The sequence below is a fragment of the Phyllopteryx taeniolatus genome, chromosome 1, assembly GCF_024500385.1.
Source record: "Phyllopteryx taeniolatus isolate TA_2022b chromosome 1, UOR_Ptae_1.2, whole genome shotgun sequence".
Classification (NCBI taxonomy): domain Eukaryota; kingdom Metazoa; phylum Chordata; class Actinopteri; order Syngnathiformes; family Syngnathidae; genus Phyllopteryx; species Phyllopteryx taeniolatus.
In genome coordinates this window covers 31,750,453-31,822,541 of record NC_084502.1, presented here as the reverse complement: position 1 = coordinate 31,822,541, position 72,089 = coordinate 31,750,453, and the positions used below count along the sequence as shown (strand labels likewise).

At 42.4% G+C, this 72,089-nt stretch overlaps 2 protein-coding genes across 6 annotated transcripts; one reads left to right on the top strand and one right to left on the bottom strand.

Annotated features, from left to right (window-relative positions):
- Positions 1 to 11,648: 11,648 nt before the first annotated feature.
- wu:fa11c10 (protein FAM110A) lies at positions 11,649 to 65,621 on the bottom strand. Of its 3 annotated transcripts, none has more exons than XM_061789187.1 (2): positions 65,411 to 65,621; positions 11,649 to 14,296 (listed from the first exon to the last, which is right to left on the bottom strand). In XM_061789187.1, the coding sequence occupies exons 1-2, from the start codon at positions 65,473 to 65,475 to the stop codon at positions 12,925 to 12,927; spliced, it is 1,437 nt and encodes a 478-aa protein (XP_061645171.1). In that variant the 5' UTR covers positions 65,476 to 65,621; the 3' UTR covers positions 11,649 to 12,924. The 3 variants fall into 3 exon arrangements, with proteins under 3 accessions (XP_061645171.1, XP_061645181.1, XP_061645190.1); XM_061789197.1 differs by lacking the exon at positions 65,411 to 65,621 and adding an exon at positions 15,356 to 15,786; XM_061789206.1 differs by lacking the exon at positions 65,411 to 65,621 and adding an exon at positions 14,646 to 15,319.
- Positions 61,528 to 70,193, top strand: LOC133485499 (cytochrome c oxidase subunit 4 isoform 2, mitochondrial). Of its 3 annotated transcripts, none has more exons than XM_061789278.1 (5): positions 61,528 to 61,690; positions 65,038 to 65,146; positions 68,538 to 68,705; positions 68,790 to 68,921; positions 69,976 to 70,193. In XM_061789278.1, the coding sequence occupies exons 1-5, from the start codon at positions 61,670 to 61,672 to the stop codon at positions 70,107 to 70,109; spliced, it is 564 nt and encodes a 187-aa protein (XP_061645262.1). In that variant the 5' UTR covers positions 61,528 to 61,669; the 3' UTR covers positions 70,110 to 70,193. The 3 variants fall into 3 exon arrangements, with proteins under 3 accessions (XP_061645262.1, XP_061645272.1, XP_061645283.1); XM_061789288.1 differs by lacking the exon at positions 61,528 to 61,690 and adding an exon at positions 62,896 to 62,916; XM_061789299.1 differs by lacking the exons at positions 61,528 to 61,690; positions 65,038 to 65,146 and adding an exon at positions 65,617 to 66,277.
- The last annotated feature ends 1,896 nt before the right edge of the window (positions 70,194 to 72,089 follow it).

Genomic DNA, 72,089 nt, shown 5'->3' with positions numbered 1-72,089 from the left:
AGAAGTTGATTGCAAGAGGGAAGAAGCTGTTGGAATGTCTACTAGTTCTAGTTTGCATTGTTCGGTAGCGCCTACCTGAGGGAAGGAGCTGGAAGAGCTGGTGACCAGGGTGGGGAGGGTCCGAGAGGATTTTGCACGCCCTTGTCTTAGTTCTGGCAGCGTGCAAGTCCTCAAGGGTGGGTAGGGGGGTACCGACAATCCTTTCAGTAGTTTTGATTGTCCGTTGCAGTCGGAGTTTGTCCTTTTTTGTAGCAGCACCAAACCAGACTGTGATGGAAGAACACAGGACTGATTCGATGACCGCTGTGTAGAACTGTCTCAGCAGCTCCGGTGGCAGGCCATGCTTTCTCAGAAGCCGCAGGAAGTACATCCTCTGCTGGGCCCTTTTGAGGACGGAGTTGATGTTGGTCGCCCACTTCAGGTCCTGGGAGATTGTAATTCCCAGGAACTTGAAGGTCTCGACGGTTGACACAAGGCAGCTGGACAGCGTGAGGGGCAGCTGTGGCGAAGGATGCCTCCTGAAGTCCACGATCATCTCTACAGTCTTGAGCGTGTTCAGCTCCAGGTTGTGTCGGCCACACCACAGCTCCAGCCGCTCCGCTTCCTGTCGATATGCAGACTCGTCACCGTCCTTGATGAGGCCGATGACAGTGGTGTCATCTGCAAACTTCAGGAGTTTGACAGTCGGGTTCGCTGAGGTGCAGTCGTTCGTGTAGAGAGAGAAGAGCAGCGGAGAGAGGACACAACCTTGGGGCGCCCCAGTGCTGATGCTGCGTGTGGATGAGGTGGCCTCCCCCAGCCTGACCTGCTGTGTCCTGCCCGTCAGGAAGCTGTAAATCCACTGGCAGATGGCAGGTGAGACGCTGAGCTGGAGAAGCTTGGATGAAAGGAGTTCAGGGATGATGGTGTTGAACGCTGAGCTGAAGTCCACGAACAGGATCCTCGCGTAGGTCCCTGCACTGTCGAGGTGTTCTAGGATGAAGTGCAGTCCCATGTTGACTGCATCATCCGCAGACCTGTTCGCTCGGTAGGCAAACTGCAGGGGGTCCAGCAGGGGACCTGTGACACTCTTGAGGTGGTCCAGCACAAGACGTTCAAAGGACTTCATGACCACAGATGTCAAAGCGACAGGCCTGTAGTCATTCAGACCCGAGATTGCAGGTTTCTTGGGGACTGGGATGATGGTGGAGCGTTTGAAGCAGGATGGAACTTCGCACATTTCCAGTGATCTGTTGAAGATCTGAGTGAAGACTGGCGCGAGCTGGTCCGCGCAGACTTTGAGGCAGGATGGAGACACGTGGTCCGGGCCTGCCGCTTTGTTAATCTTTTGTTGTTTGAAGATGCGTCTCACATCCTGTTCATGGATGGTTAACGCAGAGGTCAGAGGTGTGATTGTGGTCGCGGGTGCGGCCGGGTTGGTGTGTGGTGTGAAACTGTCCTTTTCAAATCTGCAGTAGAAGGTATTCAAGTCGTTGGCTAGTGTGCTATTGTTCTCAGCTTGGGGGGATCGTCGCTTGTAATTAGTCAGCGACTGGAATGCATGCCAGACTGATTTAGACTGCCACTCGCTACTTTCATTTATCAATCATTGCGTGCGCAATCTATTTTTAGACTTAGGTTTTCGACTTCCACGTCGGGCGCTGTTGCTCCAATCCATCGTGATTACCACAGTGACTTAACTCAAGTTCACCAATCAAACGACACAAGAAAGTCACATGTCTGCACACAAGGTTTTCTACTGGGCTTCGCGGGCCAATCAAAGAGAGTCGTGATACCCGCGCGCAACTTGAGTTTACATTACAGACTACGAAAAACAACAGCTTTCACACGCAGCGCACTTTTGTCACTGCCCAAATGTGGATATTTCAGCCCAGTTCTAATTTGAGAAAACACCTCGCGGTAAGTTGCAGATGTTTTTGCTGTTGTTTTGCATATGGCGACAGCATTAGCGCCATTTTATGATCACAAGTAACTGTAAAACATGCATCTTGTTTTCTCTCTCTCTCTCTCTCTCGCTCACACACACTATCAATAGTTCTGGTCAGCAAACTGCTTCTTCATTTAGCCGTTTTCACGGATAAAGCAAATCATGTTTCTGTAAGGCCCTCTGGGGATGTGTTGTTGTTTTTTTCACTTCAAAACTGAAATGGTGGCAGGTGTGTGTGGACTCCCATTGAACATGAATTGTAATGTGATCTGTTACTTTTGAACACAGCCACATGCCAGTTATAAGAGTATGTACATCCTTAGACAACCAAATTTTCCATCCATCCATTTTCTGTCCCACACATCCTCACTAGGGTTGCGGCCGTGCTGGAGCTATCCCAGCTATCTTCAGGCGAGAGGCAGGGTACTCTCTGAACTGGTCGACCAGTCAATCGCAGGGGACATAGAAACAAACAATCATTCACACCTGCGGGCAATTTAGAATCTTCAATTAACCTACCACGCATGTTTTTGGGATGTAGGAGGACAAATTTTGCATTTTCAGGCTCCAAAATTATGTTTGATGTACACAAATGAAACTGTTTTTATCCATTTTTGATACCACTTATCCTAATTCGGGTCGCAGGTGAGCGGAAATTTATCCCAGCTGACTTTGGGGGGGAGGCGTAGTACACCCTGGACTGGTTGCCAGCCAATCACAGGGCACATACGAACAAATAACTAGACACACTCACATTCCCACAGATGGACACTTTAGTATTCAATGAAATCCAACGTGCATGTTTTTAGACACGGGAGAAAACCGGAGCACCCGGAGAAAACCCAGGTCCGAACCGTGACCTCGGAACAGTGAGGCAGGCATGCAAAACACTCATCCACACTACTGTCCCAAGTTTAAAAACAAAAACATGTAAACGTCCCTTTGACTTAACTCAACTAATCTAATGTCAGTCGTTTTAAATGCATGCTACAGTTCAATTCACCGAGGAAAAAAGAAAGCAGATGATCTTTTCCAATTCATAAACTTCTTTCACGTCCTGGATGGTCTCAACCGCAGTGTCGACTTGTCAGAAAAATTTAGCTGAAGGAAAGAATGGGGGGGGGGAATAAATAGTTCCAGCAGAAATACTTTGGTTGGCCTGGAAAAAAGATAAGTGGAGTCTGCAGAGTTGACATTATTCCGTGGACCTCCACTCTAGTGTGATATTGTCAGGCACGGTAATAATCATCGCTACTGAGAGAACATATCAAAAACTGTGTCTTTTGCCATTTAACAGGGCATCCCCCTAATTATGCACACTGACAACCATGTTTAAGAGCAAGATTGAGAGGCCATCATTGCTATGATTGAGATGAACGGATATGAGGACGACAATGGTAAAATGGATGAACAGAGATAAGCGGAGCCCAAAGCAATGCCTTGCAACAACGTGCTAAGCTAACACAGACAACCCACATTCTCTTTCCCACGGGATACGCACACAAACATGTGCACGCACACACATAAACACACACGCACACACACAAATATAGTAAAAAACAAAAAAAACAAACACACACACACAGAGATCCCATCTGGCTTAGTGGCTTAATCAGCTTATCACATGCAGAATGTCAATTTGAAGCTCTGACAAACTGTACATTAATGCTATTCCGGAGATCAGGACATACAGTACCTAAATGAGCCAGCTCTTATTTTTGTTTATTGAAACTGTAAACTTTTAAGATGGATGTAAACGCCCAAGTCCGAATGAAATTGACCCCATTTGAAAGCATTCGGATTATGAGCATTGATTCCTAACAGTGTTCACAGCAATCGAACCAAACTTGAATAAAATGATGTGTTGATGTTCTGTAGATTAGAAGAAGCTGGAAGACCAGGAAGGACCTCTGTCTTCATGCAACTCATTTACCAAAACAGGTAGCGCGCATGTCATTTGTAATAGAAGTGTAGGCCTACAGCATGTACCGAACGAACAGAGCTGGAACAGTCCAAATCACCTTTCGGTTCTCACTGGGAATAGGCCAACAGCAAAAAGCCCAATACAAAGAGATAGAAATGGGTATAGTGTAACCAATATGGAAGCGGAGGTGAACATATATCCTATCATATCCCATATTACGTCATATAAAATTCCACTTTTGAGGCCTGTTTTCAAACGTTTTCAGGTTCCAAAACACTGGGCCAGCTGAAAGCTAATCGCCACAATGACAAAACCATGTTTTTCTCTGCTTTAAGTTCAAAACGATCTTGTGTGGGGGTTGACTAACTTTCGAATCTTTGTTGCGTATCTCTCAAGGACCAGCCATACGACAATCAGATGAATTTCCAACAGTCAATGAAACATTGAAGCTTAGCCTTCTGAACAAGTGTCATCTATCCATCCATTTTCAACACCGCTTGTCCTCATTAGGGTCAGGGGTGAAACGGAGGCGATACCAGCCGACTTTGTGCAAGAGTTGGGGTACACCCTACACTGGTCTTCAATCACAGGACACATATAGACAAACAACTGTTGGAGGTAGAAAAAAAGCGAACAAAGAAAGGTTGCGGCCCGGGTTTAGCCTTTCGACCGTTCAAACCTCTATTAGCCGGTTCTTTTATTCTGGTTGAGGTGATTCTTCAAATGATTAGCCTGGATGCAAAGTTGAACAATTTATTTGAAAATACAGAGTCAAACAATAAGCTTGGTGAAGGTCCAGCACTGGGATCTTACACACATGGCTCGGAATAGCGTCTGTTCGAAAGAGACACCGGAGGTTTTCGTTGTAGTGTTTTATAGTCCAAAGATTGCTTCCTATCATGACATCGTGCAGTCTTGGACCAATCCTAGCTTCGCGTTGGTGTCGGGGTATGTTCGGAAATTCTGTTCGACGCTCTCACTGCGCCTCGAGATTGTGGTACTCAGAGACAGAGGGTGCTCCATTTTCTGACTTGACTAATGAATGTGTTGGCTATTGGCAGGGAAACATCAGTACATCCGCCATATTGAATGTGTCAGTTCTGCTTGTATCGAACGGCCCACTCCAAGAACGCCCCGAGTTTCCGAAGTTTCCGGGGTGCAGAGAGCAGCCCTGGAGTGAATTTCCCAACGTACCCTCTGTTGATATTTTGTGCAGATGTTGTGTCGGTGCAACTAAGTGTAATGGAAGTATGTCTGGGTGTGTACCTGTAATGGCATGTATCAAGCAACACGTGATTGCAGTGTTGTGTAAGCGTGCAGCCAGTCATTTCTATCACAACCAATCACACGCACATCCAAACTTTTTGACAATTGTCTTCAATGAACTTAACATGAAACATTTAAGTTGGTAATTGTTTGAAATGGGACTGGACCTTTTGCACGCCATTGTATTAAGAATTTCCAGCGGGTTCAAATCCCGGCCCCGCCTGTGTTGACTTTGCATGTTCTCCCCGTGCCTGCGTGGGTTTTCTCCGGGTACTCCGGTTTCCTCCCACATCCAAAAACATGCATGGTAGGTTGATTGAGGACTCAAAATTGCCCGTAGGTGTGAATGGGAGTGCAGATGGTTGTTTGTTTGTATGTGCCCTGCGATTGGCTGGCAACCAGTTCAAGGTGTACCCCGCCTCTCACCCGATGATAGCTGGGATAGGCTCTAGCACATCAGTGACCCTCGTGAGGATAAGCGGTACGGAAGATGAATGAAAAAACTATTCAGTTACCTGGCCCTGTGTGAAAAACTAACGCCCCCTAAACCTAATAACTGTTTGGGTCATCCTCAGCAGCAACAACTGAAATCAAGCGTTTTCTATAACTGGTAATGAGTCTTTCACATCTCTGTGGAGATATTTTCGGACACTCCTCCTTGCTTAATTGTTTGAATTCAGCAAAAATTTAGAGTTTTTGAGCATTAACGACCATTTTTAGGTCATACCGCTGCATTTCAATCAGATACAAGTCTGGAGCTTGACTAGGCCACTCCAAAACATTTTGTTTTTGTAACCACTCAGAAGTTGACTTGCTGGTGTGTTTTGGATTGTTATCCTGCTGTAGAAGCCACGTGCGCTTCACCTTTAGGTCACAAACTGATGGGTGAACATTCTTCTTCACGATTTTCTGTTAAAGAGCAGAAATCATGGCTCCATCAATCACAAGTTGTCCAAGTCCCGAAGGAGCATAGCAGCCCAACACCATCACACTACCACCACTGTTTGACTGTTGGTATGATGTTCTTTTTCTGAAATGCTGTGCTACATTCACGCCCGATGTAACAAGATACACACCTTCCAAAAAGCTCAGCTTTCATCTCGTCAGTCCATATAATGTTCTACCAAAATTCAGATGTTTTTTGTTTGTTTTTTTTGCAAAAGAAAAATGAGCCTTTATGTTATTTTTGGTCAGCAGTGGTTTGGGCCTTGGAACTCTGCCATGGATGCCATTTTTGCCCAGTCTCTTCCTTATTATTGTCATGCACACTGACCTTAACTGAGGCAAGGGAGGCCTGCAGTTCTTTAGAAGTTGTCCTGAGTTCCTTTTTGACCTCCTGGATGAGTCATTGCTCTTCTCTTGGTGTAATTTTTGTAGGCCGGCCGCTCCTGGTAGGTTCATCACTGTTCCATGTTTTCTCCATGTGAGGATAATGGCTCTCCCTATGGTTCGCTGCAATTCTAAAGCTTTAGAAATGGCTTTTGCAACCCTTTCCAGACTGAAAGATGTCAATTATTTATTTCTAAACTGTTCTGGAATTTCTTTGGATCGTGTAATTTCGCTGTCGTGTTTTTAGATCTTTTACCCGACTTAATTTTGTCGGGACGGATTTTGTTTAAGTGATTACTTGATTGAACAGGTCTGGAGGTAATCATGCTTTGGTGTGATCAATGAAAATTAACCAAAAATTGTAATTAGCCAGAACTAATTCATGATTTAATAAGGAGGGTAGGTACTTTTTCACACAGGACCAGGTAACTTAAATCACCATTTAAAAACAGCATTTTAAGATAACTTGGATTATAATTGTCTGATATTTACATTTGTTTGATGATCTTAAACCTTAAAGTGGGGAAACTATGGAAAAATATAAGAATTTGAGAAAGGGGGTCAATGCTTTTTCACAGCACTGTATGTTTACAAGCCAACCGAAGCTTTCTAAACTCGTTCATTGCATGTCCAACCTACAATGAGCTATCGAGGAAGCTTGGTGCATTTGTAGCATAAAATAACATAATAGGCCCATAGCAGAGGCTGTTAACAAGAAGGCCTGAGACATGCAACACAGCTCACATAAGCAGTGTGTGTGTGTGTATAAGAGATAGAGAGAGAGCGAGAGAGAGAGAGAAAGAGAGAGAATGTGTGTGTGTTCTGACTGCATGCCAGAACTCAGTTGATCTCTTAGTAAATACGAACATATGGTCAGTCAGCCAGGGAGGAAGCATGAGTGCATGGCACTGACGTTGATGCTTGTTTGCGTGCATTGTCCATGGAAAGCACAGCAGGCGGAGACATCCCGGGACATGCGTTCCGTCTTACCAAAAAGCCGCCGGGTCAGAGGAGTCCGTTCTCGGTTATGTAACTACGATTCTGTCACGGTGTGAAAACATGGGAATTAGCTCATGCTTTACACGGCGTTATGAGCAAGCGGTTCCAACATGGCTCCAACATAAACAATCTGTCGTAATATTTCAGACTGTTCCTGATAGGGAGTGCCAGTGGATAGCACTGTCGCCTCATATAAACAATGTTCTGGTTCAGCATTGACTCAGGCCTTTCGAAACGCATACATTGAATACATTGTTCATTGAAGATAGAACATCTAGGTAATTGCTTTTACTCTCGCGTTTTAATTTGATAATTTGTGTTTTGTAATTTGACTGTTGTTTTGTTTACGTGTCCTGCTTTTATGTTGAGGACAGCTCGGGCCAATCGGTGCAGTGGCATTAGGGAGGCCAAGAGGGAGTACTCCAGGAGGATCGTCCACTGTTTCAGTAACAGCAGTGACACCAGGAGTCTGCAGTGAGGTATTCAGACCATTATGGACTACAAACCCTTACCACAGACCTGTGACAGCTCAGTGCTGTCACTGACCCAGGACAGCGTGAGATGATCAAAGCACGTAAAGCCCCGGGCCCAGATAACATACCTGGTCGTGTTCTTAGGGACTGCGCAGCTGAACACACAGATGTCTTCACGTACAACTTTATCACCTCCTTGAGTCATGCTGTTGTCCCCACGTGCTTCAAAGCCACCACCATCATCCCAGTCCCAAAGAAGTCGTCTCTCTCCTGCCTCAATGACTTCCGTCCGGTAACGCCATCCTGATGAAGTGCTTCGAGCAGCTAGTCATGCACCACATAAAGCCCCCGGCCGCCCTCCTAGGACCTCTTCCAATTTGCATATCGGTCCAACCGGTCAACCGATGATGCCATCTGCACCGCCCTCCAATCTGGCCTCAGACACCAGGACTCGAAGGACACATGTCAGAATGCTGTTCATGGACTTCAGCTCTGTATTTAATCCCATCATCCCTCAACAACTGATTCACAAACTAGACCAGCTGGGGCTCAACACTTCGATGTGCAACTGGGTGCTGAACTTTCAGACAGGGAGTACAGGTCGGCAGCAACACATCCAACACCATCACCCTGAACACAGGGGCTCCTCAAGGATGTGTGTTGAGCCCCCTCCTCTTCACCATGCTGACCTATGACTGCACATGACACAAAGCTCCAACCTCTTCATCAAGTATGCAGACGAACTGTGGTGGGTCTCATCAGAAACGGGGACGAGACAGACTACAGGAGTGAGGTGAGCCGCCTGGCCGGGTGGTGCACGGACAACAATCTCTCCCTGAACATGGAGTAAACCAAGGAGATTGTTGTTGACTTCAGGAGAGTGCACTCCCAGCATCCTCACATCAACAGTCCTGTGGTGGAGAGTGTGCGCAGCACCAAGTTCCTGGGAGTGCACGTCACCGAGAACCTCTGCTGGATCAACATCATCTCATCACTGGCTAAGAAAGCTCACCAGCGTCTCCACTTCGTGCGCAAGTGAGAAGAGCCAGAGGCCCGACCCCCATCATGTGCTCGTTCTACAGAGGGACCATAGAGAGCATCCTGACCAACTGCATCACTGTGTGGTACGTAGCCTGGACTGCAACCTGCCGCAAGACACTCCATCGCATAGTGTGGGCCGCTGAGAAGATCATCGGAACCCCTCTTCCCTCTCTGCAGCTTCTTTATACTGATGTTTATTATTTATACTTTTTTTTTGCACCGTGGGCCCTTGACTACCCTAGTTTCAATCCTCTGTATGTCCTACGCAGATTGTAGAATTGACAATAAAATTACTTTGTACCTTATTCTTGTTTTAATCATATTTTTTGTCTCTGTAAAGCACTATGGATTTGCCTTGTGTCTGAATGGTGCTACACGAATAAACCTGCCTTGCCAGTTGAAAACGAAATTGTCTTTGATGTTTCAGAAAATGTATGCTAAAAATTGTCTTCGATAAAAGTGAAATTGTTTATAGGGGCACGGAAAACTCAAGTTGTCTAATGTTTACAAAAACACATTAGGTTCAATGAAGACTCAAAATTGTCATTTTTTCTCCCCGAAAATCCATGTTGGGTTAATTGAAAACTAAATTGTCTTTGTCGTCTAATTGTCTAAATTTGTAATTTGCCTTTCTTGTCTTTGTTTACAAAAACAAGTTAGGTTCACTGAAGCCTCAATTGTCTTTGTTTACCAAAACACCTTGGGTTCACTAAAGACTCCAAATTGGCTTCGTTGTTTACAAAGAAATGTTCATTGCATTCATTTCAGCGTTAAAATTGGCTTTGATGTTTCTAAAAACAAGTTAGCTAAGTTCACTGAAGTCAATGTTTTTTATGTTTACAAACAAGTGGCTATGTCATGAGGTTCAATGCAGATTTTAAATTGTTTTCAATGTTAATGAAAACATACGGTTCACTGAAGAATGAAAATTCACTAAAGACTCAATTGTCTTTTATGTTTAGAAAAATAAGCATGTTCGGTCTATGAAGATTTGAAATTGTGTTCAATATTTTTGAGAAGTTATATGTAGGCTCACTGAAGACTTATCATTGATGTTTATAAAAATATTTGTTAGGTTCATTGAACTCTAAATTGTCTTTGATGTTTCCAAAAAACAAGTATGTTTCGTTCAATTAAGACTCAAAATTGTTTAAAAATGTTAAATATATAAAAGTATGTTATGTTCACTGAAGAATCAATTGTCTTTGAAAAAACAGGCTTTATGAAGATTACAAATTATCCCCAATATTTACAAAAACACCTTAGATAACGCCGGTGACTAAGTTGTCGTCGGTTTTGACAAAAACATTGTTCAAGACTTTAATTGCGTCCCTCCTGCCACACACGAACAAAAAGATTACCCCCTTGTATGAGGCTATAAGGAAGAAAAAGAAGCTGTCGCAATGCCCAGCGTGAGCCTGCAGATAGCAACGTGGCGCCCCACAGCAGCCGCAGGATCAGACCTAGTATGTTAGAAGGCTGTAGATCCAAACCACACGTTGGGGATCACATATGCCATGATATCATACTTGGAAGGGAGTGTGACTTTTGACAAGCTCTTCATGACTGCTGAAGCTGTATTGAGACGAGTGTGAGATTGTCACATGGGGAAAACTGCACGAACACAGGATCCAATTCAAACACGTACGCGGGCATACACACACACACACACACACACACACACACACACACACACACACAGTCATGGACCTGCATCAAAATGTACAAGTCTCTTCTTAAGCTCACAACCCAACAAATAACAGATTTTGTCACTAATGGTTTTGGTAGTATTTTGTGAACAACAGTGAAAACCTACCGTGTTCTCATTGGTGGAGCTAAAAACAAACAAACAAACAAAAGTAAAAACAAACAGTAGTCAAAACAGTTGGTCATAACAATTCGGAACCGCAGATTTGCTTTTCCCCCCCATTTTTTGGTGACTTATTCCAAAAGTAGGCGCAGCCTCGACCAGGGGTGAAAAGAACACGATATGCACGAGAAGTGTGACTCCAGTGTCGCCATGCGTGTCGTCACTTGTTATCAACGTTTTTTTTTTTTCATTTTATTGTATTGGTTCTACTATTGGCATTAACTCCTTTTAACACTTTGACTCAATTGTGGAAAATGTTCCTTAAAATATTACCGCTACAGCTAATAGGTATTCTGATGGGCACATTTTATTCCTACTTAGAGAGAAGCCACAACAGGGGATGGAACCTAGGCAATTTGCTAGCGGCGCTACAGGGAGCCTCGAAAGATGGCTGACATCGGCCCATATCAATGACACAACTGGAAACCCTGTAAACACTACAATGACATGTTCGGATTCTGGAACCTCCCTATTCCTTCTAGCAGGCCTGTTGGTAGGTACACTGTTTGCTATTCATTTTATATGTCAATTATTTAATTTAAGGTGTCTTTGCTTATCCATCTTCCTGGTTTTTGGACTGGTCGCCAGGCGATCACAGGGCAAAGAGAGACAACCAACCATTCAGACATTCAATTTAGTCTTCAATGAACCTAGATGCATGTTTTTGCAAGGTGGGAGTATGCAGAGAAACCCCACGCAAGCAGGGAGAAAACATGCAAACGTCACACAGGAAGGCCAGAGCTGAGATACAAATCCAGAGATAGAATTAGCTTGCCAAAAAAAAAAATACACAAATAAAATCAACACAGACAATGTGAATGTTCTTGAACTGTGTTTTAATATTAGCTTCAAAGACGCCATTTTAAAGCCTCTCGGACCTCAGGAGTCTTTGGGCATCCGCATTTCTGGGCTACTGTCACACCTGTGTCACATATGACAGGTAAAAAGAGGAATGTGCTGGGGGGGAACTAAAAAGACTTTGTGGTAAGATGTAGACACCCCCTGTATTTCCATGTGTGTGTGTCCATTTCATCCTGCATAATTGTTGTGGTAAATATGAATAGATTGCACTTCAGACTGAATTCTGTACACGTGTTAATTGTACAGCGGCTGTACGAGTGGTGAAAAAATACATTAAATTACATTTTCCAAATAAATATTGGTCCATTTGTGTTAGTATGCCAAATACTTCTTTTCCTGAGACACTTTTGTTCAAATCCACCAGTGAACTCTTTAGTATACATATAACAGGGGTGGGCTCAAGTCCTCCGAGGGATTATTAAAAAACATTATCCTTGTCAATTACAGTTTTATGAACAATTGTGGCTTAAATGATGTAGGTCTTTGTACAACAGTTCCTGTGAGGTTTTATTTGTTTTTAAAATTGCCTAGCAGGCTGCATAAAAAGCTCTCGCAGGCGCTACCTTGCCCACCCCTGATCGAACCCTTTTGTGTGTGGAAAGGATTTTTACTTGTTCTTCATTTTACCAACCTTGTGCTGGGACGTGTGGTCAACATGATTTATCACACAGTCTTATCCCTAAAAGGAGTGCATGCGTGTGTCTGTGTTTCACCAACACACACAAATTTAGACTGCTCGCATATTGATGTTAACTGGCTTGAAAAATGTGTTGGTGCAACGAACGTACGTAGTGCATGCGTGCTTTGTTGACATAAGGTGCCAAATTTACACAAACATTACACTTGCATGCCAGCAGAAACGAGTACAATAACAGTCCTGCAGCCAAAGGTGATTTTGAAAAATACAAAATGTGTTAATGGAAGCTTTTTTTGTGACTTTTCACAGCATCAGCGAGGTTCTCTGTGCTACACCCACACGCACATTCACACTAACACAGTACCACTCTCGTCAGTCTATTATTGCTTACAGATACAACGTAACATTGTACATTGTTGAAGTCAAAGAGGAGGGGAAGTGGACTTGAACAGCATGTTCCAACTTCCTCAAAAGTCTCCAAACGTGAAATGTGAGTCTTCATCGTAGAGACTTGAAAATGTTGGACGTAAGGCCACAAAAGATGAAAAGACTGGCTTCCCTTCTTCATATAAATACAAAAATAAGTGGAGTTTTAGTCTATACGTTCGAAACGGCGCCGTTAGCATCTCTTGCCTGTCGGATGCCGTAGAGCCACTTGATGACTCTGGCGTTCCTCTCGATGACGGAGATGCCGTAGGGGATGCGCTCGTTGCCTCGGGCGGGCCCGTCCTCGTCATCATACTCCTCCCGGCCTCTCTCGGCTTCGTCCCCGCACTCCGAGCTGGGCGTGCTGACGCTGCGGAGCTTGGAGATGGACACGATGTCCGAGTTGGCCCTGGTGAAGCGCTCCACTCCGCCCATGCCCTCCACCTCGTCGGGATCCAGCCCGCAGTAGTTGAAGAAGCGCTCCAGGTCGGCCGTGGCCCGGGAATAGCGGTCGCTCAGGTCTGACTTGGAGCGGTGCAATGACGGGTGCTTACGGGCAGAACCCTTGGAGCTGGCGTTGGACAGACGGGTGAAGGCGGGGGAAGCGGGCGGGATCATCCCTGCACGGACCAGCATGGGACTGGGCGGCAGGTAAGAAGGGGGCGAGGGTGTGGTTCGTGTGGTGGTGTTGGATTGGGGCTGAGGTGGGTTGTGGGGTGCTGGCGGTGGTGGTGGGGGGACCTGGGCGTTCGCTACTTGACCCTGGGCAGTTTGTCGGGGCCTGAGTTGGGGCCTATGGGGCTTCCTAATTTCTGCGTGGGGTCGAACATCCACCCTGCGTACCGTGACGGTATTTGGAGAGACGTAGGCTGACGGGACGCAGATGCGGGGCGCCCGTGCTGGGACAGGGGGGGGACGATGGCTGGGGTTGAGTGGGGAGGACGTGCATGACGAGATGGATGAGGAGGCGGTGGTGCACCGTGGTTTGAGGTTGTTGAGGAGTCTGTTGCTCTTCTCACGCTCTGCTGACAAGCTGCTGCCGATGCTTTTAGCTCCCGAGGAAGGAGATGACGATGACGGCGAGGTGGACGACGACGACTGGGAGGAGGGCAGTGGGCCGTCGCATACATCGTTGATAAGGTTGTTCAAAATATCCAAATTGAGACGGGGTCCTCGTCTCCCTCCCGGTCCGTCCCTCACGCCACCGCTGTCCACGTTAGTGGGGCACCGCAGACTTTTTCGGGCTGGGGGAGCGCCCATGTGGCACTGCAGAATCATGGCCGGGGGCACGAGAGGTTTGCGGATGATTGGCGGCTTGACCGGAGCCTGCCGCGTCAGCGCCACCTGCTGACTCTTGACATACTTGGCCTTGTCCGCCTCCAGACGCTCCACGGCGCTCAGCTTGCGGGTACCCGGCTCAGCCTGACGGCGAAAGTAGTCGGGCCCTTTGGTGAGGATCCTGAAGGGCATGGCGGAGGTGAAGGGAGCCCCGGCCAGGCGACCCTGTGAGGGCCGCAGGGTCTCCACTGGCATATTGGCGGAGCTGAGTGGGAGCAAGAACACTTCGCTTTAGTCACAAGCTTTTTGATTACACATTTCATGCAAAACAAAAAGCAGAACCACAACAGTGGTTATTGTTATCTGGCTCACAGTTCTGAGGTTCAGGTACTCAGGATTACTCATACATCCCAAAAACAAGCTGCTTGCTTGGTTCATTGAAGACTTCAAATTGTCCACTAACGTGAATGTGAGTGTAAATGGTTGTTAGCAACTAGTCTAAAGTGTACCCTGACCCAAGTCAGCTAAGATAGGCCGTAACTCACCAAAGGCCACAGATTGCCCCCCCCACCTCCCTTTTTAGTACTGTACTTATTCAGCTGCACGATACCTACTCTGCTACTCCACAGTCTCAACTTTGCTGCAGCGCTGTTTTGTAGCCCTCGGTCTCGTCCAAAAATATTTCTGCATCCATCAACCATCCATTTCCAATGAGCTACAGCCTTTGATTGATAGAAGCAAAAAATTGGTCGCCAGACAATCGCAGGGCACATTTAGACAAACATGCATTCACATTCACACCTATGGACAATTTCAAGTCTTGGATTTACCCAACATGGAGCAGTAACAGCATGTTTTTGGAATAAGGGGGAAAGCCGGACAGAGTATGGGGAGAAAACCCACGCAAGTAGACAGAGAACATACAACGTCCACACAGGAGACGATTTTCAAACCCCGAACTTCAGAACTGTGAGGCAGATGTGCTAACCGCTCAATGACCGTGCTGCCCCCAACTGTACCATGTATAGTTTTCTGCTTTTGTCCAAAACACAGAATTTAATTCCACCCTAAAACTGCTGAGTTGAAAATTCATGTATGCGTGTGTACGTGTGTCCAATAATAAAAAATAACAGTCAGTTTTGTTGGTTGTAGGTTCTTGTCGCGCCAAAGGGAGGAGGTCAAAAAGCAAAAGTGAGGCTTTAATGGACAATGAAGCTCCCACATGTCCTCTCTCAGCTTGAAAATCACTCACTTTGTACTTTTGTCTTTTCTCGCAACGCTCCCCCTCCCCCTCACTCCCTCCCAACCCCTTTATCGTGCTTACCGCTCTGTATGCTGATGTTCTCACTCCTCTTTCTCCTCTATCCTTCTTCCCCTTTCCCCCCCAGTCCGTTTTTAGTGAATGGCTTCTCCTACGACAGGCTCTGTCAGGATCAAATTCCACATCGGCCTGGCTAGAATGCCGCTGTCGGGCTCGGCGGTGACCCAGATGGGGGGTTAAGTCGTCTATCGGGGTCACTGGTCAGACTCTTCAAGCAGAGATCAGCTGAGGTGGATCAGCCGGCGAACAACAAAATCCCAAAGTCAACGTGTCCAGATGTGATCCGACACCAACTCCATTCCTGAAGAGTGGAAAAATGTCCAAAGCAATTGCCTGTGGAGGTCTATTCCTGTCATTGACAAAGGCATGCACAGACACACTCTCTCTTTCTCTCTCTCACACACTCTGGCAGCCAGTCGGGACTCTCCTCAGTACTGAAGTGGAGCAGACGGGACAGCACTTAATACCACGTCTGGTTCAAACAGCTCTCCAATCACACGCCAGGCCTTGGACCTGGGCGTCGCAAGGGGGTGGAGTTAGAGGCGCAAGTCACACATCCATTGGTTTACCTCGTAAGAGTTCCTGACCAATCGGACCCTTCCCCCTATGTGAGAACAACAGTTCACTGAGGGAGGGATTTCATTCAAACGACAATCCTTGGAAAGGGAGAAAGTGCATGGGGGGGCTTCAACTGGCAAAACAGCTGCAAATACCCTTTTTTTTTTGCAAAATGACATTAAAAACATGTTTACATTAGTTCCTTGGCATGTTTTTGGTTTCACAACTGATGCTTGTGTTATTATTTTTATTAAATTGTAATAGGACCTTTCAGCAGGCTACTATCGACAGCGGCAAGAGTTTCTGCCCGTTTCTGTTTCTTTTGGCCACCAACATTACACTTTTTATTGCACTCCACTCTGGATTACATCACCCTTTTTCCTCACCTCCACAAAATTAATCCGCACATTTTTTAAATTAGTCTTTTTATAGCTGTCTTCCTCAACAACACGTGACCATTTTCTCTCCGACCTTTCTCACTTCAACTCAGAGCCCGATGAGCAGCAGCAGAATGAGCAACAGCAAGCTTGACAGCACACACTCACACACCCACAGAGTGATTTGCGCGAAGCCAAGTAGGATTTGAATAACTTGATCTTGAAACTGAAATAATCTAATCTATTTCTCGAAGGAGCAGAATTCTCAACTGTGTGAGCATTCAGTCAGGCGTCTAATTAATGGGCAAACAGAGGAGGCGATGGCATCACAGCTGGGCCAATGAAAGGGCTTAAGACACACACCTGCCTTCAAATCCACAGTCCATCTGTTCAGGAGGAAACAACCGAGCTTGTTATGTAATATGAGTCAATAAACCTCTGCCTATTTGCGATTCACCATTCACAAACTCACCTACTCTAAGAACTACTTGCCGAAGAACCTCACCTATTTGGCGTTTCTGGAACATCCTAAGACCCTCCTTCTTCCAAGCCGCCATATTAGCTGAGGAGCAGCTAGCATTGGCCACCAGCTGATCACTGGCTGGCTTGACAGCGAAGATTCCAGGAGAGGTCTGACAGGGAGTCGAGGGTCCTTGTGGGGCCAACGCCGGAGAGAGTAGGGTGGCAAACGTCTCAAGATAATGCATACATGTCTATGTATCATTGAGACAAAAATTTAATAAAATGGCTAATAGGAAAGTAGTAATTGCTATTTTTATGGCAACATACACACCAGCGTCCTCACACCTGACCTTTTCTTCCTTTTTCAAAATCAAATAATCTGTTGGCCATTTACTTTTAAGGCTGTAAGATAAGTTTTAAATTCTACTGAATTGTTTTGGATCATAGCTTGGGATAATATACAGTATTTAGGGTGTAAACTATAACAGTATTTCTAAGGCCTCTTTATACTCCTGCGCTCACCCACACTGTCGAAAACCAGGAAGAGAGGTTGAGAAAGAATCAATCGATTTTGCAATATAATTCAACGCATCATCTGGTCATCTACGTCCATTTGTTCGAGGGGGCACTGTTCCATGGTCGCCATTGTTGTTGCTTTGTCAGTGCAGTCGTCGCCGGAGCCAAGGAACATATTTTACAATTGAAAAATCTCAAGGCACACCAATAAACAAAAATGTCTCAAAAAAGTGGCTACATTAATTACTGTATCTACTTCCTCCCATCTAATAGAAGAGCATTTATTTATTCTGTCACTATGCCTAACTGGTATAAATAGATGAACAAAGATACATTATTTCTTGTAAAGAATTTTTCGACCACATATTATAATTACCCACGGCACACCTGAAGAGCGCTCACGTCACAGTAATGTGCCCCGGCACACTGGTTGAGAATCACTGGTGTAGTAAGTCTAGCACCCCAGGAAGGTCAAACATCATATTACACGTTTTGATTTGCTCCTGTGCTCCGAGCCACCGACGGCTGCATGATGACAACCTGGTGGCTGACTTGTGGTGATGAGACACCTGGCCCATATACGCTCAACGACTCCACAACGGCCGTAATGTGCCCCTACCACATTACACCAATTGACGGCCGAACATCAACATATATAATTTATATTATAAATTAATGCACCTGTGAGGGCTTCAAACATGCTGCATGGCAATTTTACCAATAATTGACATAATTTCTTATGGCGTTTTGGTGGATCCCGACACTCAACCAGCGGTGGGCCATTTGTTACAGAGCCACACAGATGGACTGAGGAAAAAAATGTAAAATAATTTATTTTATACACGCACACACACACACACACACACACACACACACACAGTGGGTACGGAAACTTTTCAGACCCCCTTAAATTTGTCACTCTTTGTTATATTACAGGCATTTGTTAAAATAATTTAAGTTCATTTTTCCCCTCATTAATGTACACACAGCACCCCATATTGTCAGAAAAAAATGTAATTGTTGAAATTTTTGCTGATTTATTAAAAAAAAAGAAAAACTGAAATATCAAACAGCCATAAGTATTCAGACCCATTGCTGTGACACTCATATTTAACTCAGGTGCTGTCCATTTCTTCTGATCATCCTTGATATGGATCTACACACGATATGATGTCATGCTTGAAGGTGTCATGGTTGAACTTGATGAACTTTGTTTTCTCAAATTTGCTCTTTTATGATCCCCTTTATGATGCCCTCTCTGTGGAGAACTGTTATGCTGTTTCCAGTTGTCTCTTCTCGTGTATGGACCTGAAACTTTCTTAACATGCATCTTTATATGAGAACTGTTAGAGACGGTAATGTGTCCAACTAAATGAGGCATGTTGTTAGGGGTATTTAAATAAAATTCCTAATTTTACAGCCTTGTATGTCATTTGACTTTGGAGGCTCTGCTGTGTCTAAATCCTCTAGTCTGACAGGTCCAGTATTACCTTTGACACCAGTTAACCTGTCTGTCTTGGGTTGAATTTTAACCTTGGGCATTCATTTCTCAGGGTAAAGTAGGCAGCCATACCTGCACAAATAAGTAAAGAAGAAGAATCACCTTTTTTATTGTCATGAACATGCATGCATGCACACGAAATTTGTTCTCTGCACTTAACCCATCACAGTGACCACATACACATGTTAGTGGAACACACTGGAGCAGGGGGCAGCTGAAGCGCCCGGGGAGCATTTCGGGGTATCAGTGTCTTGCTCAAGGACACCACAGCCGTGAGTCCGGGGGATGTTGGCGGATGGTCCAGTCGGGGTCTTGAACCTAGGTCCCCCACGGTGGCAGGCGATGAGCTTAACTTCACTCGTCCTGAATCTTTAGTCATGTTAAAACTTCAGATGAGAACTGTACATCATTCAAGATGTTTCAGTCCATGGAAATTCACACTGGACAAGGACTTCACCAGACAAACGTGCAGTCATCGAAACTTCAATCACGTAAGGTTTGGTGAGCTACAACCTTGTCATTAACCTTTTAAAAAAGGACCCTTTCAATGCCATATTTTACATCTTTTCATGTCCAAGAAAAGACATTTCTTACGTCACAGGAATGGCGCACATTTGTCTGGCGTTTGTCGCTGGTCAAAAAGATGATGCAAATTCTTTGGCAGAGGTTATAATTCGATATGTTATAAAAAGCCTTTGTTGTGCCTTGTCATTAAAGGTCCTCATCCTTGCTGGTCTACAACAGGCCGCCTTACACTGAATATTGTAAACAAATCAAGTATCCAATAAAAACCTAGCCGCCAGTGAGTAGGAGTGTTTGCCTGTTATACAGTGTCAAAACAATCCCAATTTACATGTACATGTAAAAATGACCGAAAACACTACAATATGCAGGTGAGGTCAGTAGTTATTATGCAAAAAAAAAAACTACGCACCAACGGCATAATGTACTGGCTTGTCTATTGAATAACCTTGTTCAGCATTTCAAGCCTATTTTAAATGGGGTAGAATTTTGATTTGATATGTGTAAGTAATAATGCTTCAATTGAAAGTTCCAGTGGAGCAGTACACAAACCACTTTGCTGGAGAAGTGTTAATTAAATATCAGTAGCAACAAACAGAACTGTGGTCTTTTTGTTTTGCATTTTCAGTCCAAAATACAACTGGGAAGTAAACTCATGCCAAATTCCTGTTTTTATCTTTTTTCAGTTCAAAATGGTCTGCATCTGCAGGGTATAAAAAAATGTAAAACGCAAAACACCAGAGTAATCTCATACAGAGAATCAACGTCCAACCTAGAGGAGCCGTCAACATGCAAATATTTCCACTTAGTGCTGAGGGAAGCAGCTATTGTCATTCAATTCCTCGTCGTTCCAGGTTGGCCAGCTAAATGGAAAATGAGTGTCCAAAAGCAACATTAACCCTGTCAATTATTTGAATAGGGGCAGTCGGCTGGCTATAGGGTGAGGGTCGGGGTGATGAGGTAAACACAAGGGGGCTCCATTAAGAGTGGTCAGGCCAGAAATATTCAAACCACGCTCTTGGTGTGACCATCACAAACGCAGCACGTGCAAGTGGACAGTTCTTGAGGTGAATAAGTCTTTAAAAGTATCATTCTCCAACAGCAATTGAACTTCCTAAAGCACATTTCTCAAAGTTCAAAGGTGTCTGTGTTTGCGTGGGAGCTATATTGAGCTATGAAAAACCAAGAAAACAAAAACAACCCTCTGCTTGTCTGCCATTCCACGTTTGCCCCTGCAGTTACAACAGACGACGCCTCCAAAAAAGACAAACGGGCCACAGGAACCCACCACAGCCTCAGACCGAGGAATGACATTTCATCATGGAAACATGCGCGATTCCACGCTCATGCAATTATGATGAACCGCGACGCCTCTACAAACACTTTTTTTACATTGTTTTTTTAACTTTGGCGCTAATGTGTAATAATATGACATAATAATGATGTATATTGTATGCTCAGACATGTACACTGTGTGTGTGTGTGTGTGTGTGTGTGTGGTGGTGGTTGGGGGAGGGAGTGGGGCTCCAGCTAAGGGGAATCCATGAGGGGCACAGCTGATTTTGGCCAGCCTGCGTAGGAATAATCAAAGGGAAACTTGGGCCTGGAAACAATTTGCCACTTCATATTTTCTCACACTTTAGTTTCTGGGTAGCTGAACAAATAGCTACCCTAGCAACACAGTGGGGAAACAGTGCTCAAGAGGAGAAAAGGGGACACATCATTCATGTCAAATAAATATTGCTGAACATGATGAACAAAGTGCATTCACGTGTGTGTGTGCTCTGTGATGCAGCACGTCTGTCGCAGCACGTCTGTCGTATCATGGCGGCCGTAATCCCAGTGGACATTGCCCACAGATTGTACACACAAACAGCAGCACTCGTGGAAAAGAAGAGTCGTCATTCGACGGAAGTAAATGGTGGGAAGAAATGGAACCCTTTTAAAATGCAAGTTAGAAAAGAAAGCTCCCCTTTCATAGCGGCCGAGACAACAGGTAATGATGTAGTACGCATGCTATGTTGATAGTGACAAGTTATGCTCTGGTAATCCTTGCGGCGCCAAGGGCTGGCAAGGCCTTCTCTGCGGGCCAAAACACAACGAGAAGCACTGACCTACATTTACAACCCAAATTCTAAATATCCTAAATACTTGCACCATGAAATTGTATTCATTTATTCCCAACAGTCTATTCTCTTCATTTAGTAGAATCTCGTAGATTTTTTGGTCCAATCAGATTTCCCCCTTTACGTGCTGCCATGTTAATCTAATCTGATGCTGAGTAAAGCATGCTCAGTCGATTTGTGCTTATTAAGTATGCAGTATTCTTACCACTCAACCATTTCATTTGGGATTGGTATGGCGCACGTCGCTCGTAACCTGGAAATGTATTTTGAGGCCATCATAAACCGAGTACCCCCTGTACTGGATTTAACTGTTTTGTATTCATGATTTGTGGGAAAACAACATTAGTATCCCAACACTACAGGCATTAACATATTATTTGCAATAGGGAAAGCACATAAAAAAAATAATAATAAAAAAAAAAAAAACTCTTCTTGAAGAAAAAAGTAACTTTTCTGCTTTTTGGAGAGATGATGAACTTTTATTGTGATGCATGCAGTTACATTACTTTGGAGTTTCTGACAACACATCAGCTGGTTGACTCACTGTCAGCACTTATGAGAAAACCTGACATTATGTAGATTGGCTTGTGAGCATGCAGCACTGGCTCAGTGCGATAGCCCTGGGACACAGTACAGCTTGTTTTGAAGTCAATAAAGAGCTTGTAGGTAGAGTTCAAAAGGTTATTAGCCACTCCCTCTCGGGGCTGATTTAGGGCTCTGCCAGCAAAGCTAATGAAGACAAAGGGGCAATCTGAAACGCAAGAGACTTAACAGGATTCAACCTTAAAGCGCTGGCTTTGAAAATATCTGCTCCCTCTGTGTGTGTCTGGGTGGAGAACATCATCACCCACATGCATGACTGTGCAGTGTCTGGACTACACAGTTATGCAACTGTTTTGCACAAGGTGCAAGTCAACTGCAAGAGCGAGCAGTGAACCATGAGTAGTCCATTATTACATCTTTATATGCACCACCCAAACCGCCTCATCACCTCCATCCACCACTGCCCTCTTAACCCCCCCGCAAGCCTCCGTCTGTGGCCCCAAAAAATATTACAATGCCACACGCAATTGCACCCAGAGGTTGCAGGTCTGATCCAATTTTTGTTGCATGCATGCTTCTAAGCACACCTATTTTTCAGTGTTCGTCAGGGGGAGGGTTTTGACAAAAGTAGGTTTCAAAAGGGAGCAGGTGGCCAAAGAAAACAGCCAAGGTAACATCAGCCATTAGCATATATCAGTCAGGCATAACATTTTTATTCATAAAAAAAAAAAAAAAAAAAAAAAAAAAAAAAAAAGCGGTGACACAGGTTCTTCCTTCCTGCTGCCTAGAGTCTTTACAACAAGGCTGCTCTCAATAGTTGTAATCTAATAACATTCATTCTCGTAAAGTATCAAAACCCAGACAGCCCATTCGTGTCGGAAAAATTCATGGCCAAAGCCAAGCGGTTTTTGATGCAATGTGTTTGTTATATTGCTCTTTCATCACTGAGCACAAACTTCTCATTCTTCACTCGCTCCAAACCAGGGGCGGCAAACTAATTTTCGTGTTGGGCCACGTCTTTATGAGTTCCCTCAGAGGGCTGCTACGACTGCAAAACCAGATACAGTGGTACCTTGACTTACAAATGTAATTATTTCTGTGAACAAGCTTGTAACTAAATGTACTCATATCAAATCCATTTTGAAATCAGTAAAAATGCCATTGAGGCGGCACGGTGAACGACTGGTAAGCACATCTGCATCACAGTTCAGAGGACCGAGGTTCAAATCCCGGCCCCGCCTGTGTGGAGGTTGCATGTTCTCCCTGTGTATTATACATAGGTATTGGGGAAAATGGAAAAAAAAAAACTTTTACATTTTATAAATGTATGCCGCCATCTAGTACACTTTATTCCAATATTCCATCGTCACCTAGAGGTTATGAAAAAGCTGGAGCCTACACATTCATTCCAATATGGGTCATTCCACGGATGTGGTGAAATGTTACGAGCAATTATTAATGGTAAAATACATTAAAAGGCATCAAATATTAACACAGAACAGTATCGTCAGTAATCAGGTATCAACATGTAGATATAAAATAATGTTGTATCAAGAATTTTCCACCTCCAATTATTTTGCAATAAACCATGTCAATTTTTGTGGTTTTTGACCAGCACCGAACTGTGACATTTTAGCAGTCATCATCAGAAATAGGCACAGTGTGAAAAATATTCGCAAAATCATGCAACCACTTCACCAATATCTGCTAAAAGGGTGCACCTACCACTCAACCTAGGTTAATGACATTCCACGGCGAGATTTCTTAGAGGCACTTATTAGAAATAGGCATCGTGCTCGTAACTTTGTCGGTCAAAACGCCTCACGAGCAAGCGGCCACTCAATTTCAGAACTGTAAACAAACAACGACCATTTTACGACAGCTATTTGGAATTGATGCAATAATCTCCCAAACTGATCATATAAGGATCAATCAATCACTTCAGAAGGAGTAGGAGACAATATTGACTTACATTTTTAAGTGTCGGTCATATTTTCGTTCGAGCGACTTGGACAAAATAACAAAAACGGTTGACTATTTTGCGACATCGATCACCCAGAACCATTTTCGGCTTACATACGACCAGCATACGGCAGCATTTGAGCTTGATGGGAACAAGGAGGGGCCGGTAGAGCCTGGTAAGTGTTTTCAAGAAAATTATGTCAAAATGTTACAAGCTTCGATCTCAAACGGTCAAGTTACTAGCAATGATGAAAAGCAAGTTTGTATAGAATTAGATGGTTTCTTGTTTGATTCGTTGAAAGAGAAATTGGTGAATTTCGATCGTTTTCTATCGCTAGTGCACAGGCTGTTTTCTGTGTCTCCTGATTGCAGTTTTCAGTGACTGCAGGCTAGTTTTCTGTGTCTCCTGACTGCATTCCTGACTCGCTGGTAATTTTGACCAGTCACAGTGGTGTTGAGGATGTGGTCATGATTACGCACATAATTTAATCCTTATTATTAAACTTGGATTCGGTTCCGATTATAAAGGCCTCCTGTCAAACGTTTTTAACTATCTTTGATCGAAACATATGATTCACTTTGTTGATAAAAATGTCAATGTTGTGTGGTGCATTATGGAATGTTACTGGTGCTTGTAACATGACATGGGCACTGGCAAAGACCGCTGGTGTCAAAATTACGCACAGGTTTAAATGGCTGTATTATCGTTTACTAACACTGACTCCTGTAGAGACATTGTTTTCAGAACTATGTCTTAACATTTTTAAATCATAATATTGTTCAGTCAAGGATTGGTATTTGGAATACATGTTGAAACTCTGGAATGCCATGGTGTGTGTAACTGGAAATGTGTTTGTACATTTATGTACATGCTGTTCTTCATAAACAATTTTGCGTGTACTTCCAACTGACAAAGCCAGATGCCTCTGGCTGCCAGTAAGTGTCCATGGTCATGTACTACATTAAAGTAAAAAATGGCAATAGTTAAACCTGAATTAAAATAAAAATATAAACAACCTTAATGTTCCCTATGATCTAAAATATTGACTTTACATTGTTTATCATGTACAAACAATTAGATAAACATAGTTGGTCAAATGATTGAATTTGAAGTTAAAAATGGCAAGTGATGGAACATGTCAAGGTTCAAGCTTCAAGTTGGTCTAACTGTGAAGGGTATCATACCTAGTCCTATTAAGTTCTGATAGTCACTGAATTCATTCACTTATACCTGTTAGTATTCAGGTCCTTCATTTTCCATGTTTTATTTTTAGTCAATGTTACACACATACACACAGTATTTTTTTTACTTGATACTTTGCGGTGCATTAACAAGTTGGACATAAATTGGTTTGTGAACCTACTCTAACCCTAGTATTTGTGTGAAACATTCCCAAGGTTTTCATACAATAATCAGCTTTCAAGAGTCAGTGTTACAAGCGACCACTGGTCAAATAATGGTCATGTTAAGTAAACTATGTTATGTTTTTATCCCAAGAACCCCTAAAGAAATTTTACGAGCATATTTTCAAGAAAATGATTTTTTGCATGTCACAAATTGTGTACCACTTCATTGGAATGACCCATATGACAGGCGTACGTATGACTACATATATGTGCGCGGTGAATTTTAAAATAAGAGCAAGTGAATAAAAAGAAAGTATTACGTGTTCAAATAAAGTGCTTAACTTCGGAATAATTATTTGAAAAAACTAACAAAATACAGATAAGACTTCAGGTTTTGATCATATGGGTAGAAGGAAAATCACGCGTTGTAAAAATGCATTATACATAGGTAGAAGGGTTTTCCAGAATTTTGAGGTCAACTTTGGGGGTGCGTGTTATTCATGGGTGCACACTATACATGAGAAATTACGGTAGCACCGTATCGTATAAAAGCTTAATAAACATAATAAAAGAGAACGTAAATAAATAAACTTGTTTTGTGAAGTTCAATTACTGTACAATGGGACAAGCCGAAAGTAACAACAACTGTGAGCGTGTTACGCAATGTGTGCGGTTGAAGCAGTCTACTCATTTCCAGAATTCCAGATGATTTACCAGTTATTTTTCAAAGTAAAGGAATTCCCAGTTGACTACCGTTAAAGCGTATCAGTCAAGGATTCACACATTCTTGGATTGCTACACTACGGTTTTTACAGAATTATAGCTACTCCCTGTGCTGCTCACCCCTCCAGCCTCTTCAGGCTCACAGCCCAACACCGGCAAAAACAACCATGTAGGGTTGAGTAACACCAAACAAGATGATGTGGGTACATCATCACAATGCTTATATTTTCTTTGTATTTTTTAATTTCTTTCTTTGAATCATTTTGAGTGACAAAATATTGACAGCATTTTTTTTTCAGTTTTGATTTATTTAATATGACGTCTTGGCAGTAAATTGCTAAATATACAATAATGTAGTGATAGTTTTATTTAGAGAAAGGCACATTACAATAAATATCAGGTTGTAAGGTCCTTTATCAAATCTAAATTGATTTAATTAAAAAAATTAAAAAACTAAGTAAAATAAGATCTAAAACTAAGTAAAATAAGATAATGTAATTTTGAGAACATTTTGCAGATCTCAAAAGTCAAAATCAAAATCCAGCACTGTCAGAACACTTGCTATAAAATACTATATGTATTCATGTTCATGGTGGTTGTGATTATATAGGTTTAAAGATGTGTGTGAGCATGTATATGTGTTTAAATGCATACGTACATGTTTACACATGTAAGTGATCATGTAGGTGCTCATTAAGGTGAATAGATGTACTTATGTAAGTCTAATAAAATAAATGTTTCCTCTGTATGCATTAATGTGTTTTGGAGCATCTGTAAAAAAATGGACAGTATGTTGGAATGTACAAATACTAATCAAAAACATTTCTGACAATTAATTGTACTGTCGCAACAATCACTTATTCCGGCGTTTGCTTTGTGCCTACATTTAACGATAGCTTAACGCTAGCTGAGCATGGCTTAGCAGTCTTCGCTTGTTAGTTACTCCTTGTCTTTCTTACGTGATAACAATGCTTTTCAGAACTGTAGCTTATTCGCCGCCATGGAAGCCATGAATGACTTTTAAACACATCATCAATAAACGTTATCGTGATTGGTTGGTAAAGTCCATCTGTTATGTCAGCCAATCCCATACAACAGTACGTACACACCAAGCGCGTGATAGCCACTCGCTCGCTCAAACATTGGCAAACTTCAAGTTAACCGACCGTGCGTGTCGTTGGAACACATGACAACTGCTCGGAACATAATACGGCCAAACCGGAACAGTTGGCATCTCTGCTTGAGTAATCCAACACTCCACGTGCAAGTACTCACGCCGGATTGCTAGCTACCACCAGCACAACCACAAATAGCACCCGCTCACTAAATTCAACCCTGTGGGTTCCCCGCGCATATGTACTAGTGCCGGACTGACTAATAGACACCAACCACCACCACCACAATAGCTAACAGTACTTCGGCACTGAACTGTAGGCTACGACGACTGCAAAACAATGTTTTTTTCTTCGAGCAGCTTGTGATCCAAATTTAGACTCGCAACGCAAAGCAAAAAAAAAAATAAATCCACCTAGTGGCCGCTTGTAACTTGAAAACGTTTTTATAAATAAGTAGCTTGAAATCCGTGGCATGAAGGATGACTGAGTAGCACATCTGCCTCGGAGATCTGTGGACCCGGGTTCAAATCCGACCTCGCCTATGTGGAGTTTGCATGTTGTCCCCATGCCTGCGTGTGTTTTCTCCAGGCACTCTGGTTTCCTCCCACATCCCCGAAACATGCATGGTAGGTTAATTGAAGACTCTAAAATGCCCGTAGGTGTGAATGTGAGTGCGAATGGTTGTTTGTTTATATGTTGCGACCAGTTCAAGATGTACCCTGCCTCTCACCCAGAGTCAGCTGGGATAGGCTCCAGCATGCCTGCGACACTAGTGAGGATCAGCAGTAGGCAAAATGGGAGGATGGATAATTTTGAAATCAGTGAATGAAAAAAGTCCATTGAATTCCTGTTAATTTATTTTAAATAGCGGTTTCTGCTTGAAATATATCAATGTTGACAAGCTGCAATTTTGGTGCAGATTTTAGCAAGAAACATGAAGTAGACACGTGACTTGCATTAGCAGGCCACATAAAATGATATGGTGGGCCAGACCTGACCCCAGGCCTTGTGTTGGACACCTGTGCTTCAAACGTACCAAAATAAAGTTGTTGGAGCCTGAAGAGAAGTCTTCAAAAAGCCAGTTTTTGTTTACATGACTCAAGTGGTGTTTGGAACATCAGATGTGTTTTAAGGGACGGCAGCTCTCCATATAAAGTGTCACAGCTGAAAGGGAATTAAAATAGAGCAGAGATGCTCAATGTTGCAATCATATTTTTAGACTGGCATTCCAGCTGCCTCTCTTCGAACAGGGATGTTTTTGTACTCACGTGCCACCCTTAGCAACCCACACAGTAACTTTGACATGGGCCCTCCTCCTTTAAAGTACACACGCACAACCTATGTCTATATACCGGTCTTTGTCCAAACAGGACACAAGCTAATGTTTACTTCCAGGATGTCAACAGCTCAGCGACAAAGTCCCAAAATCTCTGGATTTTGCAACTTCAGCTTCCCAAAGAGACGCAGCGAGCTGATAAGCAGGACACAGCTTCAAGCAAGCGTGGTTGGTGGCTGTGCAGGTGCTATGTGCGTAAACCTGCTCGTGCTTCTGCTCCTAAAGGATGAGATTCTCTTCTCCTCCCACACAGTCAGGAAGGCCCCACCCACACTGTCGAAACCCAGGAAGAGAGGTTGAGAAAGAGGGCAGGAAGCTTTTGCTCGCTCACATGAGCTTTCCAAAATTTGTCATCGGTCATCCTGTCTGCTCTTTTACACCTAACACGCCGGCATTAACTGGAAATTGGCAATTCGTGATTCATAATCTGTATACTGGTAATTAGAGCAGGAAAAGAATATACAGTGTGCAAATGACACATAGCAGAATTTGGGGTGAGGAGCGGGCGCGAACTTCACCGGAAACGGCAGAAGCAGGAATAAAAGTCACTGGGAGCGGACAGGAGCGAGAACTATGACAACAAATTCACCGGTAGTCCTCAAACATCGACTTGCTTTGACATCTGGGGAACCCGCTTTCTGCAAAAAATCGGGTAAAACCGCTTCGTTGTTCCTCAGTGAAGGCGCTTCTTTTGTTGGCAATATTCCGTTCCACGTCACAATTCATGGCGTCATGACTCAGAAAAAGTCGGCTTTCTCCACACATAACGAGTTTAGGTGCTAAATAATGAATGTGTTCATTATTTAAGATTGTCTGCCCGACCTCTTTTGGACCCTAAAATCGGGACAAATCCATTAACACACCTCAGACCAAAGGATAATCTTATTGGATAATCTAATAAAACATACGATTATCTGCCGTTTGACGTCCTAGGTCGGAAAGGGACAAAATCGGGACAAAAGCAGCCCGATTGTTTTTGTGTGTGTAGTTTTCACGGTGTCTGATGGAACCAACCTGCAAATAAAGTGAAGTACCTGAAAACGTTTCGCCTGTGCACTAAACTGGGGGACAACTACACAGTGAATGCCGGCATATCGCTGGGAATGTATTGCAGACCCAGCTGCAATTGGTGAAGAATTGTTTTTGTTTTACCCCTCCCACACATTTTAAACACATTTAAACTTATTACAACACACTATTTAAACATATTTTAAACATATTTCAACACACACACAGACAAATTCAAACATAAAATGTTTAGAAAATATTGTGCGTAGTGTAGTGTCTGTGCGTTAGATACTGTATGTGGCTTTAAGAGGCGGGGGCCTGGTGGGGTGCCGTGTGGCGTCGACGAGTCTGCATGCGAGTGTCTGGGTGTGAGCTGTGGCCTCAAGCAGCTGAGTGTGCCCATTGTGTTGGTTTTAATGTACTGCCAGGGCTCAATAAACTGCTAAAAAGTGCATCGGTGACTGTGGCTCTCCTATCCCACGTGTGGGCATGACAGCAAATATACTTTTATACTTTATTTCTGCGATAAATAAAGTAGATGTGCACACAAATTTTGTGGTGAGGTGGGGCCACTGTACAATGCAACATTGACAGAAGTACAGGTACTGTACATCTCAATAAATTAGAATAGTCTCAAAGGCTTAATTTAGTTAGGTGGTTCCCATTCAAAATGTGAAAGGACTTTTCTACCATATTGTATTTGTTGAGTGATGACTTGAAAAAAAATGAGTTTTCCAGCTACAACAACTTCGACTGTTCTGCTCCATGATTTTCAAGCCGGTATGTGGGATTTTTTTTGTCCATTCAGAAAGCTGATGTGGTTACTACCTCCCTTCATCCCAAAGGTGTTTGATGGGTTGAGGTCATGGCTCTTCCACACATTATAGCTACTGTGCCAGATCCAATATCAGTGTTTCACACCTGTCATGTAATGGAATAATGTGCCAAGACAGCTCATCAAGTATGAGGGAAATTATACAATTTGACGTCATTTGTACAAAAAGTGTTAATTAATTACAAATATCTTTGTTCCTCTATGTTATAGAGTGGCAGGCAGAACAATTAAAAGCTCTTCCGATAGATGGCAGAAGGTGCAATTAACCTGTGTATCCACATTTTCATTCATACAACAGAATGTCATGAAACAAGGTCATAATTTAGTACTGTATATGTTCTGTGAGAGTTTTGTGAGAGTTTGTAAAATATGTGCCTTGGCTCAATAAAGATTGGGAAACACTGGTGTAAGTGACTCCAATCCTCTCTCCCTTGTGACTCAATTTTGATATGGATCATGACAGAGTAAGCAGGAAGGGGAAAAGTGGATATGCTCAAGTCTCAATTATATGTGGATAAAAATCAGATACGACAACCTGAATGCAATGTAAGCGCTCAGATCGGATATACAGTTTCAGTGCCAGCCGGATGTCATGGAAATGTGCTGATCAATAACGTCTACACAATCGACTCGTGGTAAATCAAAACTACTGCGAAAGCAGATAGATTCCAGAGAGCATTAAAGAGGGGAAACTTAACTTATAAAAGTTACCACGGTGTTACCTGCCTTTTAAATTGTGTGGTTGTTCTGGGCCAATGTTGTTTAGGTCCTGGCTTGTAATTATTTGCCTCCATTCTTGTTCTCTGCACATATGAGTAAAAGAAACAATGCAGGAGACAAAAAAAGAACTCAGGCATGCGCTGTGATACCAAAGAATTATGACAATTATTCACGCGATTATTTCTATGAATGTCTGCACACAATTGGTGTGCCATTCGCATAATTAGGTGCATGTAATGGGTTGAAACGCTCTTACACTCTGTACTTCCAAATCTACCATAAATGAGGTGATACTTTAACAATAATGAAAAGCACATGCCAGTAAAGTGAGAAAGTTAAGGGGAAATGTGATAACATCCACAGTATAAAGTAGGTGCAGTTGAGGATATCCTGTCATTCCATAACATGCTTGGAGAAACACCAGCACCAGAAACAATTCTAAAAAGGTTGTATGATCATGTAAAGCAAAAGAAAAGTATACATAAAGGCACTTGTTTTCATTGCTATACGGAATGTCTTTCTTTCACGTGTTGGCTGTGCTGCTCTCGTGATGCAAACATGAACAGGCGTGCTTATTTGAAAGGACGTGGGTGCACCGGGCCATCCTCAGTGAACACACTAAACACACACTACACGCATGGATGCAAACCTGCACACACACACACACACACACACGGTTTAAAAGGCAAACACACGCCAGGGCATTGGTCTGTCATTCTCCGGAGGCCGCAGCAGGGAGCGGACTTCCACACGGACTCCTCAAACTCAGACTGGCAGCTCCGGGATGAAAAATAAACCAGTGGGCGTGGACGGCCCAATAAATATTTCAGCTGGGTCAACAATTTGTGACACCATCTTGATCTTCATCTCCAAAGGGAATAACTCACACTCTTCCTTCCAACCCTTCCTTGCCTCCAATCTCCTTTCACTTCACGCAGAAAAAGATTGACGCATACTTTTGTTGAGCCAGCAAGCAATCAAAATGAAAGTCCATTGCTCCTTTAAACCTTTACAGGTCAATACTTCATGGCTACAAAGGAATGGGGTAAACGACAAGAGTTTAGCCAAACAGAAACAAAGAGAAAACAATCAATTGCACAACAAACATTTATATATGGGTGAGTTGTGTTAGGAAGGGCATCTAGCGTAAAAGCTGTGCCAAACAAATCACGCGAGTCAGTGTTGTTTTCGTCAACGATGACGATGATTTCGTTGGTGGCCCTTTTTCTCATGACGATGACGTGACAGTGACGAGCTAAACGTGGCTCATTGATGACTAAAACATGACGAGACGTGAGAGTGTTCCTTGATGACACGAGACCGGACCAAAATGTTACTGGCTGCACTGTCAGACATTCAAAATGGATGCTCACAACACCGATGTTGATTCAAAAGTACGTTACAGCAAGTCCTCTGAAAAAATAAGTTGTCCATACTGTATAATCTTGTTTAACAATCGGATTGAACCGCACACTTGGTTTATGCAACTTCTTACAAACCAACTATGCTTCTGTTCCTTATACATCTTCGTATTTTTTGGTTGCGTTTTAAATGGTGCAGAAAATGGATGGAAGGTTGGTTGCACAGTTTTGTCTTTTGATTCTAATTCTCACATCATCCTTGTACCATTTTTCTGGTTATCAAGGGAAAAATGAATTGATAAACTGAGTTCCTCTCCCATTCCTATAGCGTCGACCAGCCTGCAACATCTCAAACCTCACGTCATCTTCTGCTTACAACTGTGTTCCAAGCTGGCCTCCGACTTTTTGTCCCAAAGCTCATTTCAATACTCTTACCTCATCTGCATGCTACGCGATCTCAGTGCCTCGAGGAGAATCCTCTCACCATAAAAACCTTGTGAGAGCTCCCGCCGATCCCTTAGGCAGTGGGAACGCAACCCCATGAGAGCACACACCTTGGCTGGAAGCCATAAAATGAAGCGGCAGGTGGATTAAGAAGGTTACCCAGAGTGTGTGGCGCTCTCTACTTAGGCCAAACACTCCAGGATCCAATTAGATTCTCTGAGCCTTCATCTGGAGATGGCTACTAAACGAGGAGGATGAGGCCACTGCAGCTCGAGGACACTTCTCTCTCGTATGACGTGACACCGCTTGGTACACACACACACACAGAAACCCACACATTCCACAAGTGCAACAACGCTCATGTTACGTCTCACATTTCACTCATGCCTTGACAGGCTCAAACGCTAACAAGCTCAAACGTCTGAGGTGCAATGCTTGAATTTGCCAATTTGACTTGGATGGCTATGTTGATGTTGATGCACCCTGTTTAAAATGAAATCTATTTTCCATTTTCTCTATGAAGACCGTTGTTTCGAATGAGCATGTTGACATTACTTCAATGTGGGGCGAGTGAGCCGAGCAAATATTCTGGGCTTGTTTAAACATTAAGAGTTCTTGAGGGCACCACGTGACTTGTTTCTAAGCCCCAGCCGCTCCTGTGACACATCCAGCAGATAAGTAAACCATTCTGTGAGAAGGCATCATAAAAAAGGCCATGTCCACAGTACATAGTTTTGTATTTTTAATGACTATTTTTACCCACAGGGCTTAAACTGAAAAAAAAGGGGTGGGGGGGAAGAGGTTGTGTTGAAGCCTGAAGACACAAACATTACAAAATGGGTCTCAAGGTTTCTGAAAACAATCTGTAAAAATGACATACATACGCATGTTCATTTTTATTTTGGCCAAGCATAAATGTCACAACCAATTCGCAGCACTGGAGTAGCATGTTTAGAACGCCTCTCCAACAAACTTTAGCCAGCTGATTCACATCACTTACCAACATTCTTTATTCCCATAAATGCTCACAAAGAGTGCGCCAACTACTGGCCTGGCATGCATATAACAGTGTCTGTGTGAATGGAAATCTTTGTGACAAGTTTGTCGGTACAGGAAAATGCAAGTAAAAAAAACAAAAAAACATCCATGTTTAGACCATTGTTGCGTAAACATACAGTATTTTGTGGTGACTTCTCAACATCCAAATGAAACATTTTCAGCCTGACCCATCCCACATAGGCATTAGTCACCAGATGATGTAATCATGCACTGTATTATAGTTTAAAGTATTCAGTAAAAACATTTGGAAAGAAAAATTAAGCGATCTCATTTATCTAACAGTAATTCTATGGTGAGAAGTTATCAAAATTAAAATGGCTGTGGTACTTTATGCCGTGGTACCATCTTCCAGGATAAGTCATTGCTAACGAGGGCTGGGTGATTAATCAAGTTTATTGAAGAATATGAGTTTGTCAGGAATTTTGTTTGTGTGTTTTTTTTTTTTTTTTTGTTTGTTTTTTTTTTTTTTAAATCGATATTGTGGCTTCCGTAGTTCAAAGTGCATCCCCACTGATGTGCACAACTTACACTAACAACATGGCTATGAAATGAGAGGAGCTACTTTATAAAAGTAGAGTCAGTGGTGCCAACTTAGCAATTTGGTCGCTATATTTATCCACTTTTAACTTTTTACCCCCAAAAGAGGGACAGGGGGTTAATTCCCACTAAGAAACAGAACATTTTCTCATATGACAAGAAGCCCAGTAGAAGACATTCATGGAGTCAATAATAGTGCCATAGACATGGTGACCATTTATGTGTTGCAAAAGCATTGTTTCATCGACATGTCAGAAAGTTTTGACCCCGGGGTGTGTGCTTCCCAGCCATAAGTATTTTGCTGAAGTCGCCTTGCCTCACCTGTACAACTCGACATGAGAAGAGGTGGAGAGCTTACGACATTGCTAGGCCAAGCCATGCAGTTTAACGGTTCATTTTATTAAGTTAAATTGTTTTACATTTAAAATGTTCATCTACTGAAGAAACTTTTTTTTTTTCAAGAGGAGGCAGTTATTTTATTTTTATCTGTAAAGAAAAAATATGTATTTCTATTAATACTCTGGCTGTTAATGCAATTTAATGCTTGAAAAAAAAAAACAGTTTCAAAGCTTGTTTTGTATCAGGAGAAATAAAGCAAAATGCAGAAAAAAGCTAAACTCATTTTGAATAATTTCATTTTCATTTGAGTGAAGGAGGGGAAAAAAAGGTTAAAATCAGTAACCGTACTTTAGCGAGGAACATTTTTTTTTTTATTATTTTAGTTTCAAGCCTTATCTAACATAAATAAATTAATGTGTTCAAATGGCACGTGAACACATTGCAACTCAGTTCATACGAGGCAGATCCACAGGACACAACAACATGGATCCAACCATACAGAGGTACCTGTAAATAAAATCGGTTTATTTGAGTTTTCTGGTCAGTGGGTCAGTGGGTCCACTTTAGAGGGGGGTCGGGTCAATAACAGTCAAAGCGGAGGCATGTTGCTAAATAGTGTCCTAAAAACAGCTCCAGGCTCTAACAACAGGCAAAGGCCAGAGTCTATCTCATGCTGGGAAGGGATGGGGGATATAAGGCCTTCTGGGAAATAAAAAGATAGGACTGGACGACGTAATGGAAGTTGGCCCCACAAACATCGTTTGTCACTTACAGGTGGGGCAAGCACTGCCCCTCTAAATGGGTATACATATTTACACCCCTAAACTTGAACACTCGACTGGAACGTGACGAGCATTCACGTTTACACATAAAAATCACAACGCCGTTCAAGCAGATGTAAAATTTCCATGTATAAGGAAGCTTTAGTTAGAAATCTTACACACACAAAAAAAAAAAAAAATTTAATGCTTGCCGTTTAAGCTCTATTATGTACATACTGCCTAAAGTGTCTCATCTCTGGCTGCAGCACACTTAGCAAACCTGGTGGACATTTTACCAAACAACCTTCATTTGGTGCCTTGCTTTTTGATCAAGCTCTTCTAGTGCCCCTCTCACATGAAATCTCTACAAATGGGTGATAAGGGGAATTTTTGGGGTGATTTTCACTCAGAAAATACTGCTTAAATTCCAAATTGTACACCTTTCGGGGCATTCGCCTGCAGATTTTCCTTTGTCTTAGAAATGTCTCTCGTTTCTGGCGGGGATGTGATGGAAGACTCAAATGCGAAACGACAGGGGCTACAACGTAACGACAGGGTCTACAACATGAGAGGGCAAAGAATCTTGCCTGGGATGGTCATATGCAGGCTTGCTAGGAAAATGAGGATCTTGTCTGGCTTACTCTCAAGTAGACAGGATAGGCCAGGAAAAAACATCAAATCATCATTAGCATTGGCCACAGTGGTTGGTTCCTCTAGTCAATATGCCAGCACATCAGAATGAAATAATTTAATGTTCCAATTTCTGTGTTGCACAAACCTAAAGTAACTCTGAGACAGTAATAAAGACAGGCAGCAGACCTCTGGAACTAATATGAATGTGCTCATTCTCTCGACGAGAACACATTGAGCAACCAAAAACAAACATGATTTCTTTTATTATTTCACACAAGGCCAATGGCGGAACACAGTGCTAATGTAGCATTTGTACTTGTAACGCTCCTCAAGCAAAGCGTACATTTACCAGTATGCTAATGTATCCAAAGGTGTCATATTGCTTCCAAAAAAATGAAAAAAAGTACACACGTCCTAGGACAGAAAGTTCATGCTCATAGCGTCTGGCATGCATAATGCAGCATTTTCAGTCATTTTTACAGGTTCACGTGAACATGCTAGATTTGACAACGTTTTCGGCTGTCTACGGTACATTTTGTACCTTGGTTTTTGGGCCACTGTTTGGTACATTTTCAGAATGTGTTTACTGCATAAAGAGAACAATAAACATACCCTGAAAGTCGACTGCAATTTTGTGAACAACTCCATCCTGAATGAACCCGAGTAAACTTCTTTCCAAATGAACCCATGTTCTTCCTTTATTTTTCCTCTTACTCAATGAGGTAAACCAAGTAAGAACAATTTATGCAGTTAAGCTACAAAACAGATGTGAATGACTTGCAGTCATGTAACACGTGCCTGGAAACAAACTGTTATTAAGGTTTGAAATGGCGTGTAGTTTCCATTAAAACTCTGGGAATAGTGTAAGAGCCTGTCCGTGTTGGACTGGTCGTCTTCTTACGCTTCCTGAGAGTGTAAAAGAGTCCACGCTGACATGGAAACTCCTTACTGGCCTGGAAAAGATTGGGAGTGAGTGTAAATTACAAGGTGGCGTGGCCTGAGGTGAGCAGCTTTGCATCCTCGTCGCGCTCTCAAGCATGGCCTTGTTCTCAGACACTAGCTAGATCAAGAGTGTGTTTTCAAAGTGTTAAACTTCAAACGTTGGAGGCAAAGTGCACTTAAGGGATCAGAATAACAACACTTTGCTGATAAATGGCCCTTCTCTGCCAATATGTATGCAAGATTCTACGAGACGAGCATTTAAAGGCAACATGTCGAAAATTAACATTTGCTGTACAAATCATGTGTCTGGAGTGCCTGCCCACCCATCAAGTGTGAAATAGCATAACAAAGGAAATCTTTAGATACCTGCCTGTTTCTGAAAATGTGTCTATTCCCAGTTACTCAACAGTAGGCCTAATTAACATAATAACAACCCCCACACAATATGCCAATTTCTCGGCCAATGACAGCAGCTAGTCTGGCCAAAGAACCACTTTGAAGCAGTGGCCGAAGCTCGGTCATGTCAAAGATGTGTCCAAGCATTACAAAAGTGTTTTATTTTCTTGTTCATTCATTTGTTTTCCACATTCTGGACCCTGCTTCTGCTAGTAGAAGCAAGCGGCCTGCTGCCACACTCGGTGCCAAGCGAGGTGGAGAAGGCAACGGTCAAACGGGCTGTAGGAAGGTGCTGGCGATATCCAGACTGACCCACACTCCAACCCCACAAACATTTCACTCATGTACTACTGTCAGGTACGTTATACTGACAGTTTTAAAATACAAGTATTATTTTTTAATTCTCCTTTAATGCCAAGATCAGACTACAGGGTTTTAGCCCCGATTTTGGCCCGATTAGTTATCGCAGCCGATTTCGCAGATCGGACCAGACATATTTTGTCGAGAACGACAAAACTTCATGAAGTGTGACATTATCCACGACCAACGATTTTGCCCTACGACGGCAAAATGAAAAGTCTAGCATGTTTGATTTTTTGGGATATCTTCCGTGTAGTGACAACAACAACTCTCCGACAGCGCACCTTGACGTCGACCAATAGGATTGCGTATTGTGACCAGCGCATCGCTTGCTGTTGTCAACATACTTGGTTGTCGTTGTCAACATTTATTCATCGGCGCAAACCAATGTTTACCGAAGCTTTAGAGCAATGATTCGACAGAACGCCGGCATGTTTACGTACAACCGTCAGTGCTAGCAAACGCTTGCTAGGCTAAATAACGTTTTGTCGCCTGCTTGCGAGCCGTATATCAAAAGTACGTGAACATACCTCAAGCAATCCTTGAATGAACTTCCTCTCCCGAGCACCAATGACGACCATCACACATTTTTCCTCTTTCCCGCCCCCACCCCGACATAATACATTGCCATGGTAACGAGTGTGTCCGGTCTCGTTGACCGGTGACACGTTTTCTGGTTCCGTCTCTCGGACAGTGTTTGATTTGACAAGATAAAGCGCAGTGATCGTAAAAGATGGGATGTGGTGGTATTGGAATACATGTCAGTGTTGCCAGTGTCTGCTCAAGATACGGCAAAATTTGATGCCAGTTGTCTGACATAGTGCAGTCGGGAAAGACCAAATTTGTCTTGTAGTCTGATCCAGGCATAACTCGAATGAATCCCGACTGTAGTACCACGCTATTGCAAATACATTTTATGCTTGACTTCACGTGAGACCTCCTCATACATCCCAAGAAGTCAGTTCGGTGAGCATCAAGGTATTAGCCTGCACGTTTTGCCTTTTGCTTTGGCTTTATGATGCTTTTTTTTTTTTGCAACAATCATTCAAAGAGATTAATCAACCGCTACAAAAGGGTTTTACAGACATTTTTGGGGGCAATTTTCTTTGCAAAAATACTGGCTGAATTCCAAATGGTACAACTTCTGGAGCATTCACCTTCAGATATTCCTTCCTATTAAAGGTGTCGCTCAGAATAATTTACGATAATAATAATAATGTACAGTTCAACACCATTAATTGGAGACTCTAAATTGCCCGTAGGCATGACTGTGAGTGCGAATGGTTGTTTGTTTCGATGTGCCCTGCGATTGGCTGGCAACCAGTTCAGGGTGTACCCCGCCTCCTGCCCGATGACAGCTGGGATAGGCTCCAGCACGCCCGCGACCCTAGTGAGGAGAAGCGGCTCAGAAAATGGATGGATGGATGGAGTTCAACACCACTCTAAACTATAGCCACAAACTTTTAAACTATTACCGGCACCTTTCTGTCAGTGCTATTCAAAAGCACAATTATCTTTGCAAAGGCAGCATATTTGACACAGCTCCTGTATTGTGTGGAAGTGTACCTTATGTGCGGCACGGTGGCCGACTGGTTAGAGCGTCAGCCTCACAGTTCTGAGGTGCGGGGTTCAATCCCCGTCCCCGCCTGTGTGGAGTTTGCATGTTCTCCCCGTGCCTGCGTGGGTTTTCTCCGGGCACTCCGGTTTCCTCCCACATCCCAAAAACATGCATTAATTGGAGACTCTAAATTGCCCGTAGGCATGACTGTGAGTGCGAATGGTTGTTAGTTTCTATGTGCCCTGCGATTGGCTGGCAACCAGTTCAGGGTGTACCCCGCCTCCTGCCCGATGACAGCTGGGATAGGCTCCAGCACGCCCGCGACCCTAGTGAGGAGAAGCGGCTCAGAAAATGGATGGATGGATGGATGTACCTTATGTTGTGGCCTATGAGTGTCTATCAACAGCGAGTGACTGAAGCAATCGGCTTTTCACCCAGACACCATGTGACGCTGAGGTGGACTTCCTCTATTATGCAACACCGTCAACAATGTTAACACAACTTTTGTTTTAAACAGTCTTTTGGGAAACCAGGGGCCAGCAACTGAACTCTCCAGGATGAGTGGGATGTCTGAGTCACCAACACAGTAGAAGCACATTGAGATACAGTATGTGTGGCAAACACACAACACAGGCCATGAGGGGCCACTATGAATACACTGTATATATAACCTGACAGAGATTTGCCTCCAAAAGAAATCAATTCCATAGTCCATGCGATGCCCGTCAAGTTCGCCCCCCTGAAGATTTGTCTTTGAAATGCATGTGCGCCGATCCATCAATAGCATACCTCTGGTCAACATAAGAAACCATCACTGCTCACAGTTCTGAGGTCTGGGGTTCAAATCTGGCCTTCCTGTGTGGCATTTGCATGTTCTCCCTGTGTTTGTGTGGGTTTTCACAGGGTATTCTGGATTCCCCCCACATTCTGAAACATGCATTTTAGGATAATTGAAGACTCTATATTGTCCATAGAACTGAATGTGTGTGTGAATTGTTGTTTGTTTACATATATGTGCCCTGGGATTGGCTGGCGACCAGTCCAGGATGTCTCCCTCTCGGCCTAAGTCAGCTGAGATAAGCTCCAGCTCATTTGACCTTCATGACAATAAACAGTATAGAAAATGGATAGATGAATTCAGACAGTTTAAAAGACAAAAACAAAACAAAAATCACCTCTTCATTGCAGTTACTCCAAAAAAAATGAAGACATTCTCTGTTTCCCTCAAGTTCGCAGCCTTTGCATGAAGGGGGCCAGTGTTGGGAGCTCGGGCTTAGCTAATGGCACACTAAGCTGGGGAATGATGAGCTAATGTTTTGGCAACAAGCTGTTTTAATTAACTATTTCAGCGTGACCTCAGCTTGTTTCACACGCATGGAGAGGAGGATGCAGCGCTTATTAGCCTCACACTCTTCCCATGAGAGCAAACACATGTGTTTTTGCTCAGCATGCCCTCGTTTACGTGTTAAATCGTGGAGCCTAAACGTCTGGATAGGTGTTGATAAGACCCAGGTGATGCAATAAGTGCGCTTGGCACGTTACAAATAGCCGCCCCGAGCGGTGCGTGGGGTGGATGTTTATGTTCTCACATCATCTTTAGATGGATACTGTCAAAGCTAGCCTGTACCAATCAAGCTGCAAAGACAAAAACATTGAATGAGACAATTTACATCAAATGACATGACTTTGTTTTGCTCATGGTATAAACAGGTCTCGTTGATACTGCACCATTTTGAAAAAAAAGATAGTTTTGGCTCCACAGCATCGGTCAGCAGCGGCAAGGTACGGACAGTATTTTTCAGCGAGTCCATTGACTGTAAAGGGTCCCAAAATAAACCCCACCTCACTTTTGTTGGGGTATCAGTCACCGTAGTAAAGTACAATTGGCTAATTAGTATGGAGCAAGACTTTCTGTTGTTTGCCCAGCAGATAATTGACCTTTCGCTAAACCGCAGTATGCACATACCATTTTTTTAACATCCTAACCATTTTTTAAACATGAGAGATCTCACACGTGATGAGAAAAACATCGCCATGTGTGTTCATACTGCTCTTATAGTGTGTGGTGTACTTAAGATGACCAAGCACCACAGAAATAACGGTATATGCGCCAAAAATCGAGAGTCCCATAGCCCAAACCAGATGTCTGTACCAGGACTGACCTGTGGGAGGCTGCATGGTGCCACAAGGTATGCAGAATATAAAGAAGAAGAAAGAGTAGTTAAAGAAGAAGTAATTGAAAGAACTAACTGCTAGCTTGTCTGGTTACTACATTGCAATTGAACACTCTTCTCCTTGTTATTTTCATCGTGGTGTGAGACACATTATACAAACACTCCACACAACCAATTGCTCTTATATTTGCATCTTGCAACAGTGCCATCTTCAGGTCGCTTTCTATTTGGCTATTGTTATGCAACTTACGTTTCCCGCCACAATTACGAAGTCCGTTGCTTGGCCGAACTTTGCAGTCGGACCTTTGCTAACTTTGATAGGAAGAGAGGGAAATTGCTTAAATTTGACCCGATCATCGCCTTGTGTGTACCAAGCTTAAGCCACACAAGCGCAGACTGACCAGTCACAGCACAGTACAGAACAGGCTCCGCCTCGAGGTCAGACACATTTTCAACACAGGCAGTCCTCGGTTTATGACGATGGAGTTCCTAACGCGGAGATGTAACAGAAATTTGTATGCAAGTCGGAATGCACCTTAGTCTATCACTAACCTATGCTAATGCAGTAGTTAAGTCTTAATCACAATAAATACAGTGGACCCCCGCTATTCGCGGGGGATAGGGTAGGTGTCGGACCGCGAAGAGAAAAAAATCCACAGATAATTGACTTGCGTTATAATTGCGTTGAAAAAAAAACAAAAACCAACATTGAATGCCCGTGACCTTCGATCCCTCAGGCGGCACTGCAAAAACTGACATCAATGTGTAAAGGATATCACCACATTGGCTCAGGAACACTTCAGAAAACCAATGTCAGTACTTACAGTTCGGCGCTACATCCGTAAGTGCAACTTGAAACTCTACTATGCAAAGCAAAAGCCATTTATCAATCACACCCAGAAACGGCTTCTCTGGGCCCGAGCTCATCTAAGATGGACTGATGCAAATTGTTCTGTGGTCCGACGAGTCCACATTTCAAATTGTTTTTGGAAATTGTGGACGTCGTGTCCTCTGGGCCAAAGAGGAAAAGAACCATCCGGACTGTTATGGACGCAAAGTTAAAAAACCAGCATCTGTGATGGTATGGGGCTGTGTTAGTGCCGATGGCATGGGTAACTTACACATCTGTGAAGGCACCATTAATGCTGAAAGGTACATACAAGATTTGGAGAAACATATGCTGCCATCCAAGCAATGTCTTTTTCATGGATGTTGCTGCTTATTTCAGCAAGACAATACCAAACCACATTCTGCACATGTTACAACAGTGTGGCTTCGTAGTAAAAAAAGTGCAGTGCCTGCAGTCCAGACCTATCTCCAATAGAAAATGTGTGGGGGATTATCAAGCGTAAAATACGACAACGGAGACCCCGGACTGTTTAACAGCTGAAGCTGTACATCACGCAAGAATGGGAAAGAATTCCACCTACAACGCTTCAACAATTACTGTCCTCAGTTCCCAAACGTTTACTGAATGTTGTTAAAAGAAAAGGTGATGTAACACAGTGGTAAACATGACCCTCTTGTTTTTTTGGAACGTGTTGCAGCCATAAAATTCTAAGTTAATGATTACTTGCTAAAACAATCAAGTTTATCAGTTTGAACATTAAATATCTTTTCTCTGTAGTGTATTCAATTAAATATAGGTTGAACCTGATTTGCTAATCATTGTATTCTGTTTTTATTTATGTTTAACACAACGTCTCAACTTCATTGGAATTGCGGTTGTAAAACAACAATGGTGGATCGGGATTTTTAGCAAAGTGTACATTTACGACAACGCTACTTGAACCACAATCACTTACTTAAATTGCGTCAAACCACAAATATCTTCGACACCAGTGGTTAATTACAAGGTGACATCGCTAAATACTGGCCTGGCATGCATATTACAGCATTATTTTTTTGTAAACGTCGTGTCAATACGGAATGTTTGGACAGCCTTGTGTCTATAAGTAAAAGTTTATAAAATCACAAAGGAAAACTACTAGTTTGTAGTGAATTGTGAGGCAATGCTTTCTGGTCACATTAAACGCCATTTGCCCCCTTTTTCTGTCCAATAATGTCTGCTCAGTGGACAAATTCAAGGATGAAGTTGTTTTAATGCGTGATTGACTCTTCCTCTTTGTTCAACTGTGATCATGTGGAAGTGCACAGTACAGTGACCTGCCTGCTCCACTCGCCTTCATGAGATTGGCAGACTGGCGTCAAAACAGTACATGACAATATGACAAATTCACAAAAGATTTCCAGCCTGTGATCAGTGGCTGTAGTCCACAGCTCTTTTGCATTTTCCACTCAACCCACCAAGCAGTAACACAGCATGCCACTGTGGTGGGAAAAAAAACACCAAACGAATCCAGAGTAAGGATTCATATGTGAAATAATGTGTACAAATACACTTGTCTGATAATCAATTTAGTTTTGTTTTTTTGCTGCTTTTAGAGTACCTTACTGTATTTCCGCAAATAGTGGCGTTTACTTAGTCAACTATAGAGAGCGAACGCATCTGTTGGGGGCTTTATTTGTAACAATGTATTTTTCCGATAATATCAAACAATATTTGCATGCAATATGTGCTTATGAGTTCATGCTTAAGATTTTCTGATGTCCTCCTTAAATAGCCCAGATCATAAAGATGTGCTGAGTCGGCAGGTCCTCATTACTCTGGTTGCGTAACAGCCATGTCTTCCTGGGTTTGGAAATACTGTATAAAAAGAATATACTCTTGAATTGAATTATTTTGCTTCTGAAACATGTATTATCTATTAATGCTAAGCTCTTTGAACATTATGCAAGGGTTCTAATAAACAGGGATGCTTGCCCTCTTATGTAACTCCACAACTACTTCCCCTTTCTGAGAAATGTTTTTGCACTGCGTAACATTCAATAAAATCCATCAAACAGCAACAGGCTTTTGTTTATGGCTCCACATTGCCTCTCAAGTGCTTCCAGTTGAGGACTCTTTGGGTGGACTTGACTTCTGATGGAAGGAAATCGTTCATGCTGTCCCTGGAGGGCATACAGTATCGTTTTCGTCACTCGCTGTATGAAATAGGGTCAATTGTGGTCGCACAAGATGCAACAAACAGTTAAAATGAAAACTATAGAAAGTAAGCTTTTACAGGATCCCACATGCCCACCCGAAGAAAGGAAATTAAATTGGTCTATTTAAAGATGATGAAATTGGAGTAGAGCAAAAGTATCATTGTTATAAATACATTGGTACCTTCACTTAGGAGTGCCCCAATTTATGGGTTTTTCGAGTTAGGAGCTGTCCCTTGTTATATATTTTGCTTTGTGCTGCAAGAAAAAAATTCAAATTACAAGCAAACTTCAGCTATGCTGCTGCTCAAGTAAAATGGTGGTGGGGGGAGGGGGGGGGGGGGGGATGACCTTTCAGTCGTTTATTGAAAGGGACGAGCAGTCAAATATTCAGATACAAAATGAAAACACTCGCAAGGAGCATGGAAAAGACGCTCCACACCTGCGTGGTAAAACCTGAGCCACGCCCTTTAAAGGCCCACATCAACATAACTACTACAGTATGCGTGTGACTTTCGGTTTAATTACACTTTATAACATCAGTTTATTGCTTTACGTTCACTTGCATTATGTTTTTCTATCTTCATATTTTACAACAGAGTGTTTTCTTTACTAATAAAAAAAAAAAATTGTTTTTCGGGAGGGTTTGAAACCAATTAATGACATTTCAATTGCGAAATGGATTTGATATACGTGTGAATTTAGTTACAAGCTTGGTCATAGAAGAAATTTAAGTTGTGAGTTAATGTACCACTGTAATGATATTGAAGAGCAGCAGGGTGAACTAGTGGTTAGTGCGTCTGCCTCACAGTTTGGAGGTTTGAGATTAGCATCTCGGCTCTGTCCTTCCTGTGTAATGTTTGTTCTCGCAGTGCTTGCGTCGGTTTTCTGCTGGTACTCCGCCTTCCTCCTACATTCCAAAAAACATCCATGCTAGAAACATTGAAGACTATAACTTGTCCATAGGTGTGAGGTGAGTGTTAATGGTTGTCTACATACAGTACAGTAAAGTATGTCCCGTGATTAACTGGTGAACAGTCCTGGGTGTACCTCGCCCAAAGTCAGATCACCCGCAACCCCAAAGAGGACAAGCGCAATACAAAATGAATGGATGGATGATTTTTTTTAGGGGTTAAACATTACACGTGCAATATATGATACATGAACCATGAATTTCATCAATATCTATAAAACAGGGGTTTAACTGATGAGCCTACTAGTCAAACTTACTACCGTGAATTGAAGTTTAAAGCTTGATGTCAAGTCATCATTTACCATGTGTTTTTAGTATTTCGTATTCCAATTAACCAATTTACAGAGGACTTCCGACTCGCCCGTCTGTTGCTGTAAGCAGCCAAATGTCTGACCAAAAAGGCGTTACAGTCTTCAGACTGTATGCGAAGAGCGAGTGGGGATAATTGACCAAAAATGAGACTGGTAGCATGAGCACGGTCACTTGCAAAATATACAAGACTATCCTCAAATTCAATAAATGCACAAGTGAAATAGAAACAGAGAAATGCAGAATTTTTGGGAGCCTGGCTACTGTGTCCCATTTTATAACTCGTTATATAAGATGAGTTTGGCCGGCTCGCTGACGAGAGAATAACGCGCAGGGTCCCCACTAATTACAACAACTACTTTCAGCATAATGGTGACTTTTATTTGAAAGAATTTGTTTATATTTGTGTGTATGCCTGTCATTTGAAATATGTCTTTAAGTGAAACCGGTCAGTGCCGCAAAAATGGTTGGGGACCGGTGACCACGGCACTGTGCCGAAAAACATCAATGACACCATCGATTAATCAACTCAACAATTTGTGTTACTGCGTTGATGTTGTGTTTCAACAAATAGTTGCAATAGGAATTAACTGTGCGTTAACCTCTGTATTTGTTGCTTGTCTGTGGCCATTCATTGACATGTACTGCCTCCTTCCTGTCAGAGCGTACACTGGCGATTGTACTATTCATCAAAATGCGGTCAGATAAACAAAAAGACACACAATGCTTCAGGTTTTTTTTTTTGGTCTTTATAAACTGGTCTAGTTTGAATTCATATCATCAAATAACTCTCCTTGGCAAACATGTACCCCAAGTGGTGCTCAGTACAGGAGACAAAGTCAAAAAAAAAAAACATGGCCAGAAGTGTGGTTATGGCAGTGTAGTGCTTTGGCAGTTCATTTCATAAGTGACTTGCAGACACAGTCAATGGCCCAAGGAGCAGACAAGACTTCCAGCAGAGCCGACCACAGCGTTCTTTGGGGTCTTATAATGGTAGCTTACATCTACAATTCTTCCACTCTGTGGAATGTGAGAAAATTGGAAAAACATGCATGGATTTTTTTTTAAACATGTTGCGAAATGACTACAATCAGCATCTCTGTGATCTCGTCATGTGACAAGCATATACTTACACCACAGAAGGCTGGTGGAAAACAGGATAAGAAAGGGAACTTATTGCAACACTGCAAAGATTCTAGCTGCTCAGATGAGCAATACGATTAATGAAATATAAATTACTTTAAAGTTTAAACAATAAACCATAGTTTTTGCCCAGCTTTAATCCCTGCGATATTTAATGTTCAATGTTGAACATTAAATATCTTGTCTTTGTAGTGTATTCAATTAAATATAGGTTGAACATGATTTGTTAATCATTGTATTCTGTTTTTATTTATGTTTAACACAATGTCCCAACTTCATTGGAATTGTACTTATCCTTCAGTTGTTCAGGATCAACAGTGTCACCCTTCAAAACTTTCAAGTTGTTTCTTTAATTTGTGCGTCACAATGAAAAGCATGCATCTCTTAATATTTTACTTTTCAATAAGTAATTTGTTCCAATTATATTAAGTTCATTATTTGAGGTGTGTGTGTGTGTGTGTGTGTGCGCGCGCGTGCGTGCGGATAACAGGTCGGCACGTGTGGGTGGACAGCTAAAGGTCAAGGTTGACAAGTTCAGGTCAGGTGATCACACATTGGAGACAGATGGTGATTTACAGCCGTTTGGCAGCAGGTTCCCTTGGGGGGGATTCTCCCTTGAGTGCTGGGCCCAGGCCAACTGGCTTATAGAGGTTCATTTGTGATGATTGAAAAGCAATAAGAGCTTATGTTTAAAAAAACAAAAAAAAAGGGGGGGGAGGTGGAGAAAAGAAAGGACGGAAGCTTGGTCATCAAACATCCTCATGGATGTGGCGCTACATTCGTTCAAGATAGTTACACAACTAATGACTCTTATCAACCAACCGCATGATTGTTCACCACCAGTCAAACGTTTAGACACACTTTCTCATGCTATTCTGCTAAATTAGGGCTGGGCGATTAATCGACATTATCAATTAATTTGAATTTATTTGAATACATAGTAACACAAAAGCAGAGTCCGCGTTGTCATCTTAGACAAACATCTGTCAAGCTGTTGCAGACCAAGGATCATCTGCACATAAATCTATTTTTGTCCATCCTTGTTGCTAAACCCTAAAACTATATAATATTTCGTCTTCGACGACAACTCTTTCGACTTCTTATTTTCTCGCAGTCTGGATGCTTTGTGGCAAGATGCCGACACTCAGCGGTTAGACTTGGTACTACAACAGACTGAATATCTGGTCTAGAGGACGTGGCTCACGATTGTCGATGGTGGTATGGTTATGTGTGTGGTGTGCTCTGTTGGTCATCTTGAGTACATCACACATTCAAAGAGTAGTAAAATATGCTGCAAGATTTAAAAAAAAAAATGCATTTTGTATCTGTATCGGTTTTTACCAGACTTGACATAAACCACAAAAACATGCAGACAAAAAATAATCAGAGCCGTAAGAACACTGGATTATTTGTGAACACTGCTTTAGTGAGTCCGCCTGACTGGGCTCCTCAGGGCATGTCAGCGTCAGCCCCTTTGTTTGTTTTTCAACTCACTGGTCTCTGGGGCAGTTATGATTCAGCCCTACGACCTGTGCACCACTGCACGCAAAGTTGGATATTGGTTTGAAATGCCACCTGTGACCAAGCGGCAACTGGCTCAACTCCGGTTTCCTCCCACATCCCAAAAACATTCATGGTAGGTTCATTGGAGAGACTAAATTGTCTATAGATGTGAAAGTGAGTGAGAGTGGTTGTTTGTTTATATGTGCCCTGTGATTGGCTAGCGACCAGTCCAGGGTGAACGCCGCCTCTCGCCCTAAGATAGCTGGGATAGGCTCCAGCATGCCCGCGACCCTCGTGAGGATAAGCGATACAGAAAATGGATGGATAAACAGTCGGATGTTGAGAACTACAGTCATGTACAGCATAATGTGCGTTCCGAAGGGGTTTTGCTATGTAGTTTAGATGTTAGCCCACTGCGACAGCAGCGCTTGTCACGTGGCCTCCGCTTGCTCCTCTCTCGGATGTGGTTAGAGTTAAAGTTAGGCCTAACCGTAGGTCGATGGGTCTCTCCAGTGTAAGTGCACGCCGAGGCTTGTAAACGCTCCCGAATACGCTACGATACCCAAAATCATTGGATGATGGTAATTCCAGCAAGTGCTGGCGGTCATGTTATTTTGCTGTGGATATTGACTGTTTTTGGTGTCGAATAGATGTTGTGATCACGTCGGCTGGATAAAAGTGCTGCGGTGGAATTGGAATGGACTGCTTCTATCCGAGTGATTATAGCAGAAATTTTAGGTGCATTCTGGTTTCATCCAATACTGTTTTTGTGCTGATATTGGGCCGTTATCCGATATCAAATACCGAATCGGGAAACCCCTAATTGCTGTTTTAGGATCCATTTCCATTCCTTTCCTGTCAACTGTCCCTGTCCATTTTACATTCCCCCTGACCCAAGTTGGCAAGTAAACAACATCACATGAACATGATTGGCGTACAGTATGACAATTGTTTTTTTTCTTTTGGCTCACACATGAAGTCTGCCTAGCAACAAGTGACAAAGCAATTATGTAGTGAGACCAGGAAACATGATCAGAGCTCCAGTGCCAACTTTATTTCAGTTGTGAGGTTTAATAATAAAATGAATAGATAAATAAGTGCCTCCCAATACTTTGTCCATAGTTTTTCAGCACAGACACGTGAAGTTAAAATCAGTGCACAGCTGTAATTGCTCATTTGAAATAATGCTGACAATGCAAATGTGTGCCAAAAACACATATATGAAATGAAAAAATTTCCCCTCCCTCCATGCATTTCATTCACGCCCTCCACAAACTCCCCCTCTCGTCACGGCAAGACAAGCAGCCGCCCCTCAGCACCTTCCACTGGGTCGAGCGAGGGTCCCACGAGAGGAAAAGGGGGGGCAGAAATTGCCTTCCATCACCGCCACATTAGCTTACTTATAGCATGACGTCACATGGCTGGTCTCTTGTGGTCTTTATCACAGATGCACATGAACTGTGCAAGTGCCCTTGAGGGGAGGGGGTGCTCGCCCATACATTCATTAACAGGGTTTAAGCACAGATGTGCAATGTACGGTTTTGGGGGTTTCAACAGCACACTTGGGGTCAGAGCCCAAGGGAGATAACAACTTTGACCCTCCTGCTAACCTTCACGCGGTGGGAGGAGATGGGTCATAATAACACCATTTGGCCATCTTTTCTTTCTACCCTTGAAAGAAATAGCCTGCATTTTATTGAGGAGAACACTGAAAATTGATTAATCAAATGTTAGTGTTTTGGGGACTTTGGGTCTCAAATCGGAGGCTTTCTGAGCATGGCAGCTTTGCAGTTTTATCTTACTTGAATGCTTGAAAATCAGAAGTAAACAAATGTTGTATGTTGTATTATCAATACTTCAACAGCAAAGTAGCAAAGTTTCCTACACCACCAAAGTGTCATTTACTGTACGTATCACATATACACCATCAAAGGTTATTCAAAGGATGGTTTGGTTGAGTGTAGCACGGTATTCTTGTGGTTAACACGACTGCCTCACAGCTCTGAGGTTCTGGGTTTGAATCTCGGCTCCGGTGGACCTTTGCATGTTCACCCCGTGCTTGTGTGGGTTTTCTGCGGGCATATCCCATATGTCCCATATCCCAAAAGCATGCATGTTAATTGAAGACTAATTTGTCCATAGGCGTGACTGAATGTTTTTTTGTCATTTTTAGTATCGGTTGGGTGCCATGGTAGCAAGAGGTGGGTCTGATCTATGCCTTGGAAGCTGAGAGGCTTCCTCTGCATGTCAGCAAGGCCTCAGGTTCCATGATGGATCAACTGAGGACACAATGGCAGCGTCCTGACCTATGAGGCCTTCCATTAAGCCACGCCCTAATTAAGTTAATTGTTAAAATGGAGTGGGGGGGGCTTCAGTCACCCACTGCCTCCACCAAACGTGACATGAATCAAACTGCTCAGAGCCATATTATTACCAGAGGTGTGTAGTAACGCACTAAATTTACTCCGTTACATTTACTCAAGTAGCATTTTGGATAAATTGAGAAAATACGGTAGTTTTACTCCGTTACAATAAAAAATGCCGCTCACTACTTTTATTTACCAATTATTGTTTATTTACCAACTATTTCTTGCGCAACATATGTGTTTCGATTTCCAATTAAAGCACTAGGGACGTTTAAGTCTACTTCACCAATCAAACGACACGAGAAAGTCACATGACCTCACACAACGTCTTCTATTGGGCTTCTCGGGCATAGGTATTAACACAAGATAAACCATCCTCGCTAATCAACGTGCTTACGTGATGACCATGTTGGAAAGGTCATCGTTACCATTGAAGACAATGGCCCGCGACTCGTGTTTACATTTAGAGGAAGGAAAACAACAGCTTTCATGTATTGTAGTATTTGTCTGGCACTGTCTGCCCAAACGTGGATATTTTAGCCCACTTCTAACTTGAGAAAACACCTTGTGGCTAATTGCAGATGTTTTGTTGTTGCTTTGGCTGTGCATATTAGCCCACATTAGCCCTATTTTATCACAAATACCTGTAAAACATGCATCTCTTGGGGTATGTGGAAATCTCGCACACACTGTAGACACACACAAGAATTTTATTGAAAAAAAAAAATCATAAGTTACTTACGATTTACTCAGTACTTTTTTCACTGTGTATTTTTTACTCAAGGAATACTTTTTATTTTTAGTTGAGTCACATTATTGTCAAGTAACAGTGCGCTTACTTGAGTACAAAATTTGGCTACTCTACCCACCTCTGATTATTACCTTGAACTTTTTTTACTCTCTGTTACTGATTTGCATATTAAATAGTCACGTCTCATAAATGTATTGTCGGTCATGTCACAGTGGCACCGCAACACAGCCAAATCAACAATTAGATGTGCATTGTAGATAGGATGAGTGACACAATACCAGTTCTCCTAATTTTTGGGGGCTAAAACAATCCGCAGGTATGCACTTTGCATCCAGCATGAGCTGCCCCTCCTCCACTATTTGACAACTGAATGTCTTCATAACATCAGTGGCTATCTGGCGCAATTGCGAGTTACTAAGTTATGACAACCTGGCCCATTTCTACCACTACAGCATGCAGCTAGCTAGCTAGCTATGTTTACAACCCAAAAAAATGCATCTTTCCTGGATGCCACAATTTACAGAACAGCTTGGTGTTACTTAAATTCCCAATTCATTTTGTGTTATTCAGGCTACTGTAATATGTTGAAACTAGGGCTGCATCTAACAATTATTTTAATAATTGATTAATCTGCCAATTATTTTTTTCATTAATCGATGAATCGGATAAAAACCTTTTTCTTTTTTTTTCTTTCCATCGCTTTTTACAAAAAAAAATTGACAGTGCAGAAAATCAATTGACTATGATTCAGTTACTGGTTTGGTCCGTAACATTTTGCAAAATGCAAAAATGTCGATCATTGTTTTCCAAAGTAAAAGCAGATGTTTGCAAATGTCTTGCAGTATTTGTATTCAACACAAAGATAGTCAGTCTGCTTTCATGGAGGATGACAGAAATCTGAGAATTAACATTAATATTTATTTTCTACAGGCTCCAATCAAATAATTTGAACAATCATAAGTTCAAAAATGGTTCTAATTCATTAATCGATAATCAAAATAGTTTCCGAACTAGTACCACAAGTGTTCTGACTCAGGCACCATATAACTGAAGTACCTTGTGTTATAGGCTACATTTAAGTTAAATGAGTGGTAAGACAATTAGAGAAACATGTATTTGGATGTTAAAATGTAATGAATGACAAATTAATGAATTAAATTGTTACTCTAAAAACTGTTATGTTTTAGTGAAACTTGTGCCATAGTCAAGAAAGGTTTTTTTTGTGTTTCTGAATAATATTTGTTTAAAATAATGTTTAAAAACACCACAAATACCAGATGTAATCGCATTATATAGTATCGTACTTGGTATCGGGGGTACTCAAATTTAAGTACTTGTACTCGGTCTGAAAAAAAGATATGGTACATCCCTAGTGAAAAAAAAACAGAGTATATGATCTGGCAATGCTTAGGTTTTAATCTTTGCATCAAATTCTGCTCATTACAGTTTATTCAACTGATGCAATAATTGCACAGCCACTGGAGGAGTGACCTAGCCAATCAGATCCAGGAAGAGCGGGGGGATACATTTCAAAAGCAAAAGCAGACGGTGGCTTTTGGTAGCCTGGAGCTGCTGCCACTCTAAGCCAATTAGAGGTAGGAAAAGTGAAGGATGCACAGCAGGAAAAAGACTACCCCGCCAAGTGGGCTGTATTTTATTGCGGATTATGCATGCGCAGCTAACGCTAGCGCCGCCACTTCCCTGTCCCTTTCATTTTTAGTCATGCAACTGTGTGTGTGAGTGGATGCAAACGAGTGGCCGGGCCAAAGAGCCCACCGACACGAGACAAAAGCAGCAAAGTAGAATGTGGTGGCGGATGAGGAGCGATTAGGAAGAAAAGCGAATGAGGGGGAGGGGCGCGGGGTCCGTCGGTAGGGTGGAAGTGATGGGGGGGGGGGGGGGGGGGGGGGGGGTGACCCAGTTACGCATAAAGCCTCAAGGCGGCAAGACTAACACACAAATACACACATGCAAAAAGGTGCACACTCCGCAGGAAGTACACGCGCACCTCTTGAGGTCGAGACTAGTCACTTCCTGTAACCTACAGTCATTTTTTTGGGTGACAAACCAGAGCTGAGAGATAATGACCTTAAATAATATCTCAGGGTTTTTTCCCCCACAAAAATTGGAATCTGAATATAACTGAATTTTCCCCCTTATGTGATTTGCTTTATTTCTCCTGATACCAACAAGCTTTGAAGTTGGTTTTCCCAGCCTTAATTTTTATCAACTTTCACAGAAATCAATATTTTTATCCTAACAGATGTAAAATAAATTACCATTTTAAATGTTCAACAATTGAACATCATAAATGAACTTTCAAACTGCATGTCTCGGCTGATGCATATATACAGTATGTGTGTCAAGCTAAATCCCCTACAGCTCTCGCACAGTCTTTCCTCATGTAGAGTTGCACAGGTGAGATAAGGCGACCTCCCAAAAATATTCTGCAGCTTGGCAGCACGTACCTCGGGGCAAATGTTTTCAACATGCCCATATATGACTGCTCATGCAACATTAAAATGGGCACCATGTCTCTGGCCATGTTCGGCATGGATAACTCCAAGATTGCCTTCTATGGGGCCTTTCTTGTCATACACAAAACAATGTGAAAACGTTTCCTCACATGTTCTGTTTCTTAGCGGAAATTAAACTCTCTTGTTGCAATAGTCGCTAGAGGGGTTGGAAAAGTCGCTAAATTTGGTGACCAAACTAGTCAGCGCCTCCCTGTTCGCAGCCATGTTGTTAGTTGAAGCAGCGCACGACAGAAAGGATGCGTTTTGAATTACTGGGCAAAAAAAATAAAAAATCATCCTGACAAAATAGCATGTTCCACACTTAAAAGACTCCTCAGAGTTAATGCCGCAGCCATGCCGCTTTCTCGCTCTCTCTGCCAGCGCTCAACGCACAATAGACAATAGAGAGAACCATCATCACATGGTCGCTACGTCAATGCCCCACATTCAGCATGGCCGCCACATAGGCACGTGAGGCATGTCTTTGGAATTGGATCTAGTCATATCGTATAACTGTGACCTGGAAATATGTCAGTCCCATTCTTTGCCTGCATTGCGCCACAGCGCCATTAAACAACAGCGGGCAATTCTGGAACTACCAGACCTTGACAACGGCAGTTTAAGTGGAAACTATTTTTGGACACATGGATCAGTCCCGGTGGGCCGTTTTATCCGATAGTCGTTATATCGGGGTCCGTTTTATCGATGTTCCACTGTATTAAACTGTGAAGTTGCATCCATCCATGTATGTTCTACACCGCTTGTCCTAAGCCCAGAGCAGACTTTGGGCGAGAAGTGGCGCACACTCTGGACTCGTCGGCAGCTAATCACAGAGTGCATTTAGACAAACAACCATTTACACTCACATTCACGCCGATAGACGTCCGAAAGATGCATGTTTTGGCAAAGTGGGAGGAAGCCGGAGCTGAGAGTCGAACCTCGAAACTGTGAGGCAGATGTGCTAACCACTCTTCACCGTGCTGCCGCTGTGAAGTTACAATACCAAGTACAGTACCAGTACAAACCAAATTCAAATTAAATCATTTCAAATGAGGGCAGGTCAGCGGAGTACAGCAGGATAGGTTCTAGCTCAGCTGTGACCCTAAAGAGGTCAAGCACTACAGAAAATAGATTTTCTGGTATGACAATCTCTGCGTCTCCCTTGTCACAAAAAAGACTGATATGAACAAAGGACAGAAGCGAAAGGACGTCTGGCCAACGTTTCCCCAAGAGAGATGGAGCAACATCTCCAATTCTAATAGGATGGAAGGGGGACAAATGAGGGGGTTAATGTCGGCTGAAGAGCTGCAGGCGGTGTCACAGAAAGAGAGTGAGAAGGAGCAAATTTGGGATTATTTGCAGCATCACGCTTCTCAGATAATTTGCATAAATGAGCAACGGACGCGTGTCCGAACAGCTGCCATCTACGCTGCCTGACATGCATCTTCTGTGACAAGTAAAACGCATTCATTAGTGTCAGGCTCAGCCTTTATTTATGGTAAAATATGACATATTCCAGCCATGTTTTTTTGTTTGTTTGTTTAATGATTCCTCCAAAACTGGAGGTGAACTGGTTGAGCAGCATTGGTCCAGTTAAGGAGGTTGACAGACAAGTGCTCTTTAAAAGAGGTCGGACATGCCCCATCTAAGCCATTAAAGCAAGAAAACACCACTTCAACTGCTCCTATCAGAAAACCTGTCATGTACTGTATTTTTTACTTATGGCAGCAGCTGTCTTGTAGATGAATGACATTGATACAACAATCCATTAACATTCCTTTCTTTCCTTCATGGGGGATAGGGACTTGGCCCTGTAACGAATGGTAAGAAAACCTGTGTCATTGAGTTAAATATGCCACAAATAACCCCATAATACAACCCCAATTCCAATGAAGTTGGGACGTTGTGTTAAACATAAATAAAAACAGAATACAGTCACTGATGGTGTAGTGGTACACTCGCCTGACTTTGGTGCGGGCAGCGTGGGTTCAGTTCCCACTCAGTGACGGTGTGAATGTGGGTGCGAATGGTTCTCCGTGTCTATATGTGCCCTGCGACTGACTGGCGACCAGTTCAGGGTGTAGTCCACCTTTCGCCCGAAGTCTGCTGGGATAGGCTCCAGCGCCCCGCGACCCTAACCAGGATAAGTGGTGTTGAAAATGGATGGATGAAAAACAGAATACAATTATTTTTAAATCATGTTGAACCTATATTTAATTGAATACACTACAAAGACATGATATTTAATGTTCAAACTGATAAACTTTATTGTTTTATGCAAATAATCATTAACTTAGAATTTTATGGTTGCAACACATTCCAAAAAAGCTGGGACAGGGTCATGTTTACCACTGTGTTACATCACCTTTTCTTTTAACAACATTCAATAAACGTTTGGGAACTGAGGACACTAATTGTTGAAGCTTTGTAGGTGGAATTCTTTGCCATTCTTGCTTGATGTACAGCTTCAGCTGTTCAACAGTCCGGGGTCTCCGTTGTCATATTTTACGATTCATAATGCGCCACACATTTTCAATGGGAGACAGGTCTGGACAGCAGGCAGGCCAGTCTAGTACCTGCACTCTTTTACTACGAAGCTACACTGTTGAAACACGTGCAGAATGTGGTTTGGCATTGTCTTGCTGAAATAAGCAGGGGCGTCCATGAAAAAGACGTTGCTTGGATGGCAGCATATGTTTCTCCAAAACCTGTATGTACCTTTCAGCATTAATGGTGCCTTCACAGATGTGTAAGTTACCCATGCCATTGGCACTAACACAGCCCCATACCAACAGTCTGGATGGTTCTTTTCCTCTTTTGGCACGACGTCCACAATTTCCAAAAACAATTTGAAATGTGGACTCGTTGGATCACAGAACACTTTTCCACTTTGCATCAGTCCATCTTAGATGAGCTCGGGTCCAGAGAAGCCGGCGGCGTTTCTGGGTGTTGTTGATAAATGGCTTTTGCTTTGCATAGTAGAATTTCAAGTTGCACTTACGGATGTAGCACCAAACTGTATTTACTAGCATTGGGTTTCTGAAGTATTCCTGAGCCCATGTGGTGAAATCCTTTCCACATTGATGTCGGTTTTTGATGCAGTGCCGCCTGAGGGATCGAAGGTCACGGGCATTCAATGTTGGTTTTCGGCCTTGCCGCTTACATGCAGTGATTTCTCCAGATTCTCTGAACCTTTTGATGATATCATGGATGGTAGATGATGTAATCCCTAAATTCCTTGCAATTGTACATTGAGGAACATTGTCCTTAAACTGTTCGACTATTTTCTCATGCAGTTGTTCACAAAGAGGTCAACCTCGCCCCATCTTTGCTTGTGAATGACTGATCAATTCAGGGAAGCTCCTTTTATACCCAATCATGGCACCCACCTGTTCCCAATTAGCCTGTTCACCTGTGGGATGTTCCAAACAGGTGTTTAATGAGCATTCTTCAACTTTCTCAGTGTTTTTTGCCACCTGTCTCAGCTTTTTTGGAACGTGTTGCAGCCATAAAATTCTAAGTTAATGATTATTTGCTAAAAACAATAAAGTTTATCAGTTTGAACATTAAATATTTTGTATTTGTTGTGTATTCAATTCAATATAGGTTGAACAAGATTTGCAAATCATTGTATTCTGTTTTTATTTATGTTTAACACAACGTCCTAACTTCATTGGAATTGGGGTTGTAGTTTGCTACAATTTGAAACCCATCATACAAGGTTGCCCTTAAAAAGATTGACTTTGAAAAAAGCGCACCGGAAGTACACGTGGACATGCAAAGAAGATTCTCTGTAATTTCCACTAACCACCAGGCTTAATTTAGCTCCGCCCTGACACACAAAGCTTGTATGTCATTCGAGATGTATCACGTCAACATACTTCCTTGGCACCAATTCCTCTTTAGACAGGGCTTTGTCGGCATCTCTTGGCATTTGTTTGGGTTTCAGAAAGAGCACCAAAAAAAAAAACAGGTGAGTTTTTCAGCAAACAGCTGGGTTACACAAGAAAAAAAAATACATTCTTTGGCTAAATGTTGGTGATGAACCCATTTTAATTGGATTTAATTCATAAAAGGCTGACAACTCAATCTACTAATAGCACAGTTTATTTCACTTCTTCATCTTATATTGTAGTAGCTAATTTAAATAAATAGCTTAAATGCATACTATTCAAATCTGGATATATTATTATCATTATACAGTGTCTAAGTTACAGTAGATGAAAATTACATCCATCCATCGTTTACACTGCCTTTCTTCAACAGGACCAGGGGTGATCTGTAGCCAATCGCCGCTGATTTTGGGCGAGAGGCGGGGTACACCCTGAACCGGTCACTGGTCAATCCCACATATTGACAAACAACCATTTACACTCACATTCATACTTTTGGGGCAATTTAGAGTTTTCCATTAACCTAACGTGCATGTTTTTGGGAATGTGGGAGGAAGCCAAAATAGTTACATTCCATTTCAAAATTGAATAACATACTAAATTAAAGTAATATTCTGGCCTTTGTTATAATGTTTTTATGCTGCCTTTGTCTTTTTAAAATGTTACAGGAAGATGATTAAGTAAATAATAAATTAGTTAAATGTGGACTAGTATTACGCTTTATGAAGACTGCATAAAGGGATGTTTAGTGAAATATATTAAATTAAAAGAATATTCTAGGCTTTGAGTGGAATTTTCCCAGCCCAAGCTGTTCCCGTTTGTCATCATTAAGGTGGCTTCATCCCCACCGCCACAGGATCTCAAAACTGTGTAATACTGCCAGTTAGTGGATTCACATGGAATGCGAGGGCAGCCTCAGGGTTAAAGAACTATATTGAATGACGTATATTAATAGCATCTACTAAATAAGTACAGTTTCTGCTACTACAATTTCTTACAATTTAAGGGAAAAGGATGGTTGGTTACTTTAATACAGTACACACATCCTATCATTTTGAAAAGAAAAAGACTACATCATTCATCTATCTATCTCAATCAGGATTCACAGTCAATTTAAGGGGAACACCTACATTTTCATTGGCTGAAGGTATTTGGACAATAGACGTAATTGTAAATATAACCTGAATTGTACAAAAGTCACTGAATGCTTGAAGTCTGCAGACGTCCCCAAATTGTTACTTTCTTCCCTGGAGATGTTTTGCCAGTCCTTTACTGACCTGCTGTTTCCTTTATGACTTCAGTAAGTGAAACACGTGCGCTATTGACTTGACGTGAAGCCGCTGACTTGACCATGGAAGAACATTGCATTCAATGGGCTTAAAAAATTATTTAGGATTCGTATAGGATTGTAGATTTAGGTGCTCAAAAACAATTCGGGAGTTGACTCCCAAGAGGTTAACTAACTTGAAGTAACATAAGAATGGACTGCACCACCATCCATCCAACCATTCTTATGTTACTTCAAGACCAATGAACGAGATAAAAGTGTAGAGGTGGTATCCGGTATTGAGCTAGCGATTGGTAGCAACAGTGTTTGACAGAAGCTACTAATATGAAGGCCAAGGAGATCTCAAGTGAATGAAAAGCAATCTAAATCTGCAAGAGACCAAAACAGTTTAGTAGGTTTTAAAGAGAAAGAAACTACCAGTGAGCTCAACAACATCCAAAGGTCTGAAGCCCACAGCACACAAACCCATAATTCGGCCACACTTAAGCATGTTCCCCTATACTGATCTAAGTCAGCAAAGGCCTGATTTTCATATGTAGCTGAAAGATTATCCTGTTTGTGTGGGGTCTGTTCAAATGAGTTACTCCTCCCTGATCTGCCTGGAAAATGGTCGAGTAGATAATCATAAATGTTAGGATCTTAAATTATTATGTGCGCTCAACATCAAGTTGGGCCGGACGACGGACTCTGTGACTGTGTTTTGGAAACGGAATGATAGCCAATTAGGAAGCTACCTGAAGCTGACAATGTTACCGGGTACAAACAGGAGAAACATTTTGTGTTGCTTGTCATTCACCACACAAAAGTGACCACAATGTAGTGAGTTACCAAATGAGCTATGAGTTAGCCTAGCTTCTATTTTTTTTATCTCCTACTACACTTTCTTCTTCTCTGTATTATCTGGCAATCTGGATCCTATCCTGGAGCAGCTTATGATCCAATGCATACCACAACATGTGTCATACGTGGTGAAGGTAGTGGTATGGAAAGGTATGGCTTGGATAACTGATAGTAGAACAGGCTCCCTGGTGTTGATCGATGATGTGGTAAAAGATAAATAGTGACATGTATAAGATTAAACTCTCTGCCCACATTCGGTCTAATGCTACAAAAGTGATAGGACAGATGTATAAAATGATGTTAAATATAAAGTGAAAGCAACAAAGACATGTTGAAGGCGAATTAATGGAATACCGTTCATTGGCCAAGTCAGTGGACTGATCTCAAGTCAGTAAAACTCACCTTTACGCCTTTCTCTTACTAAAAACAAAAGTGAACCCCATGACCGTGGCTAGCAAAAACCTGGCAGCAAAAATAAGAGGGAATACCAACAGGAGAATATTGCAGGAATTTCTTTTCATTTTATTTTTTGGTGCGCTGCCGTAATGTTTAGCTGTGTTGCTCACTCCAGAAATGCCCGATCCTCAACAAACTTTCCAATGGCATGAAATACAATGCCAATTGCTTTTATTAAAAGGGAGAAATAAGTTGACTGAACACTCAACATTTTTGATGGATTTACATTTGAGCCCCAGAAAATGGCGGCATTCGATATTAAGAGGATGCATTTCCTTAAATATTAAACATCATATTTTTGTGAAAGATGAAAGTCTATACTCCAATAACGTTAATGTATTATTTCATTTCTATTATGGTGGTGTATAGTATACTGTAATTATGTCTAAAACTCTGGACCTAGCTGCCTGATTTTCAGCTCACACTATAAATTGTTTTAATATAAAAGCACCCATTCTTGTCTGACCCTTTTCTTTCTCCTCCCCTTTTTGCGCTGGCTGTGCTGCTGTTGGCCAACTCGCCACTCTCCCCCCCACACCCACTCCCTTCAGGCATTTCGTCTCTGGGCTCTAGGCCAGACCTCTGTGAAAATAAAATAAAATAACATCTTGAGCCACTGTGTGACAGTCAACAGTTGTATTTTTTTCCATAAACATTGACTGCACATGTAATATAAATACCATAATAATAGTCATCGTTAAAAAAAAAGCAGGCAGTGAACTCCTCGTGTCCTTATATAACCTCCCTTCTGCACAAAGCGAGCAGTGCAATAAAAAAAAGAGAGAAAAATAAAAGTTGCTGCATTTTTGCAATCTGCTGCATGAACTAAACATCATTCCACATTTTCCACAGGCATAACTCTTATTACAATGAATATATTTATATTTCTTTAACTTCCTTTGTAACTTTGCCCCATCCAAGCTGTGTTTGAGACCTGCCCACCAGTTGCTTCTCTGTCATGTGTCCCTGATAGCCAAGCACACGCGACACAGCAGCAGCAGAAGAAGCGTTTTCCACGCATGATTTGCACCACTACCATGGTGAGTATAACGATTACAATCTCTTCCCAGGTGGAATACTTGGCAACAAAATGGAAGGAAATTAAACACCCTCTTTTCCTCAACTCCACCACACTGGAGCTCTTCAGAGGAGAGTGTGGCGTACGTGCAGTCGCGATGGTAAACAATCCAGGGAATTAATCTGCATCAGTGATCCCATAAGAAAAACAGTCATTACTCACTGCCAATGTCAAACCGGTGTGGAAATTTCAGTAATTTGTACCAATGTGTCTTCCCATTAATGGAACTCAAAGTTGTCCTCCTTTGCAGGCATGCAGTTGTTGTCTTTTAGCACAATAACTTTTAGAAGGTCAGCTTGTACTCCAAATTTGACAAGCTGCCAGTTTCCGCCATTTTCATGTTCAGTGTCCGGTGCCAGCAACAAGTGAAACCAACTACTCTTGTTAAGAATCATTTGCTGCCTTCTTGTTTCCAACACTGAATTGGGACGCAAAAGCAAGCTTAATGCAGGTGGTCAGTTAAAAATAAAACAACATCCAGCAAAAGCAAAGTAAACATGACCTGCTCATTTTTAACAACTTCATGTCCACAGCTGCCATTCACTTGGGAGATGACACATTTAATGTCCTTTTACAAAATAAAATACAAAGCATGGTAGACTAGTACTTAGCAAGTTCTTCCTTTATGGAGTCTGCATGTTGCGGGTAATGCGGCTTCCTCCCACATTCCAAAAACATGCATGTTAGGTCCTTTGAGGACTCCAAATGACCATAGGTGTGACTGCGAGAGTGCGGATGTTTACCTATATGTGCCCTGCAATTGGCTGGCAACCACCCCAGGGTGTAGCCCGCCTCTCAGCCAAAGTCAACTGGGGATAGGGTCCAGCTCACACATGACTCGAATGAGGATAAGCTGTATATAAAAGGAATGGGGGGGGGGGGGGGGTTCAGCAGTCACGAATTCACCTTTTCAGTACATTTTTTTTGGGGGGGGGGAAACCTTTCCTCCGTTATTTGCTAAAAAATAAATAAATAAATAAATTGCTCTTTGCTGTTTTTGTGCTCAGGCTTAAGCCATGTCTATCCATCCATTCATTTTCTGTACCGCTTCTCCTCACTATAGGGTCACGGGTTTGCTGGCACCTATCTCAGCTGACTTCAAACGAGAGGCGGGGTACACTCTGAAGTGGTCGCCAGCCTATCACAGGGCACATATAGACAAACAATCATTCACACTCACATCCACATGTAAGGTCAATTTAGAGTCTTCAATTAACCTACCATGCATGTTTCTGGGATGTGGGAGGAAACCGGAGAACCCGCAGAAAACCAACCAAGGCACGGGGAGAACATGCAAACTCCACACAGGCGGGGCCGGATTAGAACCCCGGTCGTCAGATGTGTGGGGCAGACATGCTAACCAGCTTCCACCGTGCCGCCACACTGTATATTTAAAAATATATAAATTTCTCTGGCGCCATCTGGTGGCATATCTTGGTCCCAACTTCTTTGTTGAGCTGAGCGCAGGAGCTTCATTGTCAGGTCATAGCTTTGTCTTTCCAAAAAAAAAAAAAATAAGTGCTCGGCTGCCATCATGTGGCACCTTGAGCAGTTACAAACCTGTTGGGGCGGACGTCAATTACTCACGGATTTTCGCAGGGGTTGACTGTAAAATACATTAATAAGTACCTTTTTGGCCACTCAAAACACGTGATTATATATCCATCCATCCATCCATCCATTTTCTGAGCCGCTTCTCCTCACTAGGGTCGCGGGTGTGCTGGAGCCTATCCCAGCTATCATCGGGCAGGAGGCGGGGTACACCCTGAACTGGTTGCCAGCCAATCGCAGGGCACATACAAACAAACAACCATTCGCACTCACATTCACACCTACGGGCAATTTAGAGTCTCCAATTCATGCATGTTTTTGGGATGTGGGAGGAAACCGGAGTGCCCGGAGAAAACCCACGGAGGCACGGGGAGAACATGCAAACTCCACACAGGCGGGGCCGGGTCCTCAGAACTGTGAGGCTGACGCTCTAACCAGTCGGCCACCGTGCCCCGCCCGTGATTATATAATTAAAATTAAAACAAAACTATTTATAAAAATTAAATCAAGCAAGACACAATCATGCAAAATCATTGAAGAAAAATTAAAATGCATTTATAGGCACCTTTCTGGGCACCCATTTGGCATGAAGACAGAATGGAAGAATCATATTAAAAACAAAAATAAACTTACAAAATAATTTTTAAAATAACCAGCGTTGTACCTGAACAAGTTCAAAGAATGAAAGCTCATGAACTGCTTCCTATTTTGGGCGAACATGAACTGAACTTAGTTCATTTCAGCCTGATGAACGTTATTGAGAACATGCTCATTCTGTAGTCAAAGAACAGTTTTGGAACAAAAACTTTATGTTCATTCAAGAGTGCCAGGTTTTGTCAAGGCCTGAACACACTACATACCAGCCTTCATATGTCAAGGATGAACGCCGTATTTGGCAACCGCCAATCATGTTTACATTTGGCAGGCATGTGTGCTCGAGGCGCGTTCAGGGACACTGCGCAAATGGGAGTGAATGTGTTCTTTGGTTGTTTTGTAATGCAGTGCCTCATTGTAAAAATTTATTACCAGGAAGATTATTATTTATATGAGAATGCTTTAGTTGAAACACTGTGCGATCATGTTATCATAATATAGAATTTTGTTTTGTAATATAATAGATTAGAAAAAATATTTTATCAGTATAGTCAGCCAGAGATGCAAGGAAAGTAAAGTTCTCAATGTCCTTTCACTATCATTCCTGCCATACTGTGTTGTACGTTTTTGTTTGCATATCAAGGACAAAAGTCCTGTTTTTGCTTTAAGTCTTAATTTAAAAAAAAGACAATTGAAGCAATGTTTTTTTTAGATTGTAGGGTGAAAAGCTGCAGCTGGCTACTAGTGTTGACTGAATGGGTGGAAACAATGGGAAAATGAAATGCCAGTATTTTGAGGGGAATAGCCCATCAGCAATATTTTGAGGGGGTGGGGGGGGGGGGGGGGGGAACTATGAACTAGTTCATTTTAAGAACGGTGAACTTAGTTAGAAAAAGAACTTTCCCAACACTGCAAATAACGATATTACGTTACATTATTCTTTCAACAATATTTAAAAAGATAATACATAGTATTTATATATTAAAAAGATAACAGAAGATTAAGAAAACAAATGACACAATCACACAGCATCACTAGATTACAATAAAAGTAAAAAATACAGACGGAAAATTATATTTTCGTGGTGATGAATTTCGAGGTCTCATGGTTGATTTATTTTTTTTTTTTGTTAATTGCAGCTTTATATGCACTACATGTTTACAGATGCTCGGCCTGAGAGCGGGGGCGGCAGCAGCAGCAACGCGGTTCTTAGGAAGGCGTGTGGCGGCACTCGTGACCCCCAGCAGCGCCACCATGGCGAGTCACGGTCACGGTACAGTATCATGTTTGCGTCTACTTGTAAGAGGTGGGGAGGAGTGTTAAGAATGAAACGGGTCACCTGCTCCTGCTCCTCAGGACCACCTTTGTAACTTGTCTGAATAAAGCTGCAAAGGCCAAATCATAAGAAGTCTGTGCACAATGCCCAATGGAAAATACGAGCCAGTGTACTGTGAACTCTTGCCGATTCACAAATCGCCTTTTACAAATCTGTTGAACATACCTAAAACTTTTCCATGAAAAACAAACCTTTTCTCACCGAGACGCTGTCATGCCTTCCCTGCCCCTTCTTAGGCGCCATGTTAGCTGGGGAGTAACTAGCATTGATCAGCAGCTGATAACCGGCCGGCTTGACAGCTAACAGCAGCAAGGTGGAAGAGTCCAGTAGCGGTCCAACAGGTCAGCGAGTCTCCATGTAGGTTTGACACTGAAGAGAGCAGGGTGGTAAACTTCTCAAGATGATACAAAGAAAGGTCCAGATCACAACTGGCAGTGTTGGAAGCTAAAACCACATTAGGTAGGTACAATAAAAACAGTGTACCACTGAGTTAAAAAAGTAGAACAATAGCTAATAGGAAGGTAGTAATTTGTAAACACCGACGTGTTTTTCTGCGTGTGGCTGATGGGTCTAACGTTGTTGCGCCGGATTGCAGTATGAAAGTTTGGGCCAGCTGATGCCCAGCAAAGCTATGCAGCAAAGCTTCTGTACAAAAGCGGCAACCAGAATTTGCCTTAAATACGAAGTTACGGACAAATGTGTCCCAAATCCGTCCACTGGCCTGACCAGAGGGGATGTGTTTGATTGGCAACTTTTAATTTCAGTCTACATAAAAGATTTTATGTAAGTCTACAAGTCTCTTGACATAGGGTAGTAAGTGTTAATCATTCAATTGTTGATTGCAAAATGTTCAGACGGCCAAACGTCTCCATGCGTGACGTGTACTTGCATATTATAAGGCTCACATCCATTCGTAATATGTATCCTACAGTAGGCCTACTATCCATCCATCCATCCATTTTCAACACCGCTTATCCTGGTTCGGGTCCCGGGACACTGGAGCCTATCCCAGCTGACTTCGGGCGAAAGGCGGACTGCACCCTGAACTGGTCGCCAGTCAGTCGCAGGGTATATATAGACAAAGACAACCATTCGCACTCACATTCACACGTCACTGAGTGGGAACTGAATCCACGCTGCCCAAACCAAAGTCAGGTGAGTGTACCGCTACACCATCAGTGACTCCAGTAGGCCTACTATTAAAAGTAAAGTATCACCAAAAGTAACAAGTATTTAAATCTATAGTATGTAACTTTTGCCTCCCCCCGCCCCCCACACCCCCAACCTCAAATTCTGTATTACAACAAAAGAACAGAGCCGCTGCTTCAATATGACGTAGTAAACATGACAAATGCATGTTATGCCCCTTACATGTGATTCTACAACATTTGTACTATGTTTTGAAGGAAGTGTCATTTCCGTGCAGTCATTCCTCAGTTGACTTTGGCTGTAGAATGGCTTAATCATTATTGTGTTATCTCCTGTAGTAGTGGCTTGGGTGAAAATTACTTTTAAAAAAAATAAAAAAATTAAAAAAAAAGAAAATTGTGGATTATAGCTTTAAGAGTGCGATAGAAGTTATTAGCTAATATTAGATTCATCTTTTGTTTGTTTGTGCCAAATATCGTTAAATATGAATAATATGACATCTAATATTGTAATATATTGCAAAACAAGTTATTATAAAGTGCTTTAACATCAGAGGTGGGTAAAGTAGCCAAATATTGTACTCAGGTAAGAGTACTGTTACTTTACAATAATATGACTCAAGTAAAAGTAAAAAGCAGTCCTCCAAATAATTACTTGAGTAAAAGAAAGAACGTATTCAGTGAAAAAAACTACTCAAGTACTCAGTACTTAGTAACTGTGAGTAACTTCAGTTTTTTTTTTAATCAGAGCATGAACGGCAAATAAAATAAAAATAACTAAACAAAATATGAATGTGAAAATTCAGATATAATAAATAAAATCTTTATGAAATAATTTTTTTGTAAAATAACAAATTAAGGCAAATTCAGTTCCAAGAAATGGTCTTTCACTATATTGTTTCTAATTGTTAAACAGCACAATAGTGTAGGCTCACCAGGTAGATTACAATAAACAGGAACAAGGCTGCAGTTGATATAACAAATATACACACTGCCTGTTCAAATGCCAGGTTTTTGTGTTGTAATAGAAATTTTGACCAAGATAAACTATTTTAATACTTTTTCAATCATTAATGTGACCTAGAATTTGTACAACTCAACTGATTTATTTGTTCATCTTTTTGAGAGGAGAGGTGAACTGAAGTTGAATGTGATAGGCTTGGAATTTAACTTGCTGCTTTCTTGGCCAAGTCACCACTGCAAAAGAGATGTTCTGTTTTACTGCTCTTTCACCTGGTTAAATAAAGTTTAAATAAAATAAAGAGCCAGTGCAAGACGATGCCAGGTGCGTTACAGGTCTGGTATCACCTTGCATTACGATCAAAGCAATAAAAATACTGACAAAAGTGCATTCCACTATTACTAAGTACAGTACAAATTGTGAATAGCTGCATGTGAATATAATGTACATACTACTGAACGTGTTTATTGAAGTCATCTGCTGTGTCGGCTCTGTGATAAAACTGTTTTTAAAATTGAGACCACAGCATATGAAACATAAGTAACCTTTAATCTAATGACAATTGTCAATTGTCTGTGATCCTAAATAAATAAACTAACCCGACTGAGTGATTTTATTTAAAGTAGAGGACGCAGGAGGAATGCAGATTTTGCTCACATTACTTTTTTTTTTTTTTTTTTTTGAACGATGGCAACATTTTTATGTCATGTATTATTCCCTTAATTATGAATCTCTTTCATTCTCCTTTAGCCCATTAGGTACACATCTAATTATATTTGACCAACAGAAATCCGTCTTGGCTTTTGCTCAATTGTGTTCTCTTAAGAGCCGTAGGGGTTACAAGATTGCTGTGTACTTTGTGATGACAAAGTTTGTTGAGAAATGTTAGAATTTATGGGGGGGGAATGAAAAATGATAAAACATTTCATTACCACTCCAATATATGTTGCGACTGGAGCAAGCTTGTATGACTTGAATTGTGAAAGACTTCACTCAACTTGCTTGAAATTTAGTGGTGGCTTGATTTGCTGATTCCGCCCCCCCCCCCCCCCCCCCCCCCCCCCCCCCCCCCCCCATAACCCGATAACTTGTGGTCTTACTTGTATTGACTTCCACAGGCTTTCACTGTCCTACGTGCCGCTGATAATGACGGATGACTGCCTTTTTAATGTGATAAGCTATTTCTGCTGTTAAGTAACCCGTGGCTCGTGTCTCCCAGCTGATGTGAGCCAGGTGGCGGACATGTCCAAGCCCATGTACTGTGACCGTGTGGACACCCCGCTGCCCGACAGGGCCTACAAGGATGAGCTGAGCGCCGCTGACAAGAGCCTCAAGCAGAAGGAGAAAGGGCCCTGGAACCAACTGACCCAAGAGGAGAAGATAGCCCGTAAGCTCCAAACAGGACAGTGTGTCCAGTAAAGGGCCCTCCGAGTCACTAAAACCTTCTTGAACTTGTTCAAACGTGCCGCAGTGTACCGCCTGATGTTCCGTCAGACTTACCCAGAGATGAAGCAGCCCACAGCGGAGTGGAAGACGGTCATGGGGGGCGTCTTCATCTTTTTGGGCCTCACCGGTCTGGTGGTCTGGTGGCAGTCCGTCTATGGTTAGTTTAGTGTCCCTCGTCATTGTCACGCTGTTTGGTTTTTTTCCTCCTCAGGCTGCTTGTCTGTCTTGTCCTCAATTTCCCGCCTTTGGACGCAGTAACATGGTGGACATTACATATGCTAAGAGCTGTTTAAATGTTCAGTTCCGCCGAGGTTTTGTTTGGTCACGTGTGAAGCAGTATTCCACAACTCAGCGGAACGTTTCGTGGTGTCTGCTTTTAAGTGTGAGGAACATCATTTACTCCCCACGTCCCCTACAGTTCTCTGGTGTACTGCGGCCATCTAACTGTCCATATTGTTATTAAAGGACGAGCGGTTTTGCTCCGTGTTGTGTCCAAAAGCACTGCAGTTTCGCTCAAGACACGAGTCCGTTCTTGCTGGTTACATTGTTGCAGCCAATAAGAGCAGAGAGTGATGTCACACGGTTTTCGGTGAGGCTTTTAAGTTCACGTGGATTTTCTGACGTTACGTGAGTGAGCAGCAACGAGTTTAAAAGGTTACACAAACAGGAAAAAGAACCAATTCTCATTTCTTTATTATATTTTTTGTCTAGCTTTGCGCTGATTCTGACTCCCTTGTTTTATATCCAATACTTAACCTAGTTATGTTTTATCCTTATATAACCTATGTAGTATTTATCAAATTTTTTAGGTTACTCCAGTTGGTCTTTTTTTTTTGTAATTTGTTCACATTTTATATATTTTGGTACCGATGGTGCGGTGTGAGTGGTTAGCGTCTACATCTCTGCCTCACAGGATTGGAGTCTGGTCTGCGGCCTTCCTGTGTGGAGTTTGCATTCTTCTTCTTCTTCTCCCCATTCTTGTGTTGGCTTTCTCTGCGTCATCCAGCATCCTCCCACATTTAAAGAAAAAACATGCATGTTGGGTTCATTATAGACACTAGTCTAAATTGAGTGGGGTCAGAGACTCACAGGCAAATGGGAGGGACGCGTTGTCTACTATGACCAGTTTTGTGAGCGAAATAATTTACTTTTTTAAGTATTAGAAGTGCTATAGAGATAAATTAATGATTGATATTTGAATGTGTCTCCAGTGTACCCCCCGCAACCCCGGACGTTCGACAGCGAGTGGCAGGCCAAGCAAGTCCAGAGGATGTTGGACATGAAGGTGAACCCAGTGGAAGGTTTCTCCTCCAAGTGGGACTATGAGAAGGGCCAGTGGAAATGAAGTGGATGAAGCAGAAGCACATCCTCACTGTGTCTGCACCTTATAAACATACAAGAATAATAATAAAGTTTGATCTGCGTCCAACTTTTAGCATGCGTTTTAAATATTGTAATATATTTTATTAAATTAGTAAATGTTTTTAATCTATTTATTGTATACAAATAGAGGGTGTCAATTGGCATGGGGGGCCTTTATTTGTAATACATATTTTAAATAACAAACAATGTTACCAGTGTATTATTAAAATAAATATGACTTAATATGAAATTGCATGATCGGGAGCAGAGTGCGTGTAACAAATAAGTCAAATAGTTCCCAAGAACATAGTTAAACATGGACAAAAGAGGAGGGAGTATATCACATACACTACCGGTCAAGCACTGGCACCAATTTTACTCTATTTATTTATTTTTTTAAATTGAAATCCATGCGGCGGGACAGCGGACAAATGGTTAGCACAGCTGCCTCACAGTTCTGAGGGTCCGGGTTCAAATCCGGTCTCGCCTGTGTGGAGTTTGCATTTTCTTCCAGTGCCTGCATGGGTACTCCGGTTTCCTCCCGCATCCCAAAAACATGCATGGTAGGTTAATTGAAGACTCTAAATTGTTCGTAGGTGTGAATGTGATTGTGAATGGTTGTTTTGTTTATATGCGCCCTGTGAATGCCTGGCGAACAGTTCAGGGTGTACCCCGCCTCTCAGCCAAAGTCAGCTGGGACAGGCTCCAGCATGCCGGCGACCCTAGTGAGGAGAAGCAGTGTGGGAAATTAATAAATGAAATTCATGCAGTTCAATGTCTCACTGTACTCTAAAATTAAAGCACAGAACAAATAATTTAAGTTAAAAAAGAAATCATGGACTGAATATGTAAACCAGATACAGTGTCATGAGAAAGAACTGGCCCCCTTCTCAAATTCTTATATTTTTGCATAGTTTACCCACTTTGTTTAAGATCATCAAACAAATATAACCCAAGTGAACTTAAAATGCTATTTTTAAATGGTTAATTCATTTATTCAGGAAAAAATAAAAACTATTCAGTTACCAGACCCTGTGTGGAAAAATGCCTCCTAAACCTAATAACTGGTTGGGCAATCCTCAGTAGCAACAACTGAAATTAAGCGTTTTCTATCACTGGCAATGAGTCTTTCACATCTGTTGAGATATTTTTGCCCACTCTTCCTTGCTGAATTGCTTGAATTCAGCAAAATGGGGGGGTGGTGTTACAAGCTTTAACGGCCTTTTAAGGTCATGCCAGTGCATTTCAACCGAATTCAAGTCAGGACTTTGATTAGGCCACACCAAAACATTTTGTTTTGTTAAGCCATCCAGAAGTTGACTTGCTGGTGTGTTTTGGATCCTTCTGCAGAACCTAAGTGCACTTCAGCTTGAGGTCAGAAACTGATAGCTGAACATTATCCTTCAGGATTTTCTGGTAAAGAGCAGAATTCATACTTCCATAAATCACAGCAAGTTGTCCAGGTCCCGAAGGAGCTAAGCAGCCCAAGACCATCACACCACCACCACGTTTGACGATTGGTATTTCTTTTCTGAAATGTTGTGCTACACAACCAGTTCAGGGTGTACCCCGCCTCCTGCCCGATGACAGCTGGGATAGGCTCCAGCACGCCCGCGACCCTAGTGAGGAGAAGTGGCTCAGAAAATGGATGGATGGATGGATGTTGTGCTACAAGGCAGCACGGTGGGTCGACTGGTTAGCACATCTGCCTCACAGTTCTGAGGACCGGAGTTCAAATCCCGGCCCCGCCTGTGTGGAGTTTGCATGTTCTCCCCGTGCCTGCGTGGGTTTTCTCCGGGCACTCTGGTTTCCTCCCACAACCCAAAACCATGCATGGTAGGTTGATTGAGGACTCTAGATTGCCCTTAGGTGTGAATGTGCGCGAATGGTTGTTTGTTTATATGTGCCCTGCAATTGGCTGGCGACCAGTTCAGGATGTACCCCGCCTCTCGCCCGAAGATTG

Excerpts from the sequence above, each read along its gene's own strand:
- LOC133485499 (XM_061789278.1), top strand. The coding sequence starts at position 61,670 with ATGATTTGCACCACTACCATG. Across the intron at positions 65,147-68,537 it reads CATGGCGAGTCACGGTCACG|CTGATGTGAGCCAGGTGGCG; the intron begins GTACAGTATCAT and ends CGTGTCTCCCAG. Across the intron at positions 68,706-68,789 it reads CCAAGAGGAGAAGATAGCCC|TGTACCGCCTGATGTTCCGT; the intron begins GTAAGCTCCAAA and ends AACGTGCCGCAG.
- wu:fa11c10 (XM_061789187.1), bottom strand. The coding sequence starts at position 65,475 with ATGCTAGTTACTCCCCAGCTAACATGGCGCCTAAGAAGGGGCAGGGAA. Across the intron at positions 14,297-65,410 it reads GAAGGCATGACAGCGTCTCG|CTCCGCCAATATGCCAGTGG; the intron begins GTGAGAAAAGGT and ends GCTCCCACTCAG.